Source organism: Triticum aestivum, chromosome 4B (assembly GCF_018294505.1).
Source record: "Triticum aestivum cultivar Chinese Spring chromosome 4B, IWGSC CS RefSeq v2.1, whole genome shotgun sequence".
Classification (NCBI taxonomy): domain Eukaryota; kingdom Viridiplantae; phylum Streptophyta; class Magnoliopsida; order Poales; family Poaceae; genus Triticum; species Triticum aestivum.
Genome location: NC_057804.1, coordinates 660,170,159 through 660,242,247, shown reverse-complemented (window position 1 = coordinate 660,242,247; position 72,089 = coordinate 660,170,159). Strand labels below are relative to the sequence as shown.

The 72,089-nt window shown below is 46.7% G+C and overlaps 3 protein-coding genes and 1 long non-coding RNA gene across 4 annotated transcripts; 3 read left to right on the top strand and 1 right to left on the bottom strand.

Moving 5' to 3' along the window:
* Positions 1–14,977: 14,977 nt before the first annotated feature.
* On the top strand, positions 14,978–25,614 carry LOC123090392 (germin-like protein 8-11). Its single transcript, XM_044511714.1, has 4 exons — positions 14,978–15,098; positions 15,236–15,472; positions 20,086–20,298; positions 25,508–25,614. The coding sequence occupies exons 1-4, from the start codon at positions 14,978–14,980 to the stop codon at positions 25,612–25,614; spliced, it is 678 nt and encodes a 225-aa protein (XP_044367649.1).
* An 18,528-nt stretch (positions 25,615–44,142) lies between these two features.
* On the bottom strand, positions 44,143–45,974 carry LOC123089712 (uncharacterized). Its single transcript, XR_006442363.1, has 4 exons — positions 45,788–45,974; positions 45,517–45,703; positions 45,060–45,165; positions 44,143–44,420 (listed from the first exon to the last, which is right to left on the bottom strand). It is a non-coding gene; the product is annotated as an uncharacterized lncRNA (long non-coding RNA).
* Positions 45,975–47,180: 1,206 nt separating this feature from the next.
* Positions 47,181–48,266, top strand: LOC123089711 (myristoylated alanine-rich C-kinase substrate). The gene is made up of 2 exons (XM_044511306.1): positions 47,181–47,844; positions 47,935–48,266. The coding sequence occupies exon 1, from the start codon at positions 47,257–47,259 to the stop codon at positions 47,815–47,817; it is 561 nt and encodes a 186-aa protein (XP_044367241.1). The 5' UTR covers positions 47,181–47,256; the 3' UTR covers positions 47,818–47,844; positions 47,935–48,266.
* A 4,739-nt stretch (positions 48,267–53,005) lies between these two features.
* LOC123093966 (PRA1 family protein B2) lies at positions 53,006–54,108 on the top strand. Its single transcript, XM_044516028.1, has one exon. The coding sequence runs from the start codon at positions 53,132–53,134 to the stop codon at positions 53,753–53,755; it is 624 nt and encodes a 207-aa protein (XP_044371963.1). The 5' UTR covers positions 53,006–53,131; the 3' UTR covers positions 53,756–54,108.
* Positions 54,109–72,089: the final 17,981 nt, after the last annotated feature.

Sequence of the window (72,089 nt, the reverse complement as noted above, 5' to 3'; positions counted from 1 at the left end):
AGTTGAGTAAGACTCAAAGCTCGACCACGGCAGAAGTAAGAGAAAGGATGAAGGTCGTCCCCTATGCCTTAGCCATAGGCTCAATACGGTATGCCATGTTGTGTACCGTACCTGATGTGTGCCTTGCCACGTGTCTGGCAAAGGGGTACAAGAGTGATCTAGGAGTGGATCACTGGATAACGGTCAAAATTATCCTTACAGGAATAAGGAAATGTTTCTCGGATATGGAAATGATAAAGAGTTACGTCGATGCAAGCTTTGACACCAATCCGGATGACTCTGAGTAGCAAACCGGATACATATAGTGGAGCAGCCATTTGGAATAGCTCCAAGTGGAGCGTGGTAGCAGCATCTACAATATGACATAGAGATTTACGAAGTAAACGTGGATCTGAATGTTGCAGACCCGTTGACTAAAACCACTTTCACAAGCAAAACAGGATCAAACCCTAGAACTCATTTGTTGTTAATCACAAGACGATGTGAACTAAATTATTCACTCTAGTGCAAGTGGGAGAGTGCTGAAAATATGCCCTAGAGGCAATAATAAATTGATTATTATCATATTTCCCTGTTCATGATAATCGTTTATTATCCATGCTAGAATTGTATTGATCGGAAACTCGGATACAAGTATGGATAAATAGACAATAATGTGTTGGGGAACGTAGCAGAAATTCAAAAATTTTCCTACGTAACACCAAGATCTATCTATGGAGAGACCAGCAACGAGTAGAAAGGGGAGTGCATCTACATACCCTTGTAGATCGCTAAGCGGAAGCGTTCAAGTGAACGGGGTTGATGGAGTCGTACTCGTCGTGATTCAGATCACCGATGATCCTAGTGCCGAACGGACGGCACCTCCGCGTTCAACACACGTACAGCTCGACGATGTCTCCCACGCCTTGATCCAGCAAGGAGAGAGGGAGAGGTTGAGGAAGACTCCATCCAGCAGCAGCACAACGGCGTGGTGGTGATGGAGGAGCGTGGCAATCCTGCAGGGCTTCGCCAAGCACCTACGGGAGAGGAGGAGGTGTCACGGGAGGGAGGGAGGCGCCAAGGGCTCAGGTATGGATGCCCTCCCTCCCCTCCACTATATATAGGGGCAGGGGAGAGGGGGGAGGCGCAGCCTTGCCCCCTCCTCCAAGGAAGGGGTGCGGCTAAGGAGGGGGGAGGAGTCCATCCTCCCCAAGGCACCTCGGAGGTGCCTTCCCCCTTTAGGACTCTCCCCTTTTTCCTATATCTTGGCGCATGGGCCTCTAGGGGCTGCTGCCCTTGGCCCATGTAGGCCAAGGCGCACCCCCTACAGCCCATGTGGCCCCCTGGGGCAGGTGGCCCCACCCGGTGGGCCCCCGGGACCCTTCCGGTGGTCCCGGTACAATACCGATGACCCCGAAACTTGTCCCGATGGCCGAAACAGGACTTCCTATATATAAATCTTTACCTCCGGACCATTCCGGAACTCCTCGTGACGTCCGGGATCTCATCCGGGACTCCGAACAACATTCGGTAACCACATACAAACTTCCTTTATAACCCTAGCGTCATCGAACCTTAAGTGTGTAGACCCTACGGGTTCGGGAGACATGTAGTCATGACCGAGATGTTCTCCGGTCAATAACCAACAGCGGGATCTGGATACCCATGTTGGCTCCCACATGTTCCACGATGATCTCATCGGATGAACCACGATGTCAAGGACTCAATCAATCCCGTATACAATTCCCTTTGTCTAGCGGTATGGTACTTGCCCGAGATTCGATCGTCGGTATACCGATACCTTGTTCAATCTCGTTACCGGCAAGTCTCTTTACTCGTTCCGTAACACATCATCCCGTGATCAACCCCTTGGTCACATTGTGCACATTATGATGATGTCCTACCGAGTGGGCCCAGAGATACCTCTCCGTTTACACGGAGTGACAAAATCCCAATCTCGATTCGTGCCAACCCAACAGACACTTTCAGAGATACCCGTAGTGTACCTTTATAGCCACCCAGTTACGTTGTGACGTTTGGCACACCCAAAGCACTCCTACGGTATCCGGGAGTTGCACAATCTCATGGTCTAAGGAAATGATACTTGACATTAGAAAAGCTTTAGCATACGAACTACATGATCTTGTGCTAGGCTTAGGATTGGGTCTTGTCCATCACATCATTCTCCTAATGATGTGATCCCGTTATCAACGACATCCAATGTCCATGGTCAGGAAACCGTAACCATCTATTGATTAACGAGCTAGTCAACTAGAGGCTTACTAGGGACATGGTGTTGTCTATGTATCCACACATGTATCTGAGTTTCCTATCAATACAATTCTAGCATGGATAATAAACGATTATCATGAACAAGGAAATATAATAATAATCAATTTATTATTGCCTCTAGGGCATATTTCCAACAGTCTCCCACTTGCACTAGAGTCAATAATCTAGTTCACATCGATATGTGATTAACACTCAAGGTCACATCCCCATGTGACTAACACCCAAAGAGTTTACTAGAGTCAATAATCTAGTTCACATTTACCATGTGATTAACACTCGATGAGTTCTGGGTTTGATCATGTTATGCTTGTGAGAGAGGTTATAGTCAACGGGTCTGAACCTTTCAGATCCGTGTGTGCTTTACAAATCTCTATGTCATCTCCTAGATGCAGCTACCACGTTCTATTTGGAGCTATTCCAAATAACTGTTCTACTTGGAGCTATTCTAAATTGTTGCTCCATTATACGTATCCGGTATCTCTACTCAGAGCTATCCGGATAGGTGTTAAGCTTGCATCGACGTAACCCTTTACGACGAACTCTTTTACCACCTCCATAATTGAGAAAATTCCTTAGTCCACTAGTTACTAAGGATAACTTTGACCGCTGTCCTGTGATCCATTCTTGGATCACTCTTGTACCCCTTGACTGACTCATGGTAAAGCACACTTCAGGTGCGGTACACAGCATAGCATACTGTAGAGCCTATGTCTTAAGCATAGGGGACGACCTTCGTTCCTTTCTCTCTATTCTGCCATGGTCGAGCTTTAAGTCTTAACTTCATACCTTACAACTCAGGCAAGAACTCCTTCTTTGACTGATCCATCTTGAACACCTTCAAGATCACGTCAAGGCATGTGCTCATTTGAAAGTACTATTAAGCGTTTTGATCTATCCTTATAGATCTTGATGCTCAATGTTCAAGTAGCTTAATCCAGGTTTTCCATTGAAAACACTTTCCAAATAACCCTATATGCTTTCCAGAAATTCTACGTCATTTCTGATCATTAATATGTCAACAACATATACTCATCAGAAATTCTATAGTGCTCCCACTCACTTCTTTGGAAATACAAGTTTCTCATAAACTTTGTATACACCCAAAATCTTTGATCATCATCAAAGCATACATTCCAACTCCGAGATGCTCACTCCAGTCCTCAGAAGGATTGCTGGAGCTTTGCATACTTATTAGCATATTTCAGGATAGACAAAACCTTCCGGTTGTATCACATACAACCTTTCCTCAAGAAATCGTCGAGGAAACAATGTTTTGACATCCTATCTGCAAGATTTCATAAATAATGCAGTAATTGCTAATATAATTCCAACAGACTCTTAGCATCGCTACGAGTGAGAAAGTCTCATCGTAGTCAACTCCTTGAACTTGTCGAAAAACATCTTAACGACAAGTCGAGCTTTCTCAATGGTGACACTTACCATCATTGTCTGTCTTCCTTTCAAAATCCATATGTACCTAACAGCCTTACGACCATCAAGTAGTTCTTCCAAAGTCTACACTTTGTTTTCATACATGGATCCTCTCTCGGGTTTTATGGCCTTGAGCCATTTATCGGAATCCGGGCCCACCATCGCTTCTCCATAGCTCGTAGGTTCATTGTTGTCTAGCAACATGACTTCCAAGACAGGATTACGTACCACTCTGAAGTAGTACGTATCCTTGTCATCCCACGAGGTTTGGTAGTGACTTGATCCGAAGTTTCATGATCAATATCATAAGCTTCCACTTCAATTGGTGTAGGTGCCACAGGAACAACTTCCTGTGCCCTGCTACACACTAGTTGAAGTGACGGTTCAATAACCTCATCAAGTCTCCACCATCCTCCCACTCAATTCTTTCGAGAGAAACCTTTCCTCGAAAAAGGACCCGATTCAAGAAACAATCCCTATTGCTTTCGGATCTGAATTAGGAGGTATACCCAACTGTTTTGGGTGTCCTATGAAGATGCATTTTATCTGCTTTGGGTTCGAGCTTATCAACCTGAAACCTTTTCACATAAGCGTCGCAGCCCCAAACTTTCAAGAAACGGCAACTTAGGTTTCTCCAAACCATAGTTCATACGGTGTCGTCTCAACGAAATTATGTGGTGCCCTATTTAAAGTGAATGTGGTTGTCTCTAATGCCTAACCCATGAACGATAGTGGTAACTCGATAAGAGACATCATGGTATGCACCATATCCAATAGGGTGCAACTATGACGTCTGGACACACCATCACACTATGGTGTTCCAGGCTGTATCAGTTGTGAAACAATTTCCACAATGTCTTAATTCTGTGCCAAACTCGTGATTCAGATATTCATCTCTATGATCATATCATAGATCTTTTATCCTCTTGTCACGACGATCTTTCAACTTCACACTGAAATTACTTGAACCTTTCAATAATTCAGACTCGTGATTCATCAAGTAAATATACTCAACATCTACTCGAATCATCTGTGAAGTAAGAACATAACGATATTCACTGCATGCCTCAGCACTCATTGGACTACACACATCAAAATGTGTTACTTCCAACAAGTTGCTATCTTGTTCCATCTTACAGAAAACGAGGCTTTTCAGTCATCTTGCCCATGTGGTATGATTTGCATGTCCCAAGTGATGCAAAATCAACTGAGTCAAAACGGTCCATTTGCATGGAGTTTCTTCATGCATATACACCAATAGACATGGTTCGCATGTCTCAAACTTTTCAAAAACGAGTGAGCCCAAAGATCCATCAATATGGAGCTTCTTCATGCGTTTTATACCGATATGACTTACGTGGCAGTGCCACAAGTAGGTGGTACTATCATTACTATCTTTTGGCATGAACATGTGTATCACTACGATCAAAATTCAATAAACCATTCCTTTAGGTGCAAGAGCACTTATTCAGGTTTAATACTAATCTTGATGGTAGAGGGAGTGTGCGATGTTAGATCACATCAAACTTGGAAACACTTCCAACACGTATCGTCAGCTCACCTTTAGCTAGTCTCCGTTTATTCCGTAGCCTTTTGTTTCGAGTTACTAACACTTAGCAACCGAACCGGTATCTAATACCCTGGTGCTACTAGGAGTACTAGCAAAGTACACATTAACACAATGTATATCCAATATACTTCTATCGACCTTGCCAGCCTTCTTATCTACCAAGTATCTAGGGTAATTCTGCTCTAGTGGTTGTTCCCCTTATTACAGAAGCACTTAGTCTCGGGTTTGGGTTTTACCTTGGGTTTCTTCACTAGAGCAGCAGCTGATTTGCCGTTTCATGAAGTATCCCTTCTTGCCCTTGCCCTTCTTGAAACTAGTGGTTTCACCAACCATCAACAATTGATGCTCCTTCTTGATTTCTACTTTCGCGGTGTCAAACATCGCGAATACCTCAAGGATCATCATATCTATCCCTGATATGTTATAGTTCATCACGAAGCTCTAACAGCTTGGTGGCAATGACTTTGGAGAACCATCACTGTCTTATCTGGAAGATCAACTCCCACTCGATTCAAATGATTGTTGTACTCAGACAATCTGAGCACAAGCTCAACAATTGAGCTTTTCTCCTTAGTTTGCAGGTTAAGAAAGTCATCGGAGGTCTTATACCTCTTGACATGGGCACGAGCCTGAAATCCCAATTTCAGCCCTCAAAACATCTCATATGTTTCGCGATGTTTCAAAAACGTCTTTGGTGCCTCAACTCTAAACCGTTTAACTGAACTATCACGTAGTTATCAAAACGTGTATGTCAGATGTTCGCAACAACCACAGACAACGTTCGAGGTTCAGCACACTGAGCGGTGCATTAAGGACATAAGCCTTCTATGAAGCAATGAGGACAATCCTCAGTTTACGGACCTAGTCCGCATAATTGCTACTATCAACTTTCAACTAATTTTTCTCTAGGAACATATCTAAACAGTAGAACTATAGCGTGAGCTACGACATAATTTGCAAAAACCTTTTGACTATGTTCAGGATAATTAAGTTCATCTTATGAACTCCCACTCAGATAGACATCCCTCTAGTCATCTAAGTGATTACATGATCCGAGTCAAACTAGGCCGTGTCCGATCATCACGTGAGACGGACTAGTCATCATCGGTGAACATCTTCATGTTGATCGTATCTTCTATACGACTCATGTTCGACCTTTCGGTCTCCGTGTTCCGAGGCCATGTCTGTACATGCTAGGCTCGTCAAGTTAACCCTAAGTGTTTCGCGTGTGTTCCGAGGCCATGTCTGTACATGCTAGGCTCGTCAACACCCGTTGTATTTGAACGTCTGAATAAAACACCCGATCATCACGTGATGTTTTGAAACAGCAAACTGTCGCAACGGTGCACAGTTAGGGGAGAACACTTCTTGAAATTGTTGTAAGGGATCATCTTATTTACTACCGTCGTTCTAAGCAAATAAGATGTATAAACATGATAAACATCACATGCAATCAAATAGTGACATGATATGGCCATCATCACTTTGCTCCTTTTGATCTCCATCTTCGGGGCTCCATGATCATCATCGTCACCGGCATGACACCATGATCTCCATCATCATGATCTCCATCATCGTGTCTTCATGAAGTTGCCTCGCCAACTATTACTTCTACTACTATGGCTAACGGTTAGCAATAAAGTAAAGTAATTACATGACGTTTAAGTTGACACGCAGGTCACAAATAAATAAAGACAACTCCTATGGCTCCTGCCGGTTGTCATACTCATCGACATGCAAGTCGTGATTCCTATTACAAGAACATGATCAATCTCATACATCACATATATCATTCATCACATCCTTTTGGCCATATCACATCACATAGCATACCCTGCAAAAACAAGTTAGACGTCCTCTAATTGTTGTTTGCATGTTTTACGTGGCTGCTATGGGTTTCTAGCAAGAACGTTTCTTACCTACGCATGAACCACAACGTGATATGCCAATTGCTATTTACCCTTCATAAGGACCCTTTTCATCGAATCCGATCCGACTAAAGTGGGAGAGACAGACACCCGCCAGCCACCTTATGCAACTAGTGCATGTTTGTCGGTGGAACCGGTCTCACGTAAGCGTACGTGTAAGGTTGGTCCGGGCCGCTTCATCCCACGATGCCGCCGAATCAAGATAAGACTAGTAACGGCAAGCATATTGAACAATATCGACGCCCACAACTACTTTGTGTTCTACTCGTGCAAAGAATCTACGCAATAGACCTAGCTCATGATGCCACTGTTGGGGAACGTAGCAGAAATTCAAAAATTTTCCTACGTAACACCAAGATCTATCTATGGAGAGACCAGCAACGAGTAGAAAGGGGAGTGCATCTACATACCCTTGTAGATCGCTAAGCGGAAGCGTTCAAGTGAACGGGGTTGATGGAGTCGTACTCGTCGTGATTCAGATCACCGATGATCCTAGTGCCGAACGGACGGCACCTCCGCGTTCAACACACGTACAGCTCGACGATGTCTCCCACGCCTTGATCCAGCAAGGAGAGAGGGAGAGGTTGAGGAAGACTCCATCCAGCAGCAGCACAACGGCGTGGTGGTGATGGAGGAGCGTGGCAATCCTGCAGGGCTTCGCCAAGCACCTACGGGAGAGGAGGAGGTGTCACGGGAGGGAGGGAGGCGCCAAGGGCTCAGGTATGGATGCCCTCCCTCCCCTCCACTATATATAGGGGCAGGGGAGAGGGGGGAGGCGCAGCCTTGCCCCCTCCTCCAAGGAAGGGGTGCGGCTAAGGAGGGGGGAGGAGTCCATCCTCCCCAAGGCACCTCGGAGGTGCCTTCCCCCTTTAGGACTCTCCCCTTTTTCCTATATCTTGGCGCATGGGCCTCTAGGGGCTGGTGCCCTTGGCCCATGTAGGCCAAGGCGCACCCCCTACAGCCCATGTGGCCCCCCGGGGCAGGTGGCCCCACCCGGTGGGCCCCCGGGACCCTTCCGGTGGTCCCGGTACAATACCGATGACCCCGAAACTTGTCCCGATGGCCGAAACAGGACTTCCTATATATAAATCTTTACCTCCGGACCATTCCGGAACTCCTCGTGACGTCCGGGATCTCATCCGGGACTCCGAACAACATTCGGTAACCACATACAAACTTCCTTTATAACCCTAGCGTCATCGAACCTTAAGTGTGTAGACCCTACGGGTTCGGGAGACATGTAGTCATGACCGAGATGTTCTCCGGTCAATAACCAACAGCGGGATCTGGATACCCATGTTGGCTCCCACATGTTCCACGATGATCTCATCGGATGAACCACGATGTCAAGGACTCAATCGATCCCGTATACAATTCCCTTTGTCTAGCGGTATTGTACTTGCCCGAGATTCGATCGTCGGTATACCGATACCTTGTTCAATCTCGTTACCGGCAAGTCTCTTTACTCGTTCCGTAACACATCATCCCGTGATCAACCCCTTGGTCACATTGTGCACATTATGATGATGTCCTACCGAGTGGGCCCAGAGATACCTCTCCGTTTACACGGAGTGACAAAATCCCAATCTCGATTCGTGCCAACCCAACAGACACTTTCAGAGATACCCGTAGTGTACCTTTATAGCCACCCAGTTACGTTGTGACGTTTGGCACACCCAAAGCACTCCTACGGTATCCGGGAGTTGCACAATCTCATGGTCTAAGGAAATGATACTTGACATTAGAAAAGCTTTAGCATACGAACTACATGATCTTGTGCTAGGCTTAGGATTGGGTCTTGTCCATCACATCATTCTCCTAATGATGTGATCCCGTTATCAACGACATCCAATGTCCATGGTCAGGAAACCGTAACCATCTATTGATTAACGAGCTAGTCAACTAGAGGCTTACTAGGGACATGGTGTTGTCTATGTATCCACACATGTATTTGAGTTTCCTATCAATACAATTCTAGCATGGATAATAAACGATTATCATGAACAAGGAAATATAATAATAATCAATTTATTATTGCCTCTAGGGCATATTTCCAACATAATGTGTCCCTAATGAGCCTCTACTAGACTAGCTCGTTGATCAAAGATGATTAAAGTTTCCTAACCATAGACATGAGTTGTCATTTGATAACGGGATCACATCATTAGGAGAATGATGTGATGGATAACACCCAACCATAAGCATAGTATTTGATCGTATTAGTTTATTGCTACTGCTTTCTTCATGTCAAGTTTCTGTTCCTAAGACCATGAGATCATCCAACTCCCTGACACCGGACGAGTGTCTTGTGTGTATCAAACTTCACTTCGTAACTGGGTGATCATAAAGGTACTCTACAGGTATCACCAAGGGTGTCTGTTGGGTTGGCATCATAGATCGAGACTAGGATTTATCACTCCGTATGACGAAGAGGTATCTTTGGGCCCTCTCGGTAATACAACATCACAAGAAGCTTGCAAGCAATGTGACTAAGGAGTTAGTCACGAGATCTCGTATTACGGAACGAGTAAAGAGACTTATCGGTAACAAGATTGAACTAGGTATGGAAATACTAACGATCGAATCTCGGGTAAGTAACATACTGCTAGACAAAGGGAACTACATACGGATTGATTGAATCATTGGCATCGTGGTTTGACCAATAAAGATCTTCGTGGAATATGTGGGAACCAATATGGGCATCCAGGTCCTGCTATTGGTTATTGACCGGATAGGTGTCTCTGTCATGTCCACATAATTCTCGAACCCGTCGGGTCCGCACGTTTAATGTTCGGTGACGCTAGAGTAATACTGGGATATTCATGTTGGTGACCGAATGTTGTTCGGAGTCCCAGATGAGATCTCGGATGTCACGAGGAGCTCCGAAATGCTCCGGAGGTAAAGATTTATATATGGAAAGTCATATTTTGGCTACCCGAAAAGTTTCGGGTTTTACGGTATTGTATCGGTAAGGTTCTAGAAGGTTCCAGAGGGTTCCGGAGGAGTCCAGAAGGTCCCTCCAGCACCTAGGACGTGCATGGGCTGTAGGGGGCATCCTAGCCTTATTGGGCTAGGCGCACCAACCCCCTAAGGACATCCGCCTAGGGGATGTCTATGTGACCCATAGAAAGTTGGTCATATAATACATACATAATTGTATGTATAACTATAAGAAAAAGGAAGAGAAATTGTATAAGATTAAGAAAGCTCGTGGGTTAGAGATATAGAAAAGAAAAAGTAGAAAAGGAGGGCCCTTCACTTGGCTTGGAGGGCACTCCTCCCCCTTTAGTCGCCTCCCCTCCATGGAGGAGGGGCTAGGGCTGCGCCCCCAGCCCTCCAACACCCCTATATATAGTGGGGAGGAGGCGCAAGGGCTGGACACAACAATTCCCACGCCCTGCGGCCTCCCCTCTCTCCTATTCTTCCTCGTTCATAGTTTCGGAGGCGTTTGGCGAAGCCCTGCTGGGATTACTCCATCATCATCTCCACCACGCCGTCATGCTGGTTGAGATCCCATCTACTTCTCCTCCCTCTCTTGCTGGATCAAGGAGGAGATGTCATCAAACTACACATGTGCTGAACGTGGAGGTGCCATCCGTTCGGTGTTAGATCGGATTGGGTCATGATTGGATCATGAAGAGTATGACTACATCAACCGCGTTATATACGCTTCCGCTTAGTGATCTGCAAGGGGATGTGGATCCAATCTCTTCCCTCGTAGATGTTCATCTCCTAGATTGGTCTTGGTGAGCGTAGGAAATTTTTTGTTTCCCTTGCAACGTTTCCCAACACCTACTGCTGCATACACTGGATAGCTGCTAAAAGAACTGTGTGCTATATAAAACACACTATGAGTTTAGGCCTTCAGTTTAGACGTTCTAGATATACTCTTGTCAGTGCATTTTCTGATGCTGATTGGGTAGGATGTAGTGATGACAGAAGATCAACTGGGGGATTTGCGGTATGACAGAAGATCAACTCTAGATCAAGATAAGTCCTTGGCCACCACCGATGGCGACAGCTTCACCAAGACTACTAGCCACAATGCACCTCGCCACCCCCATGGCCAAGAAATACCGCCATGCTACTCAATGGAGAGCTAATGTGCAGCCTCCCATCCAGGGTCGCTGCCCCGTCGTCCTTCATTCCAAACCTGCGCACCTCCACCGACATGATGTTCCAAGATCACCGGTGGAGGACATCAAACCCTAGCAATGCTTGGTCTAGCCCAAGCCTACAACCACGATCAGATCCGGGCGAGCCAAGACTGCTAGTGACCCCTTATGGCCATGCTGGGTTGGTGCATGGAGGAGCTCACCATCGGAGGATCCTCACCCATGAATGGTGAAGTGCAGCCATACCTTGTCTGTCGCAATCACCCCTCATAGGTCAGCGACAACGGTGATGCCCTTGATTTGGGCGAGCTTCGATTTTGGTCAAAGTTCCCTGATCCACAGACACAAGTGAGGTAGAACACGTCCTCATTGGTCGTGGCATGCTGCCTCAGGCAACTGACCCACCTCCGACAGCATGGGCTAGCAGTGGCGCCACTGTTGGGGTCTAGAGTAGTCCACATAGATGGGTGAGTTGAGGGGAGAGGAGGGACATGCCATCGCTGACTACCGCCACTTGGTGCTTTGTCAGCATGGTGCCGATTGATGGCGGCGAGGGAAGGACGAGATGATGGGGCCTACAGCCGGCGATGGAGATAACCTTTGTGTGGTCCAGAAGGACGCGGCCTCCGCTTTGACTCCTAGAAGCTTTTTATTCGTTTGATGGAAACATCTTTTCTGTATCAAGACTACCAACACACACCTCCAAGAAATTAACCATTTATGAGTGGCCACCCAGCCTAATATCATTGGATGCATTGTTTACTCTAACAAATCATGCAAGTTGAGGTGTGTTATGACACTAGTCAAGAAAGGCCAACTAGATAGTCAGATTTATGCACTGAATTGGTCATGATCAAACTCTTAGCAAGAGGGACGTTAACTACTCTGACTAACGATCACAATGAATTGTTTTTGCCCTCCATCGTCGCTGTTTGCGTGTATGTGGATTAATGTACTTAACCACTTTGAGAGAAATTTGACCAAGTAAATATCTGATTGATGTCATGATAACAATGACAGCTACATATAATAGCTATGCTAGTTAGGTGCATTCATGCATGGAATGACGTGCCTCAATTTCTTCCTCATTGACTCAATCGTTTAACTACTTCGACATCTTATATTGTTATTAGACTCTGACGTCTCTAAGCAAGTAAGGCTGGCCATAGTGGGGAGTAACTTAGACTAGTAACATGCATATGTTACTAGACTATGTTACTATCTCTATAGTGCATAGTATCATAGATGGTCTCATTTATTGACATGCATGACACATAGTAGTATCACATTTATTATGTTACGGTATCTACCTATGTTACTATAATCATCTCTCTCTTCTTTAATTGCTTGCCACATAAGCATGTTTGCGAGTCCCAAGTGCATGATACTACTTATGTTACTCCCACTATGGCCAGCCTAAGGGGGTGTTTGGATCACTAGAGACTAGAGACTAGAGACTAGTAGTAGTCACCTTTAGTCAGTAAACCTCCAAACACCCCTGACTAATGGGTGACTAAAACTAGTTTAGTCCCTAGTCACCCCACCCCCAACTTTTACTGACTAGAGACTAGTAGTAGTCACCTTTAGTCAGTAAACCTCAAAACACCCCTGACTTTTACTGACTAAAGTCCCCCTCTCTCTCCTCTAATTGGTGTTGCACAAGAGTCATTTAATACCGGGACATTTAATGCTGACTAGTAGTAGTCACCTTCCAAACAGGGTCTGACTAAAAACTTCTAGTCTGACTACTACTAGTCACATGACTAGAGAGTATCCAAACACCCTCTAAGGCTGGTCACAATGGGCAAGAACATAAGCTAGTAACTTCACACTTCCCTAGACTATGTTACTACCTCCATAGTGGGTAGGAATCAACCCGGCAATCCGACCCATGGGCAAGCGCGCCCATGGGCACCCGACCCTAATGGGTAGGGTATGGGTCGTCATTTTCACCCATGGGTAAGCCCGATGGGTAACCCGATTAGTCATGGATAGGGTATGGGCATAAAGTCCTGCCCGTGGGTCACCCGATGGGTCGCCCGATTAACTGACATGTGTGTCTCGGTATAAAAAAAGGCCTAAACTAGTCACCTGGTCTCGCACTACCCCATTGTTTCTGTATGCTACATATGGCTCACAGCTTTTTCTAGACAAATATGGCTCACTGCTGCCATTTGCTAGCCACTCAATACACAGCCCACTTTGATTTAGTAGATTAGACAGCCCACTTTGATCAGACAGCCCACTAGTACTAGTAGCATGCAGTAGCAGGCCCTTGCCGCTCCTTTTTATAGGCCTTTTCTTTTCTATCGGCCCATGTAAATAAGACTAGCTACACACACGCTCACGCTGGTGCATCCGCTTCACATAGGTGAATTAGTACCACCTCGCTAAGGTAGCAAGGAACGGAGCAGCAGGAAGGCTATAAATATAGCAGGTTGCTGTATGTGTGCTCTATTGCATGCGTGCCCGATGGGTGCCCGATAGGGTTGGGTGACCCGCCGGGTTCGGGCATGGGTCCGAGTTGTAACCCATGGGTAGGGTCGTGGGTGGGTCCTCTGCCCGATAGCGAACTCGGGCATGGGTTTGGTTGGGGTCGACCCGGTGATACCCGACCCGACTGCCAGGTTGAGGTAGGAACATCTATGTAGTGTCATGCAACGATGTATTTATTAGGTTATAGACTCATTGTTTTTTGAAGTGTGTGATGTTCCGGTAACTTAGCTAGTTACCACAAGCACCTCTCTCTTCATTAAATATGTGCCACATAAGAAAAGTTGTATTGGAGTATGTGATGTTACTCCAAAGTTACTCCCCACTGTGACCAGCCTAATATATTTTTTGATATCACCGGACGATGACTCGTGTTCCAAAGTTCTGCCCTTGATTTTGGAGGATGGCATGATTTTTTTAATCGTATGTATGTTAAGTTGTTAGCACACATCGTTAAATGCAGAAGGAACTTTCCGCTTTAGAAGCCATAGACCCAGGAAGCCCACGTAGATCAAGCTAAGCAGGTGACTTTGTCTATGTCGGCCTCGAGGTATAGAAAACAATTGCTTTACATCACTTGGCTTTTCCAACTGCTCTTTGACTATGACCTCGTGCGCACCCGTTTTCACCACGACCAAGTATATGATGCGTGTTAGAAACCAAAGCGAGTTGGATATCTAATAAACTATGGTGATGGGTGGTGAGTTTTGCTGGAACCAGGCCTGCATGCACTGTGACTATGGTGATGGGTGAGATGGATAAATACTCATAATTACTACTCAGCCGTGCATCAGATGATGGAGCACCTTAGGCGTATTAAAAGGGAACTTGAAATTTTATGCAAAATAAATCAATCAGCAACCAGAGACCATTTCGATCCGTTGGTCGATTCCAGTTGACTATGTCTATTGCCCACAAGTTCATACAGCTCGTTGCGCCTATATAAGCACATACATCCCCTGCATATTCGAACCCATCACTTATGCCACAAACACAAACAGAAACACAAGCCAAAAGAAGAGCCAACTAAACTATTACTCCCTCCGTTTCGAATTACTTGTCTTGGATTTGTCTAGATACGGATGTATCTAGACTCATTTTAGTGTTAGATACATCCGTATCTAGACAAATCTAAGACAAGTAATTCGGAACGAAGAGAGTACAATCAAATGGCATCCTCCTGTTCCTTCCTTCTCCTTGCCGCTCTTCTTGCATTGGTCTCGTGGCAGGCCATTGCCTCCGACCCTAGCCCACTCCAGGACTTTTGTGTTGCTGACATGCATTCACCAGGTACTATTTCATCCCCGTTTCCTGTCATGTTATCAGCAAATACTTATGCTGAAATTATATTTTCAGAAATTATATGCAAGTTAAAGAAAACTTCGTAAGATCTAAGCTTACATGTTACCTCTCCTCTATGCACCCAGTGCGTGTCAATGGGTTTGTTTGCAAGAATCCGATGGAAGTCAACGCCGATGACTTCTTCAAGGCAGCTGCTCTGGACAGGCCTAGGGTGACCAACAAGGTTGGATCCAATGTCAGCTTGATCAATGTCATGCAGATTGCTGGACTCAACATCCTCGGCATCTCAATCGCACGGATCGACTATGCTCCCTTAGCACAAAACCCACCACATACGCATCCTCGCGCCACTGAGATCCTGACGGCACTACTAGGAAAAGGGCTATAGATGGAATGGGCACTAATGACGCATCTGTCATGTGGTGCGCCACTACTATATAGCAGTGACGCACCAGGCACACGGTGCGCCACTAGTAAAAAAATTGTTTTCTTATTTTCCGAAGATACTAATGGCGCATCATGGCAAGGTGCGCCATTACTAGTGCTAACTAGTAATGGCGCACCGGCCACATAGTGTGCCGCTACTGTTGTTTTTTTTTATTCTTTTTTTTTTTGCAAAACTCCCTCCCTCGCCAGATTCCCCAACCGTACGCCGCCGCCCCCTCCGTCCGCCGCAGCCGCCCACGCGCCCCCGCCGCCTCCCTCTCCCCTTCCTCCCCCTCGAGCGCCGCCGCCCCCTCCGTCCGCCGCAGCCGCCCACGCGCCCCCGCCGCCTCCCTCTCCCCTTCCTCCCCCTCGAGCGCCGTCGCCCCCTCCGTCCGCCGCAGCCGCCCACGGGCCCCCGCCGCCTCCCTCTCCCCTTCCTCCCCCTCGAGCGCCGCCTCCCCCCAAGCCCCGCCTCCCCCGCGAGCGCCGCCTCCCTCGCCTCCCTCCCTAACCCTCGGAGCCGCCGAAGACTTGGAGCCTCGGCGCCGCCCCACGTCCACCAGGAGAGGAGGCCCCACGTCCACCAGGAGAGGAGGCCCGCGACCTCCCCGCCGTCTATCCCCGCCTCCCCCAAGCTCGCTGTCTCCGCCCTCCGCCGTCTCCGCTCCGGCCACCACCTCATCGTGGTCAGGTAACCCTCCTCCCTCTGCCTCTCTTCTCCTCTCTTCCTCCTCTCCTCCCTCCCGGCCATGCCCTCTTCTTCTCTCTATTGCTAGGTTTAGGTCAAATCCCTCTCTAATTTAGGTCAAATTAGGTTCAAAAAATTGCTAATATAGTACTTGTGCTGATTGCTTCAATAGATGACATGAATTAGTTAGTACTTGCAGTAACCACTGACACAAGTAGACGTGTGTTCAGTAACCAGTCAATTGGACAGCCTCCTCTCTGCATGTTATAAGTTCATACAAGATGGCATTTTTTCTAGAATTTGTATTTAGTTACCACTGACACTAGACAAGAACTGTTGTTCAATAACCAGACCTGCAAAAAAAAGAGAATCTTGTTACTGCTTGTTCTGCTCTAGTTACTGCTTGTTTACAGAGATCCTATGGCCTTGTGTTACTGCTTGTTCTGCTCTAGTTATTGGGGATAATGTCCAGAATCTTGTTACTGTATTTATTTTCTTTGTAGTATGCATGTATGGTCATCTACACTACACATATCTTATAGACAAACACTGTATATTGTTACACAAATTGTAAAAAGGACTCAAACTATCGGTATCACATTCTGCTGCTAGTGTTTATTTACATAGATCCTGCTTATCTTAGTGAGTCTTTGCTGTAACCTTGGTTGTCGAGCTAGCAAGAAATATATTGCAGGCGCACACCTTGGTTGCCATGTCTTTTTCGATCTCTGGAGTCGCCCAACCGTATTTTAATCTCTCCCTCGAACGAACAAGGGGTACACTCATATTTTAATCTCTCTGTGTGTGTGTGTACTCTCCCTTATCTCCTTGCCTCGTTGAGCACTACTCCATTCTTGGCTGTACACTTGAAATTTGTTATGTACTTTCTTTGTATGGTCTGGTCATCTACACATGCATATGTTGTAGACAAATATGTTGTTACGTTACACACATTGTATGATTTTGCAACTTCAGGCAGCCTTCCCTATAAGCAGAGTGATGCCTTCCGATGTCACACAGATTGGGTTCCTCGGCTTTGGATTGTTACACAATAACGTTTGTTGGAAGAACATTACGTAGTGTTTTTACAGAGATCCTGCTTATATATAGTCATGAGTATTGCTCCAGCCTTATAGTGGTTCTGCTTATTATTTGCTCCATGGGATGGCACAAGCTTGAGCTGCTAGCATAAAAAGTATTGCAGGCGACAGACAGTCACCTGCCCAACCATATTTTAGTTTCTTCCTCGAACGAGCGAGGGATGCACCAATAACTAGACTGCAAAAAATGAAACAATGACTGCAACAATAGTACCACCATGACTGCAACAATAGTACCACCATGACCACTGGGCTGCTCTGCTTCTGCTAGCAACAGTAGAACCAATTCTGCTCCTTTGCTACTGCTATAATAGAATAAAAGAAAAAATATACATTACATAACACCAGTTTTTCAATTGTAGATTAAACCTGGCCGTTTCATCAACACATCATCATCAGACAGATTAACAGCAATGTACTGAACTTAGTCCTTCTTTCATCATCACATAATAGATTAAACTGCCAACTACTGAACTTAGTCCTTGCACAGCTGAAAGTCTGAAACTGGGACTAGAAGAACAGCACCATCACTGGGCTGCATCTATGATAGTTGGATGCAATATATTTCCTACTGTATTTGACTAGTGTTTAGGTCAACAGCAATCCATGATTTTTTTAGTTAACAACAATCCATGAGTTTTAGTTAACAGCAACCCATGATTTTTAGTTATAAGCAATCCATGATTTTTAGTTAACAACAATCCATGATTTTTTGGCTGTTGGCTGCTGCTGTATGTTGCTACTGCTAGTCTGCTGCTCGTGTGTTATTGTTAGTTACTTCGGTTGCTCATTGGCTTCTGCTAGTGCTAGGCTGCTAGTAGTTCTGTAGCGTAGTTGCGGCTGCTCTATTGTGTCATATACAGATATGCTCATGTAGTCATGTGTGCTGCAGATACAGCTGGTCATGCTCTGCTGTTGCTGGTTGCTGGTATACTGGTGTGGTGGTGCTCTGTACTGTGTTTCCTTGTGCTATGCTGCACTGTTGCTTGCTGCTATACATAGTGTGTTGTTTTGTGCTCTGCTGCTGCTAGTTAGTTGTGTTGTGCTGCTGACCTGTTGTTTACTTAATACTTACTTGTGATGTGCTGCTATAACTATTTAGCAAGTGTTTAAAGCTTTAATTTATTAATTTCCTGGGTACTAATTGGTCTCTTCTGCTGCTTATCAGAGATGGGGGGAAGCAGCCACCGCCGCTCTGCCACACCGCAGTACGAGTTGGATGCTTCCGAGTTCTTCAGTATCATACTTGGGACTTCAGTATCATCCATGACGCAGGTATATAGAATGAGAGATCTCCCCTTCACCCATCTCATTATGATATCTGTTGTTTGCTAGATCTCTCATTGTCCCAAACTGCAGAGGCTGCCTGACAGTTTTATGAACATGCTGGGTGAAGATCCGCCAAATAATGTGAAGCTGCGACAGGCCGGCAGCGGGTTACGCAGGCTGTGGGATGTGGAGTTGGTGATCAAGGAGGGCCACATGTACTTGTATCATGGGTGGGAGAATTTCTACCGTGCCTTAGGCTGAGGAAGGAGAAGGAGAAGAACAATGAGAACTGAACTATGTCAGGTATGTCAGATCTCCAAGATGATATATATATATATATACTTAGTTACCTATGTTATCTCTAATATGCTTAGTTTCCTATAGGTTAGCTTCATTTTACCTAAGTTGGCTCTAATATGCTAACTTAGAGCTTATATGCTTAGTTTCCTATAGGTTAGCTCCAAAATAACTTATGTTAGCACAAAATGATCAAGTTTACATAATAAGCTTATAGTCTTCTTCTTATTCTTCTTCTTTCTCAAAATGGTATAAGTTAGCTTCATTTTACCTAAGTTGGCTCTAATATGCTAACTTAGAGCTTATATGCTTAGTTTCCTATAGGTTAGCTCCAAAATAACTTATGTTAGCACAAAATGATCAAGTTTACATAATAAGCTTATAGTCTTCTTCTTATTCTTCTTCTTTTCCAAAATGACATAGGTTAGCTTTATTTTACCTAAGTTGGCCCTAATATGCTAACTTAGAGAGCTTATATGCTTAATTTCGTATAGGTTAGCTCCAAAATTACTTATGTTAGCACAAAATGATCAAGTTTACATAATAAGCTTATAGTCTTCTTCTTATTCTTCTTATTCTTCTTCTAATTCTTCTTCTAGTATTCTTCTAGTGTTCTTCTTCTTCTAGTATTCTTCTAGTCTTCTTCTTCTTCTTCTCTTCTTCTTCTTCTTCTTCTAACTTCTTGTTTATCATTTTGCAGATTTGATTTAATTCACGAAAGCTTGCATGAATGGAGTGCTTCTTTTCCATTTGTGTTTTTATTTTGTATCAATGTGAAACTTTTGTGAATTGATGGATAACAGTGTTGGATGAACAATGTGAAACTTTTGTAATATGTAATGATGGAACTATGTGTTGGCTATGTATGTATATATGATGAAACTTGTGTGTTGAATATGATTGTTATATGGATGCTTGTTGTATATATATATGTGTTGGATATATCATATGTGAAATAGTGACCTGAGATTAAGAAAAAACGAAAAAAAATAAAAAAATTGTTACTAATGGCGCACTTCCATATGGTGCGCCATTAGTATACCAGATACTAATGGCGCACCTGTGGGATACTAATGGCGCACCAGTCGTGCGCCATTACTAAAGTATACTAGTGGCGTGGTACTAATGGAGCACCTGTAGTGCGCCATTAGTAGACAAAACAGGTGCGCCATTAGTAGGCCTTTTCCTAGTAGTGCGGTACTCGAGGGGACATTGTATGTTGGCTTTGTGACATCCAACCAAGAGAACCGATTCCTCTCAAAGGTGCTAAACAAAGGTGATGTGTTTGTGTTCCCTGTGGGGCTCATCCACTTCCAATTCAACGCCAACCCCTACAAGCCAGCTGTTGCAATTGCCGCGCTCAGCAGCCAGAACCCAGGGGCTATCACAATTGCCACTGCAGTGTTTGGATCCTGTCGTCGCCGGATCGATCGAGAGGAGAGAGCAAGCGAGAGAGGGATGAACACACGCGAGGAAGAAGACACTGGTGTTTTCTGTGCCGTCGAACTCGACAGCGTTTTTCTGTTATTCCTCTCACTTTTCCTTAGCGATTACAAGGCTAACTACCTCCCGATCCGCTGCTCTAGATCCGCGTCCGTCGCGCCATCCCACGACTGCGTCACTAGTGCCATACCGATCGGGAGTTTACATCAAAACAGAAAATGGGAAACTGAAGATCGTGCAACAGCACGTCTCGCTACCAAGCTATGTGCATGCGCATGGAGCTGTCCCATCGGACACGCATGCATGCACTTATTCTATGCTGAAACAGGTACGCAGTGGAGCTGAACTTAATTAGGTCCTACATTTCACCCCCTTAAGATCTGCTCCTTAGTGCCAACCTCGGACATTCCAAGCTTCTGACGCATCTTGACAAAGACAACACGGCCCAGCGCCTTCGTCAGTGCATCTGCAATCTGGTCCCTGGTACGAATGTGATCCACTTCCACCTGACCCTTCTCCACACAATCACGTATGTAATGATACTTGATGTCAATATGCTTGCTACGGTCATGGTGGACTGGATTTTTACTGAGAGCAATGGCAGCTTGATTGTCCATGAACAGCTTGAACTTGGCCTGCGGCGTCCCGAGCATCTCACTGATCAGACGAGAGAGCCACATACCTTGGCACGCCGCCACTGCCGCAGCGACGTACTCAGCCTCGCAAGAAGAGAGAGCCACTATCTTCTGCTTCTGCGAGCTCCAAGTGACAAGATTGTTGCCAAGGAAAAATACATTGCCGGAGGTGCTCTTCCGGTCCTCAGTGTCACCGGCATGATCACTATCTGTATAGCCAACAAGCTTCACCTCGCCGTGCCCGGCCTGATAACGACAGCCGTAGCCCAGCGTCCCTCGAATATACCTGAGAATCTGTTTCACGGCTGCCCAATGATGAGTGCTCGGGGTCTCCATGAATCTGCTTACAATTCCCACGGCATGTGCGATGTCAGGTCTTGTGTTGACGAGATAGCGAAGACTGCCTATCACACTGCGGTACAGCTTGGGATCAAATAGCTCGCCTTCATCCTCCTTCCTGAGCTTCAAACGACACTCCATTGGAGTGCTGCTACTGTTGCACTCTTCCATGCCGGCTACCTCAAGGATTTTCTCCGCATAACTCCGCTGATGAAGTGTGATTTCACCCTCTGTTTGGGATACCTGAATCCCCAAGTAGTAGCATAGTAATCCAAGGTCACTCATCTTGAAAAGCATCTTCATCTGATCCTTGAACTCTCTGATTAGCCCTTTGTCCGTCCCGGTAATGACAAGGTCATCCACATACACTCCAACTAGCAGAAAAGTGGACTCATCTCCACGCCTGTAGACTGCATGTTCCAATGGACTTCGCTCAAACCCAAGATTGACAAGAGAATCGCGAAGATTTGCGTACCAGGCTTTCGGCGCTTGACAGAGGCCGTAGAGCGCCTTGTGCAGCCTCAGTACACGGTGCTCTTCCCCTGGCGCAGCAAATCCGGGCGGCTGGTCAACATACACCTCCTCACTGAGATCGCCATTTAGGAATGCCGACTTGACATCCATATGGTGAACTTCCCAGCGGTGGTGCGCGGCGAGCGCGAGAAGAACACACACAGTCTCCAGTCTGGCCACAGGCGCAAAGGCTTCCTCATAGTCCACCCCTTGCTTCTGTACGTATCCCTTCGCCACTAGAAGGGCCTTGTACTTGGTGATGTTGCCAGCAGGATCCCTCTTGACTTTATAAACCCATTTCAGCCCGATGGATTTCTCACCGGCTGGCAGGTCTGACAGTTCCCAAGTCTTGTTCTCATGGATGCAACGCATCTCCTCCACCATCGCAGCCTTCCATGGTGCATCACCCAGAGCCTCTTCAACGTCGCGCGGCTCTTCGGCACTGAGAAAACAGCTCTCATGATACTCATATTCAGCATCTTCTTCTGTGGCATCCATGACGCACGACATGCGTCGGTACCTGATTAGTACGGTGTCCACGTCCCGCCGGTTTTCATCCTATGACAGTGGGGTGGCCCACCTGATTTCAGGCGTTCCCAGAGTTTCTTCTGCACTTGGTGTGGTTGTTTCCCCCAAGGGCGAAACTGGCATCTCTCCCTGTACTGGCGTCTTGAGTGGTGTAGTTGGGGTCAGCGGCGTGGTGGGCGAGCCACCATGCGCTCCACCGGTGTCCAGCTCCTCGACACCTGGTTCTGTGGTACACCACGGTGAAAACGCCCGGCGTGGCCTGCGTCGGGGCCGCGGTCACCGCGTCCCAGCTCCATGCCCGTCCTTCCTCGAAGAGCACATCACGAGTGACTTGTACCCTTTTTGTTTCAGGATCATAGACATGGTAGCACTTTGCCCCCTCTTCATATCCGACGAAAATCATCGGCTTGGAGCGGTCAGAGAGCTTTGTAATGCCCGGCCCCAACATCTTGACATGTACTGGGCAACCAAAAGTCCACAGATGCTGAACCGCCGGCTTTCGCCCGTGCCATGCTTCATACGGTGTGACGTCTTCGAGGCTGTGAGTGGGAGCTCTGTTGAGCAGATACACTGTAGTTTTCACAGCCTCTCCCCAGAAATATGCAGGTACTGCCATGCTCTTCATTAGGCATCTTGCCATCTCTACCACGGACTGATTTCTCCTCTCCACCACACCATTCTGTTGGGGAGAGTAAGGCGCCGTGGTGTAGTGTTTCACGCCCCTTTCGCTGCAGTACTCTTGAAATTCCGACAAGTTGAACTCCCCTCCGTGGTCAGACCTGAATGCTCGAAGTTTACAGTTACCTTCAGCTTCTGCCATGGTCTGAATCCTCTCGAAACAGGTGTGTGCCTCATCCTTAGACTTGAGCAGCTCAATCCACATATACCGGCTGTAGTCATCAACAACAAGAATGAAGTATTTGTTCCCTCTTGGTGTTGGTGGCGTGATCGGACCACACAAATCTGTATGCACTAGATCCAGGCCATGCTCTGCTCGATATGAACTCGCCTGCGGGAAAGGAGCTCGATGTTGTTTCCCTAGTGCACAGCCATCGCAATACTGCTCGATGCGAGCTATCTCAGGCATACCTCGGACCATCCCTTTTGCAGACATGGCACGCAGCGCTCGGAAATGCAAATGCCCCATTCTAGCATGCCACTTCCAAGTCTCATCATCCACTTTTGTCATCAGACACACCGGCGTGTCAATGGTCAGCATGCCGGTGTACAAACGAGTGCTTGATCGCCGGACACGAGCTAGTATGCGTTGAGCTGGGTCATGTACTGTCATCAAACCATTCTGAATCCCAATCTGACACCCACCTTCGTCCAACTGACCAGCAGAGATTATGTTGCTTCGCAGGCTCGGTATGTAGTATACCTTTGTCAAGGCACGCTGCTTCGCCGCTCTGGCACTTGAAAACAATGGATCCCCTGCCACGGATTGCTACATGTGACCCATCTCCAAATTTGACCATGCCATGCACGCCCTCATCAAGCTTAGCAAACATGCTCCTCTCTCCTATCATGTGACTTGTGGCACCCGTGTCAAAATACCATAGACCGTCAGGGGATGGCACGGGGATTACCTTTTCTTCATTGAGAAAAACTGCCTGTGGTGCTACTGGTTCAGCCGCTGTGCCGGGGGTGACCATGGCCATGAACAGGCCTTGCTCATGCTCGTCGCCTCCTTCGCGCACCAGATTGTCTTGTTCCTTCTTCCCTTGCTGACCGTGTTTTTCAAGATACGACCAACAATCTTTCTTCCAGTGGCCAAGTTTCCCACAGAAGTGACATTTCCCTTTCTTCTTTCCGCCCGATCCACCGGATCCACCAGCGCCGCCGTTGTTGGCCGCAGGTTTGCCTCCGCCGGGGGACTTGTTCTTGGCCTGCTGCTTGTTCTTGCCGGCGCCGCCGCCACCGGACGATGAGCCCTTGTTGTTGCCGCCCAGCTTCTCACGGGCCAGCCACTCCTCATGAGTGAGCAGAAGGCGCCTGGTGGGTTGCGTGCCGTCGTCTAGGTCGTAGTGGTCTTCACAGGCGGAGAGGCGGCCGACGAGCTCCTCGATGGTCATGGTTTTGAGATCAATTAGAGACTCAATCGCCATGGCCACCGGGCGGTACCGCCGCGGCACTACGCGGAGGAATTTCTGGACCGCCTTGTGCTTGGTGACAGGGTCGTCGTACAGCTCCAGATCGGCGATGAGGGCCGAGAGGCGCAGCCCGAAATCTTCGACGGTCTCCCTGTCCTTGAACCTGAGGTCCTCGAACTCCCGCCGCCAGACCTGCGCCTTGGCCTCGCGGGCGCGCTCGCTGTCCATCCGCATGGTCTTGATAGTTTCCCACGCAATTTTCGCCGTGTCCTTTGCAGCCAGCACGCGAAGCATCTCCGGCGGAACGCCGGTAAGGATAATCTGCAGCGCGCGCCGGTCATCAATCTCGTCGGCGGCGGCGTCGGTCACCACGGACCAGACGTGGGCGACCTGCAACTTGACTTGCATCAACAGTGCCCACTCTTGATAATTCGTACGCGTGAACATCGTCGACGCGCCCGTCTCCTCGCGTACGACGCGCTCCACCACGCGGAATTCGCCACTGCCGCTGCCAGTGAGGCGTGCGACGGGCGCTCCGGACGATGGTGACTGCCCTGCCGCCGCCTTTGCCGCCGCCTTCTTCTTCTTCTCGTCGTCCGACATAGCCGCAGCGGATCAGACACCGCTCGACCACCAAGGCGCAGGATCGAACACCCGAAGCTCTGGTACCAAATGTCGTTGCCGAATCGATCGAGAGGAGAGAGCGAGCGAGAGAGGGATGAACACACGCGAGGAAGAAGACACTGGTGTTTTCTGTGCCGTCGAACTCGACAGCGTTTTTCTGTTATTCCTCTCACTTTTCCTTAGCGATTACAAGGCTAACTACCTCCCGATCCGCTGCTCTAGATCCGCGTCCGTCGCGCCATCCCACGACTGCGTCACTAGTGCCATACCGATCGGGAGTTTACATCAAAACAGAAAACGGGAAACTGAAGATCGTGCAACAGCACGTCTCGCTACCAAGCTACGTGCATGCGCATGGAGCTGTCCCATCGGACACGCATGCATGCACTTATTCTATGCTGAAACAGGTACGCAGTGGAGCTGAACTTAATTAGGTCCTACAGATCCAAGCCACCAATATCAGATGATGTTCTTGCCAAAGCATTTCAGGTGGAAAAGAATACAATAGACTATCTCCAGGCTCAATTCTGGGAGAACAATCAATACTAAGTCGGACCTTGGTCGATCATGCAGGGAGATCAATGCACAAATGTAGGGCTTGGTTGAGTTTTAGATATGCATCCTAAGCTATAAAACGAATGTAGCATATGTCATTCTAGTATGCATCTGTAACCCGTGAATGTATTTCTGCCTTATGAATAATTGAAAATATGATTTTTTTTTTATTTGGCCAATATTGATTGATATGTTGTTTTGGTTAATGTGTTGTATTACCTGTAAGAAACCGAAAATTCGGGTATTTTCTCCATGTTCCAAAAGAATAGATCATTATCTTGCAAATTATATAAGTTTGATGCAAGGGTTGATCACCCGAGGAAATTGTACTCATACGGTGCAATACATGTTACGTATGTGTAATCTCCACAATTGATCATGATGAGTAGACAAGGCAATTTAATATCCATTTTTATTACATGCTTCCCACCAATTTCATTTTTGTGATGTTATTCTGTTTACAAATCGTTCTTTACTAGTTCTCACCACATCTAGACAGATACAAATGATTAACCCATCATTATCAGTAGTACAAATAAATCATAATGGAAATCCCTATGAATTGCAATCCTAAAAAACAAAAAGGAAGGAGAAGTTCCTGGTGACTCCGTTAATCTTACGAAAATGTTAATGCCCACACGTGTGGGCGTTTGCATCTCGCCCACACGCGTGGATCCGCGTCCATTCATGAGCGCACGGATCTTGGCATGTTTCTAGTGCCACATAGGACTGGTCTGGTGTGTGGGCGTTCACCCGGTCGCCCACACGGCCGTTTCACCACACGGGAGGGGCTGGTGTGTGGGCGTTCAGCAGTTCGCCCACACGCCACTTTCCACGCACGCACAAGGGCTAGTGTGTGGGCATTTGTCATCTCGCCCACACGCCCGTCTCCTCTCCCACACCCAAACTGCTAGTTGCCATGTGTTTGCAGTGCACATGGCAACTGCCCTATTGTGCTTTATAAGCAGGTGGCAACTCTCTTTTTACTCGAGTTGCCATGTGTTTTGCAGGGTACGCGGCAACTGCCTAGTGTGCACGTAAGCAGATGGCAACTCTCTTTTAGCGAGTTGCCATGTGTTTTCGCATGGTACATGGCAACTGCCCTAACGTGCATGTAAGCAGATGGCAACTCTTCCTTTTACATGGCAACTGCCCTAGCATGCTTGTGAGCACATGGCAACTCTCTCAACTGTCTAGTGTTAGTATGTGGCAACTCCTAAAGTTTTGAAATAATGGCAACTACATTAGACCAGACCATACATGGCAACTGCAGTTGTCCGACATGGCAACCGTAGTTCAGCGACATGGCAACTGCGGTTAAACGAACATGGACGAGGGTCTGGATCATGGCAACTGCGGGCGCGCGGTGACTGTCACGCGTGGCATGCGGACCACGAGGTACGAGGCCTGACATACGGGGCGTGTGGGCGTTATCTACTTCGCCCACACGCATGCCTGTGAGAGGGATCAGGAGGAAAAAAAGGTATGTGGGCATTACTTGTTTTGCCCACACGTAGGTGTGTGGACTGTTCCTCTTATACACCACACAGAATGTGTGGGCAGACTCCATAACAGCCTTTCTAAGGTGATTATATGGACAGGGTGTGCGTGTACGCTCATACAGATGAGTGTACGTGAGCATTTGCGATTATACTGTGTAAAATAACGACCAATGCGGTAAAAAGTAAAAAGTTATTAGGATTAGGATCCTTCGACAGTTTTTTCCCCAAAACCCTAAAACGCTCTGGCGGCGCTCGGGCGATTAGGTTTTGACCGTGGAAACCAGGGTTCTGCTCGGAGATCCGTCGCCGGGGCTGATTGCACACGCCTGCACGCGTGGGCTGATGGCTGCTACCAACGCCTCTATGGGGGGCGGGAGGGAAGGTGACGAGCAGAGAGGCCGGGAGGCCAGGAAGAAGCTAGAGGAAGCTTTGGGCAAACTTGATATATCAGAAGAAGAAGCAACTCCCCTGGTGATCGATGATCGGGTAGATGGCGGGCCGGTGAAGTGCTATTGGCTGGTAAGGTTCTGCACAGAAATCACTTCCACATCCAGACGATCACCAATGCGCTCCGGCCGGCGTGGGGCAACCCACGGGGACTAAAGTTCAGATCAGTTGGTGTCAATATGTTTGTTGCTGAATTTGAGAATCAACGTGATAGAGATCGAGTCTGGGGTGGATCACCGTGGCACATTAACAAAAACGTCATGGTGTTAGCGGAGTTTGATGAAAGCATGCGGCCAGATGAGGTCAAATTCGATCGTATGCAGATCTGGGCTAGGGTTGTTAATCTACCATATAACCTTAGAGATGAATCTTGGTGGTTGCCCATAGCTAAGCAGATGGATAAGTATGCCCAGTCGGTTGTGTTTGACCATAATGGTGGTTTTCTGCGAGCACGAATTTCAATTGACGTTAACAAACCACTTAGGAGATGGATCCTCATTGATTCTGCCAGGAGGAAGAAGGTGGACATGTATGATATTCAATATGAACAAGTGCCCTATTTCTGTTTCTCCTGTGGCAAGCTGGGTCACTCAGATCTCTATTGCCCAACTCCAGGGTCCCGAGATGTGAATGGCGACCTTCTGTTTGGATCAAAACTTAGAGCGCCGGAAGACTATAGGAAACCGATGGCTTCAGAGAACTCCTCCAGGGAGCATAATGCCAGTAGCAAGACCAAAAATTCGAGCACTGCCAAAGAAGCTGGAGAGGAGGTGAACTCACCCGTAAAGAACAAGCAGCAGCATAAACGCAAGGAGGCTCCAAATCAGGTGTATAGGCCAGTTGCAAAAACTACGCTACTGCTTACGGATGGAGGTGCAGAGACGATGGCAGGGCCTTCAAATGAGGCCAGCACTGCCGAATCTTCACAAGTTAGTGGCGAAAAGGGTGACAATGATGATTTTGCTAGAGAGCCTAAGAAGAAGAAGCCTACTCCAGAGAACTCGGCAGAGACTACACAGCCACTAGTGCAGAACCGGGCTTTAGTGCTGGTTCGTGACGGCCTTTAGTGCCGGTTGGCGAACCGGCACTAAAGAGTGGGGACTAAAGACCCCCCCTCCTTTAGTACCGCTTCGTCACGAACCGGCGCTAAAGTGCAAACACGTGGCACGAGCCAGGCCCGTGTGCGTATAGGACATTAGTATCGGTTGGTAACACCAACCGATACTAAATGTTTGGGTGTTTTTTTTAATTTTTGCTTTAATTTTGTGTTTTCAATTTGGCTTTATTTTCCATTTAATTCTTTTTTGTTTGCTGGTATTTCACGATACTACAAATTGTACACGTTATGCATATATATTAAATAGATTTTCTCGTACGTAGAACCGCATATATATATATATATAATATATGTCATCGAATGTCTCACAGCCAACACCATTAACTATTCACACATACACATGTATATACATATACAATTTCTCCTACATGTTGCCTTGGTGCCTTCGGAGCACGATGACAAGTAGTTCATGGGGGCGGTAGCGGGTAATAGTATTCTCCTTTCGGATCTATGACCTGGTCGAGCAAAAATCCGGCTATTTCCTCTTGAAGTGCTTGTATGCGGTCCTATGGTAGGAGCTTATCCCGCACCGATCTGAACTGTTAAGAAGGAGATCAATATGCATGTGTGTTAGTTGTGTGACTAGATATCGATAATGGTGTGAATAGTGTTCTAACAAAAACATACCTAGTCCTGTCTATCAGATCTGCTCCTTTCGCACGCCATCATGCGAATGTTCTCGCAAACGTAGTATGCACATAGATTATTCCCTTTCGCCTGCCTCAGGGCCTTTACGAGAATGGAATTGAATCAGATAATGATTAATCAAGCATAATAATTAATTAATGATATTGAAACAAGAATTAAAGAGATGATAGCTAGCTAGTACTACTTAATTACGTACCTTGGGTCGATGCCAAAACAACTTTTTTGGCCACGTGCCTGGAGTCACCTTGATGAACTTTGCCCATGCCCTGCCCCCCGGCAAAGAAAATTAATAAAGGGGTTATTAAATAGTTCATATCAGGAACTAATAGTTAATAATGATTGATATTACATGTTGACTATCCCCTTCACGATGGTGTAGTCTTTGTCTTCTTTAGTTAGTGAGTCCAGTAATTCAACTTTTCCTTCCTCAACTTTAATGTCTAACAAGACCCAGTGCCAACTGCATACGCACACGTTTGCATGTCTTAATTAAGCGGGCATGTGCATAAAATTAATCAACTACCGTAAACCGTATACACTTAATTATTAACATCTAGCTAGCTAGTAAGCAAAAACAGAATTTGTAGTACAAGACAGTGTGACTCACGGGAAGTTGTAAGGAAGTAGTATATCTTCATTGGTATTGAGGCGCTTCAAGAACTGTAGCATGCTTTCCTCTACAGCAGCTTGACAATGTTCAATCTCCCATATGTCCTGATTAATGGTATTTGGGTCAATGAACCCAACGCCATAGCGTCCAGCTTTTTTCATTTCATACATCTTCATCCTGCATATAATACCACAGAAAAAGAATATAGTGAGGATAATTACATGTAATGATTGATCAAAATTATCACTACATAACTAGCTTCAGACTTAAATTACAGAAAGAAATCACTTACAGACAATAGCAACTGACGATAGATTTGTCGAGTGCGTCTTGATTGTATAACTGAAATAGTTCTGGATACTCAATGGTCAGAGCTTTCTCATGGTAATAATGCTCATGCTTGACATTCACCATGAGGGACTCTCGATTGGAAATCTTGGTAATGTTCATGTACCATTGATGCAATTGATACATTCTCGTTGGGAGATCCTTGACCTTGTCTGGATGGACCAAAGGTTTGCCCCGGGCATATTGCCATGCTATTTCCGATTCTTTAAGCGTAGGCATGGGCTCGATTTCGAGGAGTTATCCAACAGAGATATTGAGCATTTGAGCCTGCATTATATGATCATCTGTTATTACCACATCGCCATGCTGGGGAACGTTAACGGTTTGCCCACAATAATATTTGGCGCGCGTACTACTCCTCTCATGTGTTGTTGGCACAACAAGCGGGGGGATCCCTTGCGCCGCCTGTTCTTCCAACTGGGGAACGGTTTTCCCGCATTTTTTGCCAGCTGCTTGTTGGCTCGAGCTTGAGCTCGCTTCCTTCTGTAGTCGTGCTCGATGTGCCTTCCTGATTTGGCGCTCATAGTCCGAGTCAACAGGCTTGGGAGCTGGTTCTCTAGCCATACGAATGAAGTGGTCAATTACTTTCTCAGGCACTTTCTCCTTTGGCAGCGGTGCCGGTTTCGGTCCAAAATGGGCGTCCACTTGGGCTTGCACTATGGCTGTGTTTTGCTCCTTAGTCATGTCGTAAGGCCTCTGAGGAAGAGGAGCGAGGCTTGGACCATATTTATATCACTTGCCTTCGCCTGTACTTCCTGAACTACCTCGACTCGTACCGCTACGCACCAAAGCTGCGGGATGTCTCTTCTGCGATTGTTGAGACGACGGAGACGGCTGACGTGGAGTTGGACCAGGAGAAGTGGCCTGACAATGTGCCGGACTTGAAGCAGGAGGTGTGGCCTGACACGGTGCCGGACTTGCAACTGGAGAAGTGGCATGACGCTGTGCCGGGCTTGAAACCGGAGGAGTCAGCTCATGCATTCGGGGACTTGGAGGAGGTGGCGGACTTCGAGGAGGAGTCGTCTCACGCGTTCGTGGACTTGGAGGAGCGGGAGTCTGCTGACTAGGTGGCGGACTTCGAGGAGTCGGCAGACGACACGGTGTCGATGGACTTCGAAAGATGATGCAATCCTTTCTCCATAGGATGATACGATGTATGGCCTCTCCTAGTGTGCGCTCGTCTTCACCTCCAGGAATGTCAAGCGTTAGGCCCGAATATGGGTCCACCACTTCATCAACCATGACACGAGCATAGCCCTCTAGAATCGGGATGCAATGATAGGTTGCTTCAGGGGTAACTGGAAAAGCAACGCCGTCCGCCACCTTCATGGATATCTTCTTCATTTTGTAGTGTAGCTCGCAGTTAGTGTTCTCTATGATGTCATCCACAGGGTATTTATCTAGCAGTGTGTCGCCCGGGGCAGAACCAACGCTGCTTCTCGGCATGGATGGGACGGTGCTATCCAATGTTGGACGATCATCCGCTTGCTGCTGCCGCTGCTGAGACGCCCTTTCCTGGCTAAGTGAGTCGATCTGCTGTTGCTGCTGCTGGAATTTGAGTGCCAGGTCCGCGTGCCTTGCTTCTAGGCCTTGAAGGCGTTCTGCGTCCTGCTTCCTCTGCTCCTCCTCCAGCTTCCTTTTCTTCTCCTCCTCCATCTTCCTTCTTGCACGGCTCCTGTAGTCCTCGTTCCATTCTGAAAAGCCCTCATACCAGGGAATAACGCCCATGCCTCGTGTTCTTCCCGGGTGTTCAGGATTTCCCAGGGCGCGCGTAAGCTCGTCGTTCTCTCTGTTGGGCGTGAACACCCCCCTTCGAGCTTCATCTATTGCGTCAATTATCTTTTGTTCGGCTCCTTTTAGACTTGCCTTCCGCGAAACTCCGCCTGTCTTCGGGTCCAACGCTCCCCCATGCGCATAGAACCAAGTTCTGCACCTGGGGGGCCAGTGCCGGGTAACCGGAGTGACCCCTGCATCCTCCATCTCTTGCTCAGACTTATCCCACTTAGGCAATCCCACCGCGTAGCCACCTGGACCCAGCCTATGGAACTGCGTCTTTCTTGCGGCATTTGCCTTGTTTTTCATCGACCGTTCCTTAGATATTTCTGAATCCTTGAAGGTCACGAAATCGTCCCAGTGCTCTCTTTGCTTCTCTAGTGTTCCCGTGAATTCTGGAGTCTTCCTTTCATTAGCGAGGTAGTTGGCCCATACAGTTTTCTTGTGGGTGTTGAATGCAATTGCCATCTTCTTAAGAGCAGCGGCCTTGACTTTCTCCACATCTGCTTCAGTGAAATGATCTGGTAGGGTGAAATGTTCCATCAGAGATTTCACAAGGTCTTTTTTGGCTCTTTTGTCGACCCAAGTAACACCTGGACGTTTAGTCTTTGGCTCTTTCCATTCTTGAATGGAGATCGGGAGTTTGTCCTTCACAAGAACTCCGCACTGACGAGTCCACTTGTTCGCAATGTTCTTAGGCGTGAGGGGTTCGCCACTAGGTTTGATGGATTCGATGTGGTACTTTACACCATCCTTCAACAATCTGCCCGGGCCTCGCTTTGTCTTGCTGTCTGTAGAAGCAGATTTGCTCGATCCGGAGGGCTGAAAGAAGAAAGATCGATTCGTTAATATATCTTCAATAAAAAAACATGTGATGATCACCATGATGCATGCTTATATAAATATACCTCGCCGGTAGTGTTTGTTATTTGAAGATCAGCATTGTCTGTGTCATCACAAACATTGTCTGTGTCATAATCATAATCATAGTTCATGACTTCATCAGCCCGGTCGTCGAGATCGAATATCTTTTCATCACCCTCTCCGGTATTGTTAAGATATTGGGAGCCGTCATCTGCTTCATTCAGATCATCTAGCCTGTGAGGGCTGCGTATGATGTCGAACAATTCCTCTTCTCTCTCTCTGCCGGTATTGTCCGCCATAGCTTTTACTTTACTAATAATACAGAAGAAATATAAAACAATTTAGTATTCAAATTACAATGCATGGATGCAATTAATCAATAAGGAAAATCTGAATCTCGAATACATCCTCTCGAATATATAATCTCGAATACATCATCGTCTTAATATATATAATCTCGAATACATCGTCTCGAATATTATATATCGAATACATCACTGGCTAGGTACCTAATAAAGATCGAGTACTACAGAAGAATCTAGGGCGCCACTCGCGGTTCCTGGGGCGCGGGCGGTGCACACCCAAAGAGAAGGAACCATCACAGGATCATATCTCCGGTCATCTGCCCAAAGAACCCGCCAAGTAGTGGAGAACCTGACGTCGTCCATAGCAGCCATGTAGCGATGGACGTGCTCATCTTCCTCCCTGACACGGCGACGCACCACCTCCGGCGGGGCCGGCTGCCTCTGCACCGAATGTGGCCCACGCGAACGCCACCAAAGAAGATCACGGTCGACGACGGGACCCGAGGTCGGGTTCCTCACCAAGCGGCGGGCCCCTCCAGGTAGCACCTCCCAGTGCCAGCCCGGCGGAGCCCAGTCCCGGACATGGGTCCTCTGAAGCATGACGTCGTCGCGAACGGGTCGACTGCGAGGATGCGGGCCGAGCATATCGTCGAGAACAAATACTATATGCCCGCAAAAAGTAACATTTTTTAAATGATTGGATTGTGATAACTAAACTTCTATATATATGCAAATTATAACAATTTGACATTAATCTAATTCATCTAACTAAAACTAATTCTAAAATTTCCTGATTATATAACTAACATTTCCATAACAATTCTAATATTTATATAACTAAAAAACAGAAAAATTGCTAACATTTCTATAAATATTTCTATAACTAAAAAACAGAAAACATTTATAACATTTCTATAAAACTAACATTTCTAATATTTATATAACTAAAAGACAGAATAATTTCTAGCATTCCTATAACTAAAAAACAGAAAAAATTTATAACAAACAAACTAATGTGTGTAGTGTGTGTGTGTGTAGTGTGTGTGTGTGTGTGTGTGTGTGTGTGTGTGTGTGTGTGTGTGTAGTACTGTGTGTGTGTGGACATGGCGGCCAGGGCGAGCTCACCGGCGAGGCGACGACGGGGCGGCGACGACGGGGCGACGGGACGGGGCGGCGACGACGGGGCGGGGTGGGGCGCGGTGACGGGGACGACGGGGACGACGGGGACGGGGATGGCCGGGGCGGGGACGAGGGGCGGGGACGGCCGGGGCGGCGATGAGGGGCGGGGGCGGCGACGATCGGGGCAGGGCGGCGCGACGAAGGGAGGAAACAAAGGGAAGAACAGAGAGAAACTGAATTTTTTTCAAGTGTTGTATATATAGGATGGACCTTTAGTACCGGTTGGAGCCACCAACCGGTACTAAAGGTCTGTTTTGGCCAGGCCAAGCGGCGGGAAGCGCGCCCCCTTTAGTACCGGGTGGTGGCTCCAACCGGTACTAAAGGCCCCCCCTTTAGTACCGGTTGGAGCCACCACCCGGTACTAAAGGGGGTGCGCTGGCTCCAGGTGGTGCGCAAGTTTAGTCCCACCTTGCTAGCCGAGAGGCTACCGCACTGGTTTATAAGCTCCAGTGCAGTAGCTCTCTCGAGCTCCTCTCCTAGTCAGGCCTACTGGGCCTACCTGTCCTCTCCACCCAGTGGGCCTACCGGGCCTTTACGGGCCTGCATCCTGGCCCAACAAAAGATTGTGTTCCTAGTCGTATGCAGGCCGCTTTGGCCCAGTAGGTGGGCTTTTTTATTTTCTAAATTTTTTTTTGCTTTTTTTATTTTTGAGTTGTTTTTTCTGTATTTAGAGTTTCTTTGTGAATATTTTTGCTTTAGGTACAAAAAATTACAAACTTTCTGTTAGTCCCGGTAGTTTTCAAATTTGAATAGTTTAAATTTTGAATTATTTGAAATTTGTGTGAAATAGTTGTAACTAACTTGAAAAATTTTCAGTGTGTTTTTATCATGTTTAATATTAGTGTGTTTTATCATTATATTCAATTTGGTAATGCTTAGGTTATTTAAAAAATGAAATGCCTTTGTAACAGTTCAGTTTTCGTTGGAAACCCTGATACTTCGAAAGAGATTGTCCATTTTGTACACGAAGTGCGTCCAGTTTTTGCCGTAACCCTCTCTACTTTCTTGCACATGCTATTTGTATGAAATTATGATACCATGCCAACTTTCAACCTTTTCTGAGTTCATTTGAAATGGTTTTCAATTTCAGGGTCATTTAGCTGGAAAAAATCAGTAAATGCATGAAAAGAATTTGTTTGCACATAAAATTTCTTCGCGTTTCAAATGCCAAAACACATAACTACCCTAACTATTACAAACATTCCCTCCTGGGTGTGAAACACAGAAGAAAGTGATGATAGTGAAGCCGATCACATCCCAGATCTTTGGGTGTGAAACTTTTTCTTCGCTCTGTCCCTTTGCGTCGTAGCCATGGAAAATCTTCATCATTTAACTGGATGCTCGGGTCAATATTCACTGTGAATGGAGCAATTTCATCAAACTTTTCATAATCTTCTGACATGTCTGTCTTGTCATCCACTCCCACGATGTTTCTTTTTCCTGAAAGAACTATGTGGCGCTTTGGCTCGTCGTATGATCCATTCGCTTCCTTATCTTTTCTTTTTCTCGGCCTGGTAGACATGTCTTTCACATAAAAAACCTGCGCCACATCATTGGCTAGGACGAATGGTTCGTCTGCATACGCAAGATTGTTGAGATCCACTGTTGTCATTCCGTACTGCGGGTCTTCCGTTACCCCGCCTCGTGTCATATTGACCCATTTGCACCGAAACAAAGGGACCTTCAAATCACCTGATCCATAATTAAGTTCCCATATGTCCTCTATGTAACCATAATATGTTTCCTTTCCCGTGTTGGTTGTTGCATCAAAGCGGACAGCACTATTTTGGTTGGTGCTCTTCTTATCTTGGGCGATCGTGTAAAATGTATTCCCATTTATCTGGTACCCTTTGAAAGTCATTATATTCGAAGATGGTAATTGGGACAGCGAGTACAGGTCATTTTGAATATCGCCATCATTCAGGGCACATTTCTGCAACCAACCGGCAAAAGTCCTCGTTTGTTCGCGTGTAATCCAGTCGTTAGACTTCTCCGGGTGTTTGGACTGTAGAAAATTCTTGTGTTCCTCCATATACGGAGCCACCAAGGCGGAATTCTGTAGAACTGTGTAGTGTGCTTCAGTAAGAGAATGCCCGTCCATACATATTATTTGATGCCCTCCTAGCGTGCCTTTTCCTTCCAGTCTACCCTTATGCCGCGATTCAGGAACACCAATCGGCTTAAGGTTAGGAATGAAGTCAATAAGAAACTCAATGACCTCCTCATTTTCATGGCCCTTCGAGATGCTTCCTTCTGGCCTAGCACGGTTATGAACATATTTCTTCAAGACTCCCATGAACCTTTCAAAGGGGAACATATTGTGTAGAAATACAGGACCCAAAACGTTAATCTCTTCGCAAAGGTGAACTAGGACGTGCGTCATGATGTTGAAGAAGGATGGTGGGAACACCAACTCGAAACTGACAAGACATTGCACCAAATCATTCTGTAACCTTGGTATGATTTCTGGATCGATTACCTTCTGAGAGATTGCATTGAGGAATGCACATAGCTTCACAATGGCTAATCGAACGTTTTCCGGTAGAAGCCCCCTCAATGCAACCGGAAGGAGTTGCGTCATAATCACGTGGCAGTCATGAGACTTTAGGTTCTGGAACTTTTTCTCTGCCATATTTATTATTCCCTTTATATTCGACGAGAAGCCAGACGGTACCTTCATGCTGAGCAGGCATTCGAAGAAGATTTCCTTCTCTTCTTTGGTAAGAGCGTAGCTGGCCTGACCCTGATGTATGCCGTCTTTTCCGTGCATACGTTGCTGGTCCTCCCGTGCCTCTGGTGTATCTTTTGTCTTCCCATACACGCCCAAAAAGCCAAGCAGGGTCACGCAAAGATTCTTCGTCACGTGCATCACGTCGATTGCGGAGCGGACCTCTAGGTCTTTCCAATATGGCAGGTCCCAAAATATAGATTTCTTCTTCCACATGGGTGCGCGTCCGTCAGCGTCCTTCGGAACAGGTTTTCCGCCAGGACCCTTTCCAAAGATTACCTCCAAATCCTTGACCATATCATGTACATCAGCACCAGTACGGTGGCGAGGCTTCGTCCGGTGATCCGCCTCACCTTTGAAATGCTTGCCTTTCTTTCTTACGGGATGCCTTGTCGGAAGAAATCGACGATGTCCCAGGTACACATTCTTCCTACAACTATCCAAATATATACTGTCGGTATCATCCAAACAGTGCGTGCATCCGCGGTATCCCTTGTTTGTCTGTCCTGAAAGGTTACTGAGAGCAGGCCAATCATTGATGGTCACGAACAGCAACGCCTTTAGGTCAAATTCTTCCTGTCCGTGCTCATCCCACGCACGTACACCTGTTCCATTCCACAGCTGTAATAGTTCTTCAACTAATGGCCTTAGGTACACATCAATGTCGTTGCCGGGTTGCTTAGGGCCTTGGATGAGCACTGGCATCATAATGAACTTCCGCTTCATGCACAACCAAGGAGGAAGGTTATACAAACATAGAGTCACAGGCCACGTGCTATGGTTGCTGCTCTGCTCCCCAAAAGGATTAATGCCATCTGCGCTTAGACCAAACCATACGTTCCTTGGGTCACCTGCAAACTCCTCCCAGTACTTTCTCTCGATTTTTCTCCACTGCGAACCGTCAGCGGGTACTCTCAACTTTCCGTCTTTCTTACGGTCTTCTGCGTGCCACCGCATCGCCTTCGCATGCTCTTTGTTTTGGAACAAACGTTTCAACCGTGGTATTATAGGAGCATACCACATCACCTTGGCAGGAATCTTCTTCCTGGGGCGCTCGCCCTCGACATCACCAGGGTCATCGCGACTGATCTTATAACGCAATGCACCGCATACCGGGCAAGCGTTCAAATCCTCGTACTCACCGCGGTAGAGGATGCAGTCATTAGGGCATGCATGTATCTTTTGCACCTCTAACCCTAGAGGGCAGACAGCCTTCTTTGCTTCATACGTACTCTCGGGCAATTCGTTGTCCTTTGGAAGCATATTCTTTATCATTACCAGCAACTTTCCAAATCCCTTGTCAGATACACCATTCTCTGCCTTCCATTGCAGCAATTCAAGTGTGGTGCCCAACTTTTTTTTGTCAGCTTCGCAATTCGGGTACAACAATTTCTTGTGATCCTCTAACATGCGCTGCAACTTCGTCCTCTCCAGATCACTTGCGCAGTTTCTCTTTGCATCGGCAATGGCCCGACCTAGATCATCAGCGGGCTCATCTGATGCCTCTTCTTCAGCTTCTTCCCGCATTGCCGGCTCAGCTTCTTCCCCCATTGTTGTATCATCGTATTCAGGGAACCCATGGCCAGGATAGCCGTCGTCGTCCTCTTCTTCTTCATTGTCTTCCATCATAACCCCTATTTCTCCGTGCTTGGTCCAAACATTATAGTGGGGCATGAAACCGGACTCAAATAGGTGGACGTGAATGGTTTTTTCTGTAGAGTAACTGTGACCATTCTTACAGCCAGCACATGGACAAGGCATAAAACCATCCGCCCGCTTGTTTGCCTCAGCGGCCAGCAGAAAAGTATGCACGCCATTAATGAACTCGGGAGAGCATCGGTCATCATACATCCATTGTCGGCTCATCTTCATTACACAACACCAAATAGACCAAATTAATACAAGTTCATACATAAAGTTCATATACAACACTTAATTAAATGCAACATACAAATAACTCTCTAGCTAAAGAATTTAAATGCAACAACAAATGCGATGAAGATCGCAACTAAGGTAACAATTGATCCAACAGCATAATGATACCAAGCCACACTATCAATGGCATATTTTCTAATCTTTCTAATCTTCAACCTCATTTTCTCCATCTTGATCTTGTGATCATCGACGACATCGGCAACATGCAACTCCAATTCCATCTTCTCCCCCTCAATTCTTTTCAATTTTTCTTTCAAATACTCGTTTTCTCTTTCAACTAAATTTAACCTCTCGACAATAGGGTCGGTTGGAATTTCCGGTTCACATACCTCCTAGATAAAAATATCTATGTCAACTTGATGGGCATAATTTGTCATAAACACGAAATGCAACAACTAGTTTTAAAAGAGAATATACCACATCCGAATCATAACAAGGACGAGGGCCGACGGGGACGGATATCAAAACCATGGCACTATGTATAACAAACAACGTACGGGTAAGATAATTATACGAGTAACTATATATCCAAATCACATAAACATCAATTTGGTAATGTAAAACATTCATGAACAAGAGCCTCACCAGAAGGTGGTGCCGGCGACGGGACGGTGCGGGCGATCGACGGTGGTTACGACGGAGATTTAGAAGGCACTAAGTAAACCACACCTACATATGCAAACTAAGTGTTATTTTTGACCTCAAATTGCATATAAATCAAATACTAGCAAATATAATTATTCCTCCCAAATTAATCACTATACAAAGCATTGCAAGAGCTAATCTAGCAATGAGAGTTGAAAGGACAAAGTTGCTAACCTTTGTGATCATTTGAATGGATGGGGGCCTTCAAATCTTGACAAATTTTGGGCAAAATTTGTGAGGAGCTCGAGGAGAGAGGGGGAAGAACAGAGGAAGTGAGGGGAAAGGGGAAGAACAGAGTGGCTCAGGGGGACGAAGGGTTTATGTACGTCAACCTTTAGTACCGGTTCATGCCATGCGAACCGGTACTAAAGGTGCTGGACGGGCCCCAGACTGACTACACCCTTCCACCACCCTCTTTAGTACCGGTTCGTGGCACGAACCGGTACTATAGGTTCGCCACGAACCGGTACTAATGAGAACGGCCGGCTAGCCATTGGAACCGGCACTAATGGACACATTAGTGACGGCTCAAAACCAAACTGGCACTAATGTGTCTCATATTAGGTCCTTTTTCTACTAGTGAGTGGTCCTGCCCATCCCAATGAGTTGTATCAGCTGGAACTGTCGGGGGCTTGGGAACCCCGAGACAGTTTATGAGCTTCGCAGTATTGTGAGGCTGGAAGGACCCACTCTACTTTTTGTTACAGAGACGAAAATAAAAGCAAAAGGAGTAGAGGATCTGAAGAATTTGTTAGGTTTTGGAGGTTGTTTTGCGGTAGACATTGCTGGCCTTAGTGGTGGCATTGGTCTCTTTTGGTCAAATGATGTTTCAGTTGAGTTGAAAACTTCAGTCAATGTCATATTGATGTTTTGGTTAGCAATAAAATTCAGAACTCTCCATCTTGGAGGTTCACTGGTTTTTACGGATCACCGCGTGCTGAAGAGAGACATAATAGTTGGCGGTTATTGCGTACTCTATATAACATACCACATGCGGCATGGATGTGCATGGGGGATTTTAATGAGACCCTTTTTTCCAATGAACACTTCAGTAGAGCTGCTCGTCCTGAGAGACAGATGCAAGCTTTTCGGGAGGTGGTGGATGATGTTTCCTTCTAGGACTTGGGTTGGTCAGGCTTAGCGTACACTTGGGACAATCGCCAAACTGGGGAGGACAATGTGAAAGCAAGATTGGATCGTGCTTTCGCTAATGAGGTTTTTCGACAACAGTTTCTGCATATCAGGGTGAGGCATCTCTCATCAGTTGAGTCGGATCATTGTTTTGTCGTGGCGGAAATAAAAGAGACAGTAGCTTCGAGGCCACGGGCAAAGAAGCAATTCAAATACGAAAATGTGTGGCAGACCCATACTGACTATGATCGCCTAGTGGAGGAGACATGGCAAGGGCTGCAGCGAAACCCCGGTTTGCGGGGTATATCTGATGCTTTGAGTGAATTACATACAACTTTAGAACCTTGGAGTTCTAAGGAGTTTGGGGGTTTGATGAGGAAGGTGAGGCAGCTCCAGAAGAGACTAGGTCGCATTCGATCCGGGTCTGTTGGCCGGGGTCCGTCACTTGAGGAGCTGGCCATTGTTAAACAGTTGAAAGAGGCACTGCACCAGGAGGAGGTGTGGTTCAGGCAACGATCACGCGTCCCATGGCTCCGTGAGGGAGACCGTAATACTGCTTATTTTCAAGCTCAAGCTAGACAACGGAGAAGAGTAAACAAGATACAAGGCCTGAAGAGGGCGGACGGATCTGTTTGTGCTAATGAAAATGAGGATAAGGAGGAAGTACAGAATTTTTACACTAACCTGTACAGTACGCAAGGTTTTGCTGATGCGGGAGAACTGTTAGCTCACGTCCATGTCAAAGTTTCAAATGCAATGAACGTGGAGTTGACAAAACCTTATATGGCTGAGGAGGTCAAGCATGCACTTTTTCAGATGGCTCCGTCAAAGGCGCCCGGAATGGACGGATACACAGCTGGTTTTTATCAACGGCACTGGGGTCTTTTGGGAGGAGATGTCACTAGTGCGGTTTTGGAGTTTCTCAATGGTGGGGAATTATCTTCGGGTTTAAATGACACTTCCATTACTCGAATACCCAAGGTAAAACATCCACAGTCTATATCTCAGTATCGTCCCATTGCTCTCTGTCCGGTTCTTTATAAGATTGCATCCAAAGCAATCACAAACAGACTCAGAGGTATTATGGATGAGATTATTAGCGAGGAACAGAGTGCTTTTGTCCCCAGTCGGTTAATCACCGATAATGTTTTAGTGGCATACGAGAGTGTGCATACTATGAAGCGGAGGAAGAAAGGGAAAAGCTGTTCTTGCGCGGTCAAGCTTGATATGATGAAAGCCTATGATCGTGTCGAGTGGCATTACCTGGAAGCTATACTGTGTAAACTTGGATTTAACATAGCTTTCGTCAGGTTAATTATGAAATGTGTTACCTCAGTGCGGTTTTCAGTCAGGGTGAATGGTGAACTATTGCCTTTTTTCATCCCGTCCAAGGGACTCCGACAAGGCGATCCGGTATCGCCGTACTTATTCCTTCTATGCGGAGAAGGTTTTTCCTTATTGCTAAATAGTTACAATGGAGGAATTGTTGATCGAGGTTTGCGTGTCAGCTATCAATCACCTTGGGTTACACATCTGCTATTTGCATATGACAGTTTGATTTTTATCAATGCAAAAACAGCAAGCGCCCTCAGGTTGAATGAGATCCTCAGAATATACGGTGATGCTTCAGGTCAGCGTGTTAATCGTGATAAGAGTTCCATTTTCTTTTCTACTAAAACTCCTGACCGTGTGAGGAATTCATTGAAGGCCATATTGAACATTCAAGTGGAGGCATTCAGTGAGAAATACTTGGGTTTACCCACGGCAGTCGGGCATATCACTAGTGGTACCTTTGATCACATGAGTGAACGAGCTCGTGCACAAATTCAGGGTTGGTCAGAGAAGTTGTAGGCATGTGCAGGACGCGAGGTCTTGTTGAAAACAGTGGTACAAGCTATTCCTACTTATCCTATGAGTACCTTTTTGCTGACCAAGAAGGTGTGTAAGAGCATAACTTCTCCCATGGCTAAATATTTTTGGAGTAGTTCTCTTGACAAAAAATCGATGCATTGGGTGTCATGGAAGGATATGGCTACACCCAAGTGTAATGGTGGAATGGGCTTCAGGGATCTGCAACAGTTTAATCTGGCTATGTTGGGTAAACATGGCTGGCGTTTTTTGACAAATCCAAATTCCCTTTGTGCAAGAGTTCTAAAGGGCCGCTACTTCCCTGATTCAGATTTCATGCAAGCATCAGCACCCAAGTCAGCTTCGGCTACTTGGAAGGCAATCATATCAGGGAGGAAGGCTCTTGAGACCGGTTTGATTTCCCGGGTGGGGGGTGGTTCCACTATATCAGTATGGACTGATAAATGGATCTCGGGCACCATCTCCATGACTCCTTCAGCGAGACCACCAAACACTGATGTGGAGAAGGTGGCAGACTTGATTGATGCAGAGAATTGGACATGGAAACGGGATTTGATTCGGGATACTTTCATTGCCTCGGATGTTGCTGCCATTATAAACATTCCTATCCGGCAGGGGGGGCCTGATTTTCCTGCATGGGCGTTTGATAGATCGGGCAACTACACTGTGAAGACGGCGTACCGGGCTCTTGTGACTCGGAAAGAGCGATTAGCTCTAGAGGAAGGGACGGCTACCGGGACCTCAGAGGATGATAAACAGATGTGGAAAGCCCTATGGAAACTTGATGTTATTCCAAACGTGAGAGTCTTCTGGTGGAGAGTACTTTGGGGGATCCTCCCAGATGAGTACACACTCAAGAACCGCCATATTGCAGATGTTAGCAACTGCAAAGTATGCTTCGCTGGGGAGGAGGACTTGCAGCATGCGTTACTCTCTTGTCCGCATGCCAGACCTTTTTGGGAGGAGGCATATGCATGGTTTGATCTTCGGCTGCCAATCCTCTCGCCGGTGACATGGGCGCGTGATATCACATGCAGCCCACAATTTTCAGGTGATGATCGTGCAAAGATTACAACCATCACTACTAGGAAAATGATTTTTAACGATGATATATTTGGTCGTTAAAAGTTAGAATGTGGTCGTTGAAGGTCATCAACAACCACATCTTTGTGGTCGTAATAGGCTCCGTCGTTAAAAGTATAACGACCACATCCTTTTACCAGTCGTTATTTTGTAACGACCGGACAACATGTCGTCGTTATTTTGTAACAACGGGACAACGCGACGTCGTTAATTATGATGAAATAACAACCACAATTCATGTATTAGTGACCAGTTTTCTAATTGGCAAAAGTATTTACATGGTTATGTAAATATTTGACCACTCTAATTAGAACAAATGAATTTGAACAACCAAAGTATCATAACTTTTTATATATAAATTCAAACCACATACACTGAACATGATCCTGATACATAGTTCTAAAGTTAAATGCCATCCAGCAATTGTGAAAAAAAAAACTCTCTAGACAACCATTGTAGTTGTTCATCCCTAAAAAAAATCAAGCACAACTCAAAAGAGATTTTTTTTTCTCATAATTCTCGGTCATTGGACACCATCACAAGTCCTTGTATTTGAGCGCACATCATTCTTCATCGACGACTACTGCCTCATGATGCTTCTTTTATGGTGGACCATCTGTTCTACAAAAAAAAAAAAAATCAGCGCATATCCATGAATTAGCACAAAGGATAATAGCATATAAAAGGGTTGCACCTGATTTCATGTTCTACCAATTAAAACCATAAAATATTTCCTACAGCTTAGACATGTTCAATGCAAAGTTCTTAAATAGTCTTTACGCGAAAAAGACAACTATTTTAAGGAAATATTAATTGGTGTGTTTCTTGCCTAATTCAAGCAAGACTTGAGTTGTTTTATTTCTCAGGAAAAAATTCGAGCTGTTCTGGTTGTGGTATATATATTATATACCCCAACTAATTATCGTTGAATACAATTCTCCCCTTCTTAAACAAAATACTATTGAGGAATGAAGTCTCTTATCTTCAAAAAAAGAAACTATTGTGCTCAAGAATAAATAATATACATACATATATGAAAATCTTAGTCATAAGCTAGACATCACAGCCTAGTAAAGGACTTAATGAGTGCGCTGATCTCTGAATTTTAAGCTTAGTGACCAGAGAAAGAAAGACCGAACATTCAGTCCTTGTTGCCTACACTACGTACAACCAGTATGACTATATGACACTACAATTACCATCTACAGTCCAAATGAGAACATATTAAATCGGAAGTACGACGTGAAGAAAATACCACAGTATATTGCCGCCACGGCATTTCCAAACTCTTTTTCCACAATATAGACCTCTGGCGAACATTCAGCCCTTGCTGCCTCAGTCGCAACAGAGAATTAATATTCCTAAAAACAATGAACAATAGATGGATCAATAAAAAAATAGAGAAATCTACATTGTAATTCATGGTTTATATGGTCACATAAAAACATACAAGGTATCAAATTCATATGAAATATATACGTCAGTACATCATGTTTTTTCCCTCTGGAATTTGGCTTGGGAGTTTTTCTTTTGAATGGTAATTTTGCTTCGAGTTGGAGTCGTGGTTCACATGGCTGAGTTGCACTAGACCAGGAAATCGGGTTTCGGCCGGTTTTCCTTATAAACTGGTCGATTCTCTTCTTCTTAATAAAAAGGCAGAGCTCCTGCCGGTTGCTCGAAAAAAAAAAACTCGCCAAACAATGAGGGCATACCTCTTTCTTCTTCTCAAAGCACGAACACACACCTTCAGGCTTCAGACGACCTCAGTCCTCAGATCCCATCCATGTCAGCTCACCGATTGTGCACTATTTTTTGCAGGCCATGTGATAGCGCGGACGCCCCCCACGATTCCCACGGAAATTAGGATCTGGATCTCCTTAAACCCGATTCAAATCGATCCTGCACGGTGCCCAGCTGTAATTAACTTCGGTGGAAGATAAGACCTGTAATCTTGGAGCAAAAATTGAAATAAGGGGAACAAACCTTCAATGGAATTCGAAGGAGGCATATGTGTGTACAAATACCCATCTCTTCCGCTGCTACACTTCCTCCAAGCTGAGATGAAGACCACGCTCCATGACCGCCTTCGATCTTTGGGATGGCCATCGTGGATTTTTCTGTGGCACAAGTGGAACCTAGTTAAAGAAGGATAACTAGGTTCTTTAACCTAATTGGGACGCGTGCACCCCAGAAAAATCCACGACAGCAGAAGTGAAACCTAGTTAAGTCGTGCACCCCAGAAAAATCCATAACTAGGTTCCACTTCTGCTGTCGTGGATTTTTCTGGTGTGCACGCGTCCCAATTAGGTTAAAGAACCTAGTTATCCTTCTTTCCCACGCATGTCAACACTTATCCTTCTATTTTTAAGAGAAAACCCACTTATCCTTCTTTCTTCGATGCATAAAGGGCTAACAAATTTGTAACAACTGCTCCTGAAAATAATCCAACTAACCACGCACCACCACCAACTATGGCACTTTAACGATGGGCAGACCCTTGGTCGCTGAGGGGGCCTCACGGGCCAAAAGTTATACGTGGGACTAGCCGGTTGTACTAATAACAACCATGTATTAATGATGGCTGGTCGTTAATGCCCTAATTTGTACTAGTGCATTATGTGGTCTATATGGCATTCTAGGAACCGGATCAAGCATGGGGAGGTAGGTCGAAATCCTACAGAGACGATCCGATCCACGAAGGAGGCGATTGCGCTCCTACAGCTGCCCCGGAAGGTGGCGTCGACCTTGCCAGGTTACGGCTGGCGACCACCTGAAGTGGGGTTTATAAAAATTACCACAGACGGAGCACTTAACTTCACCGATGGACGAGGGGGCGCTGGTGGCGTTGCTCGTTCATCTACTACGTTCCTAGGTGCATGGTGCAAACCGTTTGATGGGGTATCTGATCCTCTGATCATGGAGGCTTTGTCACTGCGGGAAGGAGTCCGTTTTGCTACTTTACGAGGCTTCCAACAGGTGATTATGGAGGTTGATTGTCTGGAGTTGGTGTCGCTCTGAGAAACTCGCCACAATTCTCGTTCTATTGTGGCTCCAGTCTTGTTAGAAATAGAAGAGCTTAGTTCTTTTTTCACTATTTTTGGTGTTATTCATGTAAGCAGGTCAGCCAACTTACCAGCATATCTATGTGCAAAACATGCATGCGCACTGAATGCGGCTGAAAGTTGGCTCGACAAGACCCCTAGCTTCCTTGTGACCAGTCTGATGGCTGATTGTCCAAGGAATGCATTTGCTTAATAAATCTCTCTAAATTGCCCGCAAAAAAAAGGATTAGGATCCTTCAAAATTCGTTTGGAAATCCTTTGAATTTGAATGAAAGAGGCCTAACTTTCATTCAACAGCTACAACTGACCAAGTGTCAATCTGGTTTCAACAGCTACAGGTTCAGTCTGGCGAGTCCTCCTCCCCGTCCCTCTCCGACCACTGCGGCAGCCATGGCCGCCGCCGCCGCCGAGGTCGGGCCGATGATGGAGAAGGTGGCGCTGGAGTGCGGCGGCGACATCTCGGCGTCCCAGGAGGACATCCTCGCCAACTCCCCCTTCCTCGGCGCCGCCAACGCCCCCTCCGCCTCCGCCTCAGCCTCGCAAGCGCGGGGGGCCGAGGACGAGGACGACGAGGAGGTCTTCGCCACCCCTCCCGAGCTCCCCCAGCAAGAGCCCATCACCATGTGCAGCCTCCCCTTCACCCCCAGCCCCTCCCAGCCCCACTCGCCCTCGCCGCCTCCCTCCGACGACGACGACGCCGCCAGACCTCGCCGGAAGCCTAGGGTTTGCACCAGGAAGGTCAGGGGCGCCAAGTTCAGCACCCCGGCCCCGGCCCCGACCCCAACCCCGAGCCCCAAGCAACAGCCAGAGCAACCACCCCGTGCCATCGTCGATCCTCTCTACAGGGCGATGCTCATGATCCCCACCGCCACCGCCGCCGGCGCCGCCGCCAGCAAGCAGGATCCCTTGGAGGACTTCCTCGCGCTCGCCCGCCAGCGCGGCATCTTCTAGCCACCCACCCATATCCATTGCCGGCAGGTACAGAGCAACGCAGCACTGACAATTTCTCTTCCCCTGGATTTCACATTTCTGATGCCCACAAATCTCACCTCCATTTGGACAATTCAGTGCAGGGCAGGGGTGCATTCTCCTCCGTTTGGACCTGCAATGTCGCCGGGCCGCCTTGGAACTTGATACCATCTGTCATTCGGTGATGCTGTCATCAAATGGAAAAGCCCGGTGGCGCCTTTTCCATGATTGATAGGTAGATAGCCGTGAGAATTGTGCCGGTGGTAGTAGTTATATCGCTTAGCGAACTTCAGTCATGCTGTCAGTGTTTCTTATGCTTCGCCGTTTTGGGGGTTCAGTGCCATGGCCAAGCACCAGGATTCAGTCATGCCTACGAAGACATATATGTAGATAGATACTAGATTACAGCAATTCCAAACTTCCTATGTCAACTGCCTTCACCATTTTGCCATTCCAGCGCTTGTGATGTGTGCTGGTTCTTTACTTGCAGTTCCGCACCTAAAAATATGAGTCTGTTTCAGCTTTCAATGAATGGTGACTGCTACTTTTGTGCAAATATTTTCCGGTGTTTGTCTTGCTGCACGATGCACTGAATTGCTAACATACTTCCCATAAAGCATCAACCATGACCTGATTCAAATTGTTGTACAATTGTACATACTTTGTCTGTTTTCATCATCACAATGTCTGTTTTCTGTTCAGTTGTCGCGCCTTGCGCCTTTCTGCCCTACCTGTAGCTCTTTTTACACACCATGGTTGGATTGTATGGCAAAAGTAGACATCGCACAACTAAATCTCCGCAACAGGGAGCGAATGTTCTGTTCTGTTCTGGTTTTTGCCTTGCTGTATGAATAATCAATTTGGGCATTGTTCTTGAGGCATCGCCGTCTCTGCCTTGGTATCTGGCACTTGCCTAAGCATGTATACTAATCTGGTTTTTTTTTTCTTATTTGTTTCTGGAGACTTTTGGGTTGTCCTCCATGTGGCTTCTGTTGATGCTTCACGGGAGATAAATCTGAGCATGTGCTTTCTCCTGGGATTGTTTTGCTGGGTTGAGTCAGCCACCATGTATAGCCACTGCTTCTTCTATTCAAATACTTTGGGGTGTTTGTCTTGCTGCACGATGCACTGAATTGTGAAACACACTTCCCATCGAGCATGAACCAGGCCCTGTTTCAAACTGATGTGCGTACTTTTACATGTATTCACAATCTTCCTGTCCACTGTGTTAAGCTGTTGATGTTTAAAAAGGAGACATACATTCATTATTTGTGGTGTTTAACTTGGCCTTTGCGGTCATAAAGAGAAGGGGGGAAACTAAATCGAACTAGCCACCTACTTCGCTCTTTTGATTGCTGAATGGCTCGTTGCATTTAGTTTTCTTTTTTCTGTCTGTTCTAACGAATTCGTTTGATAGGATCTTGCGAACCGTCAGTGATTGGTTGGTTGATGGTGAAATTTATACAACACTGAAGCAAATGAGCCTGACATGCTTAATCAGTCAACATCACAATGTTCTTTTTCCTTTTTATGGTTGTCGTGTCGTGTCCTGTGCTGGATTGTATGGCAAAGTAGACATCGTACAACTAATCTCCACGACAGGTAGTGAATGTTCTGTTCTGGTTTTTGCTTTGCTGTATGAATAATCAATCTGGGCATTGTTCTTCAGGTGTTGTCATCTTCCTCGGAGTATCGGACACTCTCCTGTAAGCATGCATTCTGTTTTTTGTTTCTGGAGGCCAGTCGGTTATCCTCCATGTGGCTTGTGCTCATGCCCCATGTATCTTTACTTAATTATTATGGGTGGCATGTGCTTTTTCCTGGGATTGTTTCACCGGGCACAGTCAGCCACCATTGACTCTGTACCATTGCCCAGGATTCAGGTCAGATGTCGCTTCTGGCCTCTGGGATTTGTGACTTGGGCTGCCCACAACTTTGGGGGAGCTGTGATCCTATACTGTTGTCTTGAGTACAAGTAGCACGGATAACCAGTTTATTTATTTGTTTGGAAGGTCGTGTGATAATAATATTTGGGACCTACCTCGAGTCTTGCTGCTCTCTTAAAGTTTGTTCTTTGTGATTGGGTGAGCGTCACGCGCCCGTTGTCTGTCGTCGTTGAAGCTCTACTCTCAAGCTTCTCTTTTATTTTTATTTTTTGTTAACAAGTTACCCAAGTACTAAATCACAAAGCATTTGTTTGCTGATGCTGCTGCTCTCTTAACTGAACCAGCTTTTGGATTTCCAGCTTACTGATGTCGGTGACTAGAGTATAAGTAGATCAAGTGCAAGTACTAATCACATTTTGTTTCTGGAGACTGTTCAGGTATCCTTCATGTGGCTTCTGTGCATGCTCCATCAGAGAGCCAGCTGATTTGTACGTACTCCCTCCATAAAGAAATATAAGAGCGTTTTAGATCACTAAAGTAGTGATCTAAATGCTCTTATATTTCTTGACGGAGGGAGTACTAGTTATGGTTGACATGTTTTGCCTGGCATTACGCCGAGTTAACATAAATCTGAGCAAGTGCTTGCCTTCTCCTGGGATTGTTTGTTTTGCTCGGCACAGTCACCACCATTGACTCTGTTCTATTGCCCAGAATTCGAGAATTGCGAGTTGCCCTGTGATAACCAATTTATTTATCTGGAAGAACGTGTAATAGCATTGGATTGGATTCTCGAGTCTTGTTGTTTTCTTAAACTTCTCATCTTTGTGATGGGGTGAGCGTCGGGCGTTGAAGCTCTACTCCCCAGATTATCTGTTCTTTTTTCTTTACATCACCCCAGATTATCTGTTATTTTTAGCGAATTGTCCTGAAGCAGTCTTTTGTCTTTCAACTTACTGGTGTACTACCTCCATCTTGGTTTATTACTCCCCTTCGTATTTAGTGTCAAATTTTGATCATAGATTTAACTAACAAAACGTCAATGCACATCATAAAAAATTGTACCATTGAAAACTCTGTTCAAATACGAATACAACGGTATATTTTCTATTGACATGCATTAACATTTTATTAGTTAAATTTACGGTCAAAATTTGACGCGGTTGCCCTGCATATTTTGTTCAAGGGTCCGCCTATGCTTAAGTCGGACTTCTTATCAGCTTAACTACACACAGAATCATGTTATGTGAAACTGCTCATAGAATCAGCCGTGTGCAGAATTCTTTTCAGGTATTGCAATATAGATTTTAGTATGAGTCGTGTGTTGAATTATGTAGTGCCTCTATACTTAAATTGTATGCTGAGCTGCTAACACTGAGTTGTTTTGAGCTGTTTTACCTCGAATGTGAATTTTTCGAACTGTTTTACCCTCGAGTTTTTATAGCTTCCGATTCTATAGACCCGGAATCTGTTAGATAAGCCGGAAAGAACTGACCCCTAACATAATGAGGTTTATTTTTCAAGTATCTTTACTCTTATAAAGAAGTTGGTGTGGTCCATTCACCTCTTGTTTTTTTTTTGGCAGAGTTATAAACCCTCTAAAGAGGGCTCTCCTGCATATATTATACCAGATCAAACTAAATGCATAAGAAATAAACATAAAAGTCGATAACATAAGCAACCCTCAGAAAAAGAACAATAATATAACGATTTAACAATGGCACATGCACCACCTTCCACGGAAAGACAATCCACGTGTCAGTCTTCAGCACAATCGTTTCTTCGAGCTTGGAAACGGCTTCCACGCCACCGCCGCTGATCGGAAGAGACTTGTCCACGACAAGCCGATTCTCCGGCCGCCGCCAGTAGGACGACGACACCGCCAATGGCCCGCGATGCCTGCTAACGGCCCCTCTTTGCTCGTGGGCTATGCATTTACTACCGCGGCACAATTGAAGCCACAAAAAATTGCTGACACTATGAGATAGGAAGAAGCACGTGCGTCGGCGACCAATAAGGTCCAAGCCCTAAACTAGCCAAGGGTTTCTGGACCCAAATCCAACCGAAGGAGACCAATCTCCGGTGCATCAATAATAGCATCACCGGAGAAATAGAGGGGATGAGCCAAAACAGAGGAAAGAAAAGCATGCCCATCACAAACCTCTTGCTGCATGACTAGGAGGAATTGTTTTTTTGAAGAATGAGTAAACGAACATTGCAATATATAGGGATAAAAGCCAATGTTGGAGAGCAGATCAAGAGATTATAGGGGATTATTATTGAGAAGGAACAACTACCAAGAAGATGTGTCGGCATAGATTTCTTCTCCAACTCCTGAAGAGAGAAGAGGAAGAGCACGGATGCCAGAGGATATTAATTAGTGTTGCCACATGGCCTACCAATTTGCAATTGTCGACGAGGGAGACACCAACCACCACAAGCACAAGGCCAAGGCCAAGCCAGTAGCGCATCCACATCTATTGTCTTCTCCATAGACAAGCGGAGAGTGATTCCAAAGCCACTAGGGATGAAACTACACCTAATCTATAGCTATGGGAGGAAGGGACCCTCGTCCTACTCACCCGCCGGCAAGGCCGGAGGGAGAGGGGAGGGGCCGTGCAAGGCAAATCTGAGAAGGGGGTAGAGTGAAGGGAGGGGAGGTGGAGAGAACGAGGAAAGGGGTGGTAGGTGGAGAGTCGAACCTCCCTCGACACGTTGTGTTTGATTTGTTAGTTTCGGCCATTGACCTCTTAAGTTAGGAAGTCGCAAGGTCTCCATCCATTTTGTAAAGGACATATATTTTACTCAACTGCCCTATACCTTGAGATTTATTTTTCATTTTTTTACCAACTCGTGTATTATGGTGGCAGTGGCAAAAGTGGTTAAACAATTGATAATGTATAACAAACAATAACTTGAAAAACGAACGTATATTGGGCGACTAAGGGAGCAACTTTCGAAGCAAGCACACGAGCATTTAGCTGTAGGTTAGATACTCCCTCCATCCAGAATTACTTGTCTCAGATCTGTCTAGATACAGCTATATCCGGCACTAAAAATGTGTCTGAATACATCCGTATCTAGAAAAATTTACGACGAGTAATCGGGAACAGAGGCCAATACTAAATTATATCGTGGATCGAATTTAATGCCTGTGAGGGCATTTGATCTCAATTTTGCAAAGTTGGGTTGAAATTCCTTGTGTTGAAAAGAAGAGAATTGGCACCACATTTTGCATTTTTGTTGAGGTTGGGAGAGGGTTGGCCTTGGCCTAGACCCAAGTGTGTGTGTGTGTGGGCAAAGCCAAAAGCAGACCAGACCAAGACCAACGCCCAGAGAAGGTGAGAGAGGGAGAGGGGGAACGCGGATCTCGCCCGCCCGCGCGCCCGCCGGCCGGCCGTCCCCCCTCCGCCATGTCCGCCGACGGCCCCGGCGCGGTCCGCCGGGCCCTTGACAGGGCCGGCGCGAGCCTCCGCGGCGGCCGCCGCGCGCTGGCCCGCTTCGCGCCCCGCCCGTCGGCCTTCTCCGCGGCCCCCGACGCCGAGGCGGCGGCGGTCCGCGCCGTGCGCAACCTCCGCACCTTCCGCGCCCACTACGCCGTGATCCAGTGGGCGCTGCTGCTGGCCTCCCTCGCGCCCCGCCACCGCGCCTCCATGCTCTTCCTCATGGCCGCCTCCAAGGGCCTGCTCCTCTACGGGGCCCTCCTCCGCGCCTTCCCCGCCTCCGCGCTCCTCCGCCGCCTCCTCGACCGCCGCCTCGTCGCCGCCGTCTTCGTCGCCCTCGTCCTCGCCGACCTCGCCGCCGCCGGGGCGCTGCCCAACCTCCTCTTCGCGCTCGCCGCAGGCGCCCCCGTCGTCCTCCTCCACGCCGCGTTCCGCGTCCGCGACGACCTCGAGCCCGGGGCCGCCGCCTCCGCCGACAACGGCGCCGGGGGGGAGGAGGAGGAGGCCACGGGTGTCGTGGTGGAGAAGAAGGAGGACGGCGACATGGAGACCGGGCCGACGCGCCGCTCCGCCACGGCCGCCGCCAAGTCCTAGGCTGCCAAGATCTCGCCGCCCATATACCACAACTACACCTTAGAAAGACAGACAGAGTGCTGGTATTCCTTGATCAAATTCCATTCTTTTTGGAGAGATTTGGAGGCTCACTACTACTACTACCTACTAGGATGCATCAGAATGAATCAGAATTCGTTGTCTCTTATCTTAATCATGGCTAGCATTAGGATTTCCCCCCTGTTCCTTGTGTATACACAGAAGATTTACTCCTGCTACTCCTACTGCAACATTGTTGTTACTCCGTAGGCAAACTAGCAACTAACAAGAGAATCAACTGGGTCTGTTATGATCCTTCTTTCCCACAGTATATGTAATCCTGATTGTCGCCGCAACCAGAGATGCCTGCATTGCATTGCGCTGCATTCGTTTGTAAGGCGGATCCGAGCTAGCGCTTAGCCCCTCTGATAATGATTATTATCAGTACCAGTACCATTCTTTTCCCTCACTCCATTTGCTGTTACCAGCAGTACTGTTTTGTGAAATAGAGGAGTGCAGATTCCAGTCTACTCCATCCATGTATAAGCTAATATAAGACGTTTTAGATCATACAGAGTATCTGCATTCCGCATTGCTGTGGTGGAAGAGTTTTTGCTGGCCCCTGTGGATGAAATGGGGTGTTTGGAACTTTGGAAACGGACAGCGAAAAATGTAGGGCATGGACAGAATCAAGTCAAGAACAAGTTGGGGATGTTTCACCATTATAAGAAGGAAAGTAGACACAAGTTGGGGAGGGAGGGAGGTTAAGAGTCAAGAAGACAAGGAACCCAGCCTAACATGTTGGAGAAGAAACATAGTGAAACTGATAAAGCTGAAATGGAGGAGAATTAATTCGCTGGACGGCCACCGCAACCCTAGAGGCGAAGAAAGAAAGGGTTGAGACCTTCACCAGGTGTTGCCTCTGCCGTTGGTACCTGGTCCAGCTTGAGCTAAAATACTAATGGCATGTGCTTGTGTGTGGTGTTTGTTGGAAGCAGGAAAAGGAAAGAAGAAGCATGTGAGTGTGATGTGCCAGTACCAAACAACTCCCAAGTGCAATCAGCTGTCCATTTAGTTGTGTCTGGTTAATTCCCAGTAGTGCTTTTCTTTCTCCATTCTTGTGCTACTACCTACTAGCCTTTGGTTGGTTGGTTGGTTGGTTGGGCTGTTGGTGTCATGGCTGCTGCTGCTGCTGTTAACTGTCAAGCCAAGCTAGCCTGCTAAAGATAAAGGGAGAAACCCAAAGCAAAAGCAAATCAAGGAAGCAGACAAGCAACAGTTCCATTCCTTAGGGGAAAACAAATTCAGCAATGTCGGCGATTATACTCCCTCCGGCCCACAATGTAAAACATTAGTGTAGTTGTGAGTCCGCCTCCTGACCATTTCTCGGCAGTACCTGTGGCCGATGTTGCGACTGTGGATGATATGATAGTTGTTTCTGATGTGATTGTGGTGGTGGTGGTTTGATGCAGGGAAGATGATTCAGCCGTCGACCTCTCTCCTTGTGCAACCATGCCATGACTATGCACGTACGATGCGCTACCTGCACCTGTCACGGTTGTATCGCTGGAAGTCGCCGTGTCAGGTAACAGTGGAGCCCTTAACGGATCTGCAACAGGTTCAGTTGTTCTGCTCAAGTAAGCCCTCAAACTACACTAACAAAGATGTCTATATATATATTTATTTTTTTCAACTCGGCCAAGAGAACATTTATAGGCTACATAGCAGCAGCAGCCTGGTTTGGGCTATCCCTATCTCTTGGCTGGAAACAAGACAGAAGCCAAGTTATGCAATTTTCAGTCCGAGGCATGTCCCCTGAGGCAGGAGGAAGCAGAACATCAACTTGTTGGTCCCCTTGTCTCCTTCCAAATAGACGGAATACGTTGAAACCACATCCTGGTGGCAAGAAACAATTTAGGCCGGCCCGATTTGGTCGCAAAAGAAATGTTCAAGCAACAACCGGGGAAGAAGCACGGGTATAGTGAAAACTACAATCACTCTGTGCTAAAGGTAAACTAGGAAGATGTTATCAAAACAAAAAGTGGCTCATATCAATACCTGTTGGAATGAAGAAGGAGAAGCATGACAAACATCTGAATACCTCAGCAGCAGATTCATTGCATTCAGATAAAGCAGCAGAAAGCCCTACTTCCGTGTGCGCTCTTTTTGATGGTTCATCGGACATTGCCCTTTCCGCTCTTTTCCTCCTCCTCAGGATCACCCTTTGAGTTGTGCACGACGACTCGTTACAGGGCAATAACAAGTCATGCCTGCCATGACTATGCACAGATGATGTGCTAGCTGCAGCTGATGGTTGGAGGTGACAGGATAACGTAGCAACTGCTGGAAAGAGCTTTGTGATTGTTTCGACAAATCCTGTATACACTACGCGCAGTACTTCCCTTTCACCCCTGTCAAGAGACTCGATTGTATCATTGCAACTCCGTGCCTTAGATAATAGTGACATCTTTGCTGAATCTGCAATGTGTTCAATTAATCACTTGTTGGTCTAGATAGAGCAATTGGCATGGGTCTTGTCTAGAGCAATGGTTCTAATTTTCCTTCACAACGACAAGCAAAGATTATGGAAAATAATTACAAGCACTTGTTCTACAAATAGTTCAATTACAATTACAATTCATATGCTTTGGTTTGTTTGCCCAGATGATGACATGATGAGAAACCAAGTCATGTGATACCTGTTGTGCTTGCGTTCGTCGGAGTCGCCTTTCCAGTTACGCACGATTTGCAATTGGGGCAGTAGAGATCATGAGTTTCCTGTTCATCCAGAATCTTATCAAGATCATAGTATTCGGAATTACCTGCTTTTCCATGCACATCCCAGAATTAATACTGATAAGATGATATACCATGACCAGATCTAACTGCATATGCATGTGTATCTTCCATATACAGTTTGAAGCATTACCAGGAAGCCCCAGGCCATGGCCGGTGTGGGCTGGGGCCTGGCTACGCCCCTAATATAGCCCATCACTCCGCTGTCCAACCCACTCAGTCACCTCCTAGGAAATTAAAACTGTTTGAGAAGAGAATATTTTCCAAATAAGAAAAAAAACAATGTGCTAAAAATGCATTAGAAACAATTCGCGCACAAAAATGCATTACAGTAGAAAACATGGAGATTTACAACAAAAAGAAGAAGATGAAATCATCATATGTGCACATGACTGAGAAGCAGAAATCAGTTTTTTTTCCCGAAAAGGGGAACCCACGACATCTGCATTGCAAAGGTTTTAAGGTCCAAACACAACCCAGTCGACCGGCGTCGACTGCACGTACAGCGACAGAGCAGTGAGGGCTGGCAGTCCTCTGAGGATGTCAACACCATGCCTCAGCAGTCCCCGCACGGCGATCTTCAAGATGCAGAGGTTGCCAAGTTGCCCCATCCATGTTGGGATCCGTGCGAACATGTAGCCGCTGCGCCGAGAGAACTCGAACCTCTGCAGCAGTGGGGGAGGCGCCAAGCCATCCCAGCAAATGATCACTGCTGCTCCTGAAGCATTTCTGTCATCTCTATGAGCCACAACAAGAGTTTTCAGGCTGCCATGTCCCCCGAGTAAGGAGCCCAGAGCTTCCATGCTCCTCTCCAGATGATCCGACGAAGAAGGCAGCGACGAAGAAGAAGATGGAGAGGGAGTGCAGCTTGCCAAGGCTCCACAGACTGATGACAGTGTCGCTGCTACTCATGCTGCCGATCCAATCCAACAGATTCGTGTCCAGAGGAACACTGAGATGCAGCAAGTGCAGCAGATGTATAATATCCCATGGAACAGCGGTGACTCTGGTTGTGTCCAGTGTTCCCAAACATTGCAGCCCTCGCATTCGGTCCGGCAGTTGGATGCTGGCATCACTTGCAATCTTCAGGTATCTCAGATGAAACAGTTCTGCTATCCCAGTGAGGTCTACAGCCGGATTATTGCCGCCACGACGACGGCCACGACCACGACCACGACCGGATATTTGAATGTTTAGAAGACGGAGGAGCTTGAATTCTCCAACACAAGGCATACACTCCAATAATCCAAAAAAAAAAAACCCAAGGGACCGTACTTGTGACTTTCTGATGTTTGATGGTGTCTTGGCATATTTTGCATCACCAAGTTGGAGAGATAGTCGACGAGCCTTGTGACAAAGTGGTATATCATCTCGATCGTAATCTACCACCACGGTGAAATTCTCCTGTGCAGACTTGTGCGCAACTAGATCACGGACCACATCATGAACTCTACATGACGCCACCTCACCGTTGTATCTGTGATGGATAGGTTGGATGAATCTTCTATCAACAAGTTCATCGAAATGTATCCCTGCAACATTCTCCAAGCTTTCCCCTTCTCTCCTAGCAATAAACCCTTCAGCGACCCACTGCTTCACCAGATCATTCTTGAAGATTATGGAGCCCTCTGGATACATAGTAGTAACATACATCAAGCATGTCTTGAGATAACGAGGAAGATTGTTGTAGCTGAGGTTCAGTGCTTGTCTCGTTCTTTCCGAAGCAGGGGTTGATGACAAAATGGAGCTTAGCAAATCGCGCATGCGCGTCAACAAATCCACCGATATGGAAGGTTGCTTTGCTAAAAGACTAGCTATGCCGATGGTCGCTAGCGGCAAACCACCGCATATTTCTATGATCTCGAATGAAACTTGTCTGAATTCTTCAAGACAGTAACTTTCAGAGCCAAAAAGCCTGTCAAAGAATAGCTTCCTCGAGTGATCATCATCCAGAGGTTTCATCTCAAAGACATGTTCTGACTCATGGCCGCAACATGCTAATGCAACATCTTCAATCTGTGTAGTTGTTATTATTATGCTGCCATGGTTACCCTTTGGAAAAGCATGTTTGATAATATCCCATACCGACGCAGCCCATAAGTCATCGATAACAATTAGATACCTGCAATGCCAGGAAGTCACACACACCAGGCTACTAGTAAAAAAAATCTCTAATTTATTAGGCGATAACAACTTGGATGAAATCACACTGACATAATAAATATCATAAAGAAGAGTGAAATATTACCGAAACTGGATTAAAACATGTTATTGCTGCGAATTACTTGTGGGGTATATATACTATCAGATTTCGGTGTCCTCTTCGAGCATCTTCAAGTGAAAACATCAAATTTCCTCCCTCATATGTCTGCTGACAACCCCATTTGTCCGCAAAAACGTGGCACCCAGCGAGGTCTGCCATTTCTTCACCGTTTGTCCGGAAAGTTGTCGGTACATTCCATCAAACAGGTTGTGGGTGTCGCCACCGATCTCCTCTGGCCATGATCTCCTCTGGCCACCGATTAGCTTCTGGACTTGGCGAGCGGGAGGTTGGGGCTGGGCCTGGGCGGGGTTTGGGCTCACATGGCGGACATATAGGATGGATTTATTTATTTTTGCAAAAAGGAGATAAGTGTCATGCGTGTGGCATGAAGCAATTCCGCCCTGACATTTTTTATGCCAACTTTAGTCATCTGGGGATGGCAACTTTCTGTTTGGATGCCAGGTTTCAATTTTTTTGGGGTTTTTTTGTTCCGATGGCAATTTTAGCTGTAAAAACGTCATGGCGGTGTTACTTCGTGCCACCCGTGTGGCACTTATCATTTTGGTGGAAATACAAAGCACCTCAAACATAATAAAAATTACATCAAGATCCATGGACCACCGAACGACCATCGTCGCCGCTAAAACGAGTGGCCGATGCACCGCTGTCGTTACTCTCATACCAGAGCCGGCTTGACCTTGTGTATAACAGACGGGAAGTTTTTGTGCACGTGCCCCTAAGGACCACTGTTGACGTATAATGTGTTGCTTAGTCTCTTCCATCAGATCGGTCTTTTGGTTGCATTGGCTAGAGCATGCACTTCTACATGGTATCGGAGCCAAGAGGTCTTAAATTCAAGACCCGGCTGGCGCGTTTAGGCCTGAGGGAGCCACACGTGAGGGGGAGTGTTGACGTATAATGTGCTGCTTAGTCTCTTCCATCAGATCGGTCTTTTGGTTGCATTGGCTAGAGCATGCACTTCTACATGGTATCGGAGCCAAGAGGTCTTAAATTCAAGATCCGGCTGGCGCGTTTAGGCCTGAGGGAGCCACACGTGAGGGGGAGTGTTGACGTATAATGTGCTGCTTAGTCTCTTCCATCAGATCGGTCTTTTGGTTGCATTGGCTAGAGCATGCACTTCTACAACCACCACCCTGGAGCCGCAGTCATCGCTGTTGAATCTTTAATCGTTCTAAAGAACCTGACACAAAATATCACCGTTGCGTACGCATGGCGAGAAACCCTAATCTCGCCGCCCAAGGAGCTGGAAGAAATCTATGCCGGAGCTTCGTCTAATTCGTCCCAACAAATAAACTTGAGGAGGATCGGAGTCCGAAAGACTGACTCAAAGAAGAAGCGCCGCCATCCATCCAAACGTCGCCCTTGCGAGGACAAAAACCATAACTATCTACTAGCGGAAGTCGAGACACCAGGATTCTCCTCCCCACCAGCGACCTACGGAGCGGCGGGTGGAGGGGAGGCAAATCTACAGGCTCATATAGAATGGATTTAGGAAGCTTGTCGGGTGAGATTTTTTTCTCGGACTATCGGACAAATAATGATGTTTGAAAGAACTCATTGAAGATGCCCTAACAACCGGCGAAGCAAAGAAACGCCATGCTTAGAGCATCTACAACCGTGGACACACCAAATTAATTAGGTCCTTCAAGCACCCGTGGACGCGTTATACTTGGTGCTATGCATCCGTGTACTTCATATTGTATCCCCTAGATCTATACAAATTATGCAAAAAGAAATCCTATGTACTAAGCACATCACCCTAGCCTAATCAATGCTTCATCGTCGGAGATGTCCATGATGTTCGTGCTGGGCGTCGGGTAGATGGGCGTGTAGCAAGGCTCTGGCTCCTCATCCATATACGCAAGAATCTCCTCGACGTCCATAGCATGCTCCACCTTTGCCACCTGTAGGCAACGGCGGTTGGCCTCCGCCTCCAATTCCGACCGGAGCGAATCGAGTATCGTCTACCGCTCGAGCTGCAAATCCGCACCCCCCACTTCATCCTCGTCCTACTCCGTGCCCTCCTCCCTCTCCCCCCTCATCCTCCTCCTCCCCCTCCAAGTCCTTCTCCGGATCCACCACACCTGAAAGTAACCCCGGGTGATCCTGACTTCGCGCCTTGCCCGGATATGCTCAAGGATCTGTAGCCGGCACTCCGACATTAGATATGGGTAGCTTTTAACTCGGCGGCGCGGTGGCATGGCTACCAGTGATGGGGGGGCGGCGAGTGGAAAGTGGCGACGGTAACGGGAGGGGGCATGTGGACGGGTAGGGTTTCGATACCCGGTAGGCTTAAATAGTCGGGCTAGGGCACTATGCGGCCTGCCGGAGTGGCGCTCATTCTGAAACAGGAGACGAGTTTCGGACCGCCGGGATTCGAAGTGTTTTCCTGTGGGACACGACCGCCAGTCCGACGTGCGAATGCGCCCAATCGCGCCCGAGCCTTGCCATATCCGCCCCATATTTGGGTTGGATATGAGGAGTACTGGTCAACCCGGGCATTTGAGGCAGTTTGAGGCACCTGGCTGGGTTGGTTTCTTTTTACCGGTCACTGACCGGGCCGTCTGCTCGGGCGTTTGCAGGGTGTATGGGGTGCCCGGCTGTAGATGCTCTTAGGAAACTAACTAGTCAATTGGGTAAAACAAATCTTCGGGCTGAATATAATTTACACGTTCACAATTCATTTATTGTTTTTAGATGTGTGGGTGTAATTTTGAATTTGAGATTCTGAGGCTTGTATTGATTTTGTTTATCTCCTAATGATGTTAAAAAATGGGATTTTTATGGTGGCAATTGATGGATGGAAACTATAAATTACTAGAAGAACACCCGTGCGTTACAACGGGGCCACATTAACTTTAAGAGTTCAATATTAATTATGTTAATATTACATTTAATATTCTCATACATATCAAGTGACATTGGCGACCTTTTTACCATCAAATTCTCACACACACTCTCTCCCTCCCTCCTCCTCACTCTCTCTCCCCCTCTCCATCTCTCTCTCTCTAACACACACATATCCATCTTATTGGGTACGGGACCATAATCCATCTATTTCATACGCACACGCGCTAGTGCATAACAATATGGATTATAAAACAGGTTCAAGGTAGTAACAAGGATTCTTCTCATGCATTAATAAACAAATGTTTTGCACTGAAGACAAGATAAACAATTCCCAAAGTGCATCAGAGCATCACAGAACATTACTGGCAAGATAAATGCACGATGTACCGGAACTGCTCGGATGAACCGGAACAGAGCCAACATATATCATCCTAGACAAACGCAACATCAACCATTTACCTTGGTACTTTAGGGACCGACAGGAGGATGCATGTAGAAGCGCTTCTTGCCTTCGAATCCACAGTCAGAGAGAGAAATTGGAACCCATTCCCATCACCAACTGATAAAGAAAGCATGTAAGAAAATTGATATCGGGCCAACTTGGATCTTCGGTGATTGTCCGTCGGTATGGAGAATTTAGGAGGGTGGGTGCAGGGAGTGGCCTTGTGGATGATGGATGGAGGCGCGGAGGGATGTGGTCGCCGGAAGGTCGAAAGCGGAGAGGGTCGGGCACGTTAGGTGGAGCCGGTGGTGCGCGACAACTGGAGGCGGCCCAATCGTGGGCGGCGAACCGACGATAACCTCGGCCCATCTCTCGACGCAGCGAAGATAGAGAGGGTGGCACTGCCGGTGCTCGAGGCTGCCGCTCGGCACCATCTACATCGAGGGGAAAGAGAGGCGAGAAAGCGATAGGGTGATGCGGGGCTAGGGATTGCGGAGGAGGGTGGGGGTGTGCGATTTGAATGGATGGTTCTGCCCACCGTTTTCTTGTACGTGGCGGTGGAGACGGCGGCGTCCAGCCATGCAGGCGAGGCATGGGTCGAGCCGGGCACACGGCGAGGCGCAGTAGCAGAGGCGGGGGCGATTTTTTGCTACTGAGATGCAGGGTGTGGGATTGATCGTTCATGTTCTCTTTTCCTTTTTAACGGGAGATGGATGCGATTTTTTCACGAGGGGAGAGATGCGACCACGTACAGATTCCATAATAAATTAATTAGGTCCATAACGGGATTTCTTTACAATGCGTTAAGATTTACGTGTTAGTTTTCTTAATAAAGAAATGCACTGATGTAGGGATCGATTGATTCGGGTAAGGAAAGATAGATTCGTGATCTTTTGTATGTTAGGAAATTAGTGGTTTGCAAGGAAAGAGTGGAGAGAAAAAGTACCAATGCGACCACGTATAGATTCCATAATAAATTAATTAGGTCCATAACTGGATTTGTTTACAATGCGTTAAGATTTACGTGTTAATTTTCTTAATAAAGAAATGCACTGATGTAGGGCGCGATTGGTTCGGGTAAGGAAAGATAGATCCGTGATCTTTTGTATGTTAGGAAATTATTGGTTTGCAAGGAAAGAGTGGAGAGAAAAAGAATCAGTACGAGGGGTGGTGGGAGGTGGGACGAATAAAAACCGGACGAAATTGGGAGGTGGGAGGGGGCGAGTAAAAACCGACGAAAAAAACCAACGAAATTGGGAGGTGGGAGGGAGGATGAAAAAAAAACTAGGGGAGGTGGGAGGAGGACAAAAATAAACCGTACAGGCTACCAACTGCTCCATTAGGAATAGAGATTGTTTGTGAAAATAACGTGCGATGATGACTTAGCGAGCGGATCCCCTTAAGAAAGACATAGCGAGCAGATTCCCTTAAAACTGGTAGGAATGGATACGATTGATGACGTTGATAAATAGCGGTGAATGTTGGTCTAATTTACTATCATCATGCATGGAAACGAATCATCAAGAAAAAGAATACTTCCTATTACTACACTCATAGGAAGCTTCCTAATCTCTGCTACCAAACAGTTTCTGCCCAAACAAGGAAGGAAAGTTATGGACGTGATTCGAAAGGAAACAAATGTTATGAAGATTAATTAATTTAGATATGATCTTTAGAGATTAATTGTGATTGATTCTTTTACATAAAGACATTACTAAATAATTTGCGTCAGTATGGAAAGTTCTGATCTGTTCAGTTTTTTTCGTTGTGTGAGAGGGTGAAGTGAAAATAAACCGATGAAGTTGCATGCTTTAATTTCCGCTTTAATTTCCGCTGCCTATACACTCTTTGCATGCTTGCTTGAATTGTGTGATGATTGCTTGACTTGTCCTAAAATAGCTAAAATCTGCCAAACTATAAAATTGGGAAAAGGTTAAGTTTTTATTGGTCAAGTAGTCTATTCACCCCCCCCTCTAGACATACTTCAAGGTCCTACAAGTGGTATCAGAGCTTTGGTCTCCATTTGCTTTGATTTCCATAGCTTTTGGTGGTCATAGCCTTGGTTTCACAACCTAGGAGAGTATGGCGTCTAGCGAGGGAAATTATCACCGTAGAGGTTATTGGGTAACGCAGTAATTTTAAAAAATTTCCTACGCACACGCAAGATCATGTTGATGGCATAGCAACGAGAGGGGAGAGTGTTGTACACGTACCCTCGTAGACCGTAAGCGGAAGCGTTAGCACAACGCGGTTGATGTAGTCGTACGTCTTCACGATCCGACCGATCCAAGCACCGAACGTACGGCACCTCCGAGTTCAGCACACGTTCAGCTCGATGACGATCCCCGGGCTCCGATCCAGCAAAGCTTCAGGGATGAGTTCCGTCAGCACGACGGCGTGGTGACGATGATGATGTTCTACCGGCGCAGGGCTTCGCCTAAACTCCGCGACGATATGACCGAGGTGGAATATGGTGGAGGGGGGCACCACACACGGCTAAGGAACGATCCGTAGATCAACTTTTGTGTCTATGGGGTGCCTCCTGCCCCCGTATATAAAGGAGGGAGGGGGAGGCCGACCGGCCCTTGTTGGGCGTGCCAGGAGGAGGAGTCCTCCTCCTAGTAGGAGTAGGACTCCTCCTTTCCTACTCCTACTAGGAGGGGAAGGAAGGGGGAGAGGAGGGGAAGGAAAGAGGGGCGCCGCCCCCCTCCTAGTCCAATTCGAACCAGAGGGAGAGGGGGCGCGCGACCCTTCCTGGCTGCCCCTCTCTCTTCCCACCAAGGCCCATGAGGCCCATTAACTCTCCGGGAGGGGTTCCGGTAACCCTCCGGCACTCCGGTTTTCTCCGAAATCACCCGGAACACTTTCGGTGTCTGAATATAGTCGTCCAATATATCAATCTTTATGTCTCGACCATTTCGAGACTCCTCGTCATGTCCGTGATCACATCCGGGACTCCGAACAAACTTCGGTACATCAAAAATTGTAAACTCATAATAAAACTGTCATCGTAACGTTAAGCGTGCGGACCCTACGGGTTCGAGAACTATGTAGACATGACCTAAAACTATTCTCGGTCAATAACCAATAGCGGAACCTGGATGGCCATATTGGTTCCTACATATTCTACGAAGATCTTTATCGGTCAGACCGCATAACAACATACGTTGTTCCCTTTGTCATCGGTATGTTACTTGCCCGAGATTTTATCGTCGGTATACAATACCTAGTTCAATCTCGTTACCGGCAAGTATCTTTACTCGTTATGTAATGCATCATCCCTTAACCAACTCATTGGTCACATTGCTTGCAAGGCTTGTAGTGATGTGCATTACCGAGAGGGCCCAGAGATACCTCTCCGACAATCGGAGTGACAAAACCTAATCTTGAAATACGCCAACTCAACATGTACCTTCGGAGACACCTGTAGTACTCCTTTATAATCACCCAGTTACGTTGTGACGTTTGGTAGCACACAAAGTGTTCCTCCGGTAAACGGGAGTTGCATAATCTCATAGTCACAGGAACATGTATAAGTCATGAAGAAAGCAATAGCAACATACTAAACGATCGAGTGCTAGGCTAACGGAATGGGTCATGTCAATCACATCATTCTCCTAATGATGTGATCCCATTAATCAAATGACAACACATGTCTATGGTTAGGAAACATAACCATCTTTGATTAATGAGCTAGTCAAGTAGAGGCATACTAGTGACTTTATGTTTGTCTATGTATTCACACGTGTATCATGTTTCCGGTTAATACAATTCTAGCATGAATAATAAACATTTATCATGATATAAGGAAATAAATAATAACTTTATTATTGCCTCTAGGGCATATTTCCTTCAGAGGTCCTTACTTTGATGGCACTAATTTTGCTAGTTGGAAGCATAAGATGAAAATGCATATTCTCGGACATAACCCTGCCGTTTGGGCAATTATTTGTATTGGCTTGCAAGGTGAATTCTTGGATGGGAGAGAACCGAATCGTGCAGCGAATGCGGAAGAATTGAAGATGCTGCAATACAACGCTCAAGCTTGTGATATCATCTTCAACGGATTGTGCCCCGAAGAATTCAACAAAATCAGCCGTCTTGAGAATGCAAAGGAAATATGTGGATACTTTGATTGATATGCACGAAGGTACCGAATCCGTCAAGGAATCCAAATTGGATGTGCTCCAAAGTCAGCTTGACAAGTTCAAAATGAAGGATGGTGAAGGTGTCGCTAAAATGTACTCTAGGCTTGCACTTATCACAAATGAGATTGCCGGCTTAGGGAGTGAAGAGATGACCGACAGATTCATCATCAAGAAGATCCTAAGAGCATTGGATGGAAAGTATGATACCGTGTGCACATTGATCCAAATGATGCCAAACTACAAAGATCTCAAGCCAACGGAAGTCACTGGAAGAATTGTTGCTCATGAGATGTCACTCAAGGATAAGGAGAAACTTCACAACAAGGCAAGTGGTGCTTACAAAGCCTCAAGTGAAGCCCCCACATCATCAAGTGAGAAACAAACCTTCAATGAAGAATTGAGTTTAATGGTGAAGAACTTCAACAAATTCTACAAGAGTAGAAGCAAAGAAAGAAGCTCCAAGTCAAGGTCTTATCATGACAAGAGATCTTCTAGTCGAGAACGCAATTGCTACAATTGTGGGAGACCCAGACACTACTCCAATGAGTGTACGACACCCTACAAAAGAAGAGAAGATTCTCCAAGAAGAAGGAGCAAAAGAGAAGAATCACCACCAAGAGAGAGGAGGAGTAGAGACGATCGTTATGAACGAAGACCCTCACGGAGAAGCAAGGATTCGGAAAGGAAGGACAAGTCATCAAGGAGCTACACAAAACGAAGACATCAAGCTCATGTTGGTGAATGGGTATCCGGCTCCGACTCCGACAATCACTCCGAGAGAAGCTATCACTCCGACTCCGAATATACTCAAGATGAAGGTGTTGCCGGTCTAGCACTTGTGTTAACCAACTCCTACGACATATTTGATTCACCAAATGAAGGTGTTGGAAGATGCTTCATGGCCAAAGGTCCAAAGGTAACACATCCCGAGTATGTTGATTTCAATAGTGATGAAGATGACTTGCTTGTGGATGATGATTTACTTGTTGACAACTCTAGTGATGAATACTATGATGAAACGTCAATTAATCATGCTAATCAAACGAATGACAATGATAAGGAGAAAATTGAGCTTCTAACTAAAGAGCTAAACACTCTTAAGTTGGCTCATGAAACTATCTTCGAAGATCATCGAGAACTTTTAAGGGCTCATGAGAAGTTACGCTTTAAAAAGCTCAATCTTGAGCAAGAGCATGAGCTCTTAAAGGCAATCAATGATGATCTCCGCAAGAAAAGTTCTTCTTACATTGTCAAGCGTTTACTCTTATCTACTTACATGCCTCAAGTCAAGTCTAGTAACAAGTACAAGAAAGATACTTCCTCTAGTAGTAACAATAATAATGTCAAATCCAATGTTGTTGCTTCTAGTAGTTATCTTGATTCCACTAATGATTCTCTTAGCCAAGTTACACTTGAGCAAGAAAATAGTTTATTGAAGGGAATTATAGAGAAAGGTGTTTACAAGAGCCTTGCCGGGAGTAAGCAATTCGAGGAAATTGTACGCAAGCAAGGAAGACACCGGAAGAATCAAGGTGTTGGTTTTGAACGAAAGTTCAACGCCAATGGAGTTGAGTGGGAAGAAGATCAATACCCCAAGACAAAGTTTGTTCCTCAACAAGAGAAGTATGATCCTACTTCCTTTAAGGGGACACAAGCTCAAGATGATCTTCCACCACAAGATCACAAGAACAAAGGCAAGGACAAGCTTCAAGAAGAGTTTGATGCATTTGAAGAAGCACCTAAAGCCTCATTCATTTGGGTCCCCAAGACTACGTCAAGTTCTACTTCATCAAGTACAACTACAACTCCAAGGATTCCCATCAAGATGATGTGGATCCCGAAGAAGAAGAACTAGAGAGTTCTTGAGGATGACTCCACCAACATTCTTCACTCATATCATTTTGGCAAGAATAAGTGCAATCAACTTTCACATCTTGCACTAGTTCAAGGAGTCACAAACCCTCTTGTTGGTAAGGCAAGGGACAAGGTAACCTAATGTTTTCATGGACATCATCTTGTGTGTGCATCACTCCATGTCTATGGATATTCTTGTTTGTTCCTTGTGGGACTAACCCATGTAGGCAAGTTGAAAGTGCAACTCACTCCAAAGGATTGCTCCAAATGATCTACATCAACATTGAGCATCTACATCTTCAACACCTACATGAAGTCATCATCGACAAAACGCAAGGTTAGTTCATCCCTCTAAAGGGGGGGATCTCACATCTAGGGGGAGCTTAACTCTAAGAATTGAGTCAAAGCAACTCTAATGGTGTGAACACATTAATGCATTATGTAAAAGTGGTAACCCCACTTGAGCTTAAACGATGAGTATGACCTATGATCAAATGTTCTCATTTGACTCCTAAGTCAATATACTCATATATAGATGACCTAGTTAGCGCCAATTGCTTGATAGATGCTAAAATTGGTTGTGCATGCTTTGCCACATATTTCAATTGGCATCTTATTGTGTGAGCATGTTGGTGCATATTTTACTCATTCAAGGACATCCACTTGTTGTTTTGTTTGTTTGGATTCTCTTCTTTTGGCCAAGTGGATGGACATCTTGTTTGGTCGCCGCTCTTATGGAGTGATGGATATGGTTGTGTCTTCATGTTATGGATGTGGTCTTTGAATGTGTTTTTCGATGCGGTCGATGATACTGCTTCGTGTCTTCTTCTGGCTCCTTCTTCGGTCGATGATTTTTGGTCATCTTCGACATCATCATGGAATTTATGAGGTTAGGTCTCACTAGATATGTCCGGCAGTCTTCCGATGGAGTGAATGGCATTGTTGTTGTTAGAATAAATCTGTGGCGCTAGTCGATCATCCGATGACCAAGCAACCACACGAGGCATGACACTGAGATTTGTTAACGAGGTTCACCAATATGGCTACATCCCCAGGGCAATGACTATGGGCGCTCCTTCCCGTGACACCGTCACAATACCGCACACCGGCCACCCGGGCGCCGGCACATGACACTAGATCCCCCTGTGCGCATGTGCTATTATGCTGGCATATGTTACATCATGTGTCTACCCTCACTATATATGAGAGGCCTAGGATACAAGTGTCCTACTAGAACACGACTCCATATCCTGTAAACACAATACAACTCAGGGTCCAACTGTAACCTACATTGTACACAATATTTGACACAACTCTAACAAAACTCCACCTTGTGCCCATGAGGGGGGAATTGACCGAATTTTGGTATGACGACTAGTCGATCATCATAGGACCAAGCAATCACACGAGACACGACACTGAGATCTGTTAACGAGGTCCATCAATCTGGCTACATCCCCAAAGCATGACTACGGATGGTCCTTCCCATGACACCATCCGGGCACCGACACACGCCGCGGGGTCCTCCTGTGCGCCTGTGATGTTATATTGGCATATGTTATATCGTGTGCCTACCCCACTATATATGGGAGGCCTATGATAGAAGAGTCCTACTAGGACACGACTCCATACCCTGTAAACACAATATTACAACTTAGGTGAATCATATATTAATAAAATGAACTGCAAAAACGTCTTATATTAAAAAATAAAGATAGTATTATACATGTTGGCTATTGCATTGACTATAGATGACACGACAATATGCTATGCTATAAGGCAAAACTTAAAGCAAAGCAAATCAAAGCACAAAAGCAAGGAGATGCCGGCTTGTATAGTAAGAGCATCTACAACAACATCCATCTAATTTCACCCCTCAAACGCCCACTTTCTCTCCAAAACAATCACACTCCTCAAACCGCCTCCCCATGTTATGGCATTTCGACGAACAGATTGTGTGCGACATTGTCAGAGCACGCAGCATGGCGGTTGCCGGCCGAGCCGCGGATGCGGTGGCGGCGGCGGCGGCGAGCTCCGCTTGCGCAGGCGCGAGAGCGTCGGCCAGCACGCATGCGCAGGCGCGAGTGCGTTTGGCCAGCATGCAGCGGCAGCAAGCACCGGCCAGCATGCATGGCCAACACGCGTGGCACACACGACATACACGGTGCGCGCACGCGCCGGCCAGCACGGCCCGCACGCATAGCACGCGCGGCACGCATGGCACGCCCGCGCCAGCACGACCAACACGCACGGCACACACGCCTGCGCGGCGGCGAGCACGCACGGCTAGCACGTGGGTCTCCGCGGTGACTCGCATGGCGGCTTAGCACGCACGGTCAACACGCGTGGCATGCACGGCTGCGCGGCGGCGAGCACGCACGGCTTGCATGGTCAGCACGTCGGCTCGCATGGCGGCAGCCAGCACGCGTCTCGCACGGCGGCAGCCAGCACGCGTCTCGCACGGCGGCAGCCAGCACGCTACGCCCACGACGCACGCACAGATAACACACGGCCATGGCCTCGGTCATGAGCTCCGTACACCGGGCCAAGCCACAGGAAGCCCCAGCCGTCATGTCCAGTATGCACCGGCCAGCACGCGGCTGCGGATGCGCTCGCATGCGGCGACCAGCACGCACAGGCACAGCACACGGCTGCACGGCTGTGAGGAGGACGGCACACAGAGCACCGCAGAGCACGGAGAAGGACGCATCCAGCGGCGACGGTGGGCTGGGCAGGAGCAGCAGCGAGGGCGCATGCATGCACGACCTCCAGCTAAGGCGCATCGATGGCGTCCGTCCGAGGAGGCGGCGCCGTGCGTACGCGAGCTCCGGCCCAGCATGGCGCGTGCGCGAATTTGTGGCCGTCGTGGTCTTCTCTGCGGCTGCAGGTGGTGTCTTTCGTTCTATGTGGATGACGTTGAGCACTGACCGGACGTGACCAGCCAGCCTCACATTGCCCCTAGATCTAGATCTAAGACGGGTTTGAGATACGCCGGTCAGTCCGGGCTTTTAGGAAGCAAATAAAAGGTCCAATCCGATCTAGAAGAAAAAGACGACATCTAATACGATCAAGAAACATATCTAAGAGAAAAGAAGCCTTTTTTTTCTATAGAATTGCTCTACATGCTCCATTCAGATGCTAAAAGAGAATTACAAGCTGGAAAGCGCTTGACGAACAGGTGTTCAACACCAAAGATGCAAAGAGAACCCCAAAGTAAAATCACACCCCAAGCCCTTTGCCCTCATGCCACCCGTTTCGACGCTGTTAAAACGTACCCTAAGAAAAAGGACACGAGCAAAACCTTTTACACCCAAGCTTGGTGTAATTGTTACAATGGCTTGTCTTCAAGGGGTGCAGAGGGGGAGCCATGGTGTTCGTGGCATATCGGTCGATTGGGGTGAGCTTGCCGGCCAAACCCTATACAGCCTCCTTCTTCGGCGACGGGCTAACAGTGCAGATTAGCCCTCTGTAGGTACATATCTAATACTCCCTCAGTCTCAAACTAAGTGTCTCAACCTTAATACAACTCTGTAAAGTTTTTAATACAACTTTGTAAAGTTGTATTAAGGTTGAAACACTTATTTTGGGACGGAGGGAGTAGAACAAACAAACTGTGGACAATTACGACTCTTTAGGCCTTCCACAGTGTGTTCGATGCCACAACTCTGAAAAGTATGCCACGCAGACGATGAATGCCAGATGAAACATATTTACCACCGCCCGCACACTGTGAAAGAATTGGGCATCGATTGGGGGTCAGACCCGCACATATAAACAAGTATATATCAGCAACAGTTGCCCCGCTAGTAGCGTCTTGTTCCTGGCTCACTCCCGCTTCTTAGCGTCAGGCTTGGTTTATTGCTTTGTTGGTTCTGGCATCGGAGCAAGTAGATGCTCCGGTTACCAGAAATTTTTTTAAGGCAGCGGCTGGGCAATGGAGAGCACCGGTGCCAGATGAAGTAA

Excerpts from the sequence above, each read along its gene's own strand:
- LOC123090392 (XM_044511714.1), top strand. The coding sequence starts at position 14,978 with ATGGCATCCTCCTGTTCCTTCCTTCTCCTTGCCGCTCTTCTTGCATTG. Across the intron at positions 15,099-15,235 it reads TGCTGACATGCATTCACCAG|TGCGTGTCAATGGGTTTGTT; the intron begins GTACTATTTCAT and ends CTATGCACCCAG. Across the intron at positions 15,473-20,085 it reads TCGCGCCACTGAGATCCTGA|CGGTACTCGAGGGGACATTG; the intron begins CGGCACTACTAG and ends TTCCTAGTAGTG.
- LOC123089711 (XM_044511306.1), top strand. The coding sequence starts at position 47,257 with ATGGCCGCCGCCGCCGCCGAGGTCGGGCCGATGATGGAGAAGGTGGCG.
- LOC123093966 (XM_044516028.1), top strand. The coding sequence starts at position 53,132 with ATGTCCGCCGACGGCCCCGGCGCGGTCCGCCGGGCCCTTGACAGGGCC.